Below are 60,948 nucleotides of genomic sequence, written 5' to 3' on the forward strand. Positions count from 1 at the left end.
AGAAACAACTATTTTCACTTCAATAAAAGAATGCTCTAAGTCTTGACAATTAAGAAATGAATTCATGAGTAAATATAGGTATTGTAAATAGTGCATGTGACAGTAGGTAATGAGATTTGATGTGAAATGTACACTTTATTGTAGTTCTCCCGTCGCCAAGAGTTCCAACAACCATACACATATTGTTGGAAACTATATTTTTTTTCAATTCTGATCAACGTTCAAAGAAGCACTTGAAGGTGATCCAGCATTTAATATAAACTCAATAAATCTGTCCGGTTTATATACAGCTTATGTCGTGGAATTTCACAAAATTTATTGTAAAATATGTAATGTTATATTGAATGTTGATATTTATAGGGAAACTCGATGATATGTTTTGGAAAATATCTTCTGGCTTTGAGCAAAACAATCAACTGATAATATATATACCATAATTCGAGTTGTTGTAACCAAGGCGGCTCATGTTGAAAGTAAAACTCGCACTTACCTGCAGTTAACTCCGTAGAAGGTACCATTCGACATTTGAGATAACATACAAAATCAATATTTATTGTTAAAGCAATGCTTTAGCATACCTTTTTGGTAGGCCATGACATATCTGTCTAGATGATTGCACTACAGTAAGTTGTAAATTGAAAACTGAATACCGAGTGCCTATTTTTTCCTGTTAAGGCAATCAAGTGTCCTTTAAGCTTTCGCTGAACTAATCATTTCACTATATGTTATTACCAGCGACACCATCTCCTCAATCGCTGATTTGAAGTTCAAATGATGTGAAATTTACATTAAATTTAAGTTTGAAATTTTCACTACCTGAAAAAGGCTATTTGATAGATTTAATGGTATATAAGAGCACACCAGTACTTGAAAGACAGTAACCCTGATATTTGCATTGGACAGGACACCCCCACCTGGGGAATTCCACCCTTTTTACAACTGGAATCCTACGTCATTCCATTTTCAGTAGGAGTGTATATTTTTGATTTTCCAAATCTCAAGACCCTACTCTATATTCTGGTATATAGAAAATATCCATTTCATATGTTATTTACTCAGGTAAAAAGCTAAAAACATAAGGAACACATTTTCTTCAGGGACTTGGTTCTAGAGAAATAGCAGCTTACTGACTGAATTAGTTGTGTGAGACCTTAAGGCACTCCATCCGGGCACTTGTCATTTTATAATGTTTGGTTCGGATGGTGGCTGGATTTGTTGTCATTAATAATGTACCACGTGATCAGAGAAGATGTAATAAAAGATAAACATACTGGTCTATATTCTTGTGAGATATGAAGCTGGACGTGATCGATATTCATTGATAATGAAGCCGCGATACCTCGGTCGGTTAGAACGCAAGCCATGTAACAGTTGAAGATCCGAGGTACGTGGTTCGACCGTCCCTACCCGTGTCGGGTGGTGTTTTTTTCGGCAAGCTGAGAAACAGGCCGGTCTGTGCTGTCGCGGTTGTGTCCTTGGGCAAGACACTTTACCCTAATTGCTCTGGATGACATGCGACGAACCTCCTGAATGTTGTTCAGTGAGGTAATCACCAACTACTACAAGGAGAACCAGACTGAAAATGACCCTGGCTGTTCATGGGGTAATAAACCCAGCAAACAAACAAACAAATAAGTATAGTTGAACAGCGTTAAGTGCTGCGTCCAGGAGGACAGACATATGACATACCTTGACAGACACAAATGTCTTTATATGACATATACAGTATGTTCCTCCTAGAGGGGGATTTCATATCGGGTACCTTTAACGGCACAGGGAATGCATATTTGTATATCTATGAAGCTAGTAAAGGATGGTGTCTGTAGCTTTGTTTTAGAATTTTTAAAGGCCTTATCGTTGTGTGTATTCCATTTTTAATTATTTTCAATAATTACAAAAACCACTTTGGTCTTATTGATATTGAGTACTTGTAGTTTGTATTTGTTTTCACTTCTTACAACTGTTCAAGTCTTTTTCCTATTTATTTTGTGTTATCTCAAAGTTCGTGTGGTACCTAATGGCAACAGGCTCCAACTCTCTCCAAAGGTCACTTACCTTTAGTCTATCCTCTGAAATCTTCAAACATTCTTTAAACATCAATTGGCAAATCTATATATTTAGAAAAAAATGCAGGATTAACTGATATAGCTCTTACCGAGCAGAAAGTTACTCATTTATCAGTTTGATATTTAAGATATATATATATATATATATTAAAAGTTGTAAATAACTTACCATTGTGATTTAAGAGAAGGGAATACACGGTTTCTTCTCATTCTGAAAAGACACAAAATAGGATATCCATGTTAACATATGTATCGCGAGTAGTGTTGTTATTGTATTAGTTAAGGGGCACGTGGGCCGGATTAATATGTGTCACATCTGAATTATTACATATGTAACGATTGTTTGTCTCACGTGTATTAGTATGTGTGTCACACGTGTATTATTGTGTCTGTCACACGTGTATTAGTGTATGTCGCACGTGTATTAATTAGTATGTGTGTCATACGTGTATTAGTGTGTCTGTCGCATGTGTATTAGTATGTGTGTCGCACGTGTCTTAATATGTGTGTCACACGTGTATAGTATGTGTCACACGTGTATTAGTATGTGTCACACGTGTATTAATGTCTGTCGCACGTGTATAAGTATATGTGTCACCCGTGTATTAGTATGTGTCACACGTGTATTAGTATGTGTGTCACACGTGTAGTAATATGTGTGTCACACGTGTATTAGTTATGTGTCACACGTGTATTAGTATATGTGTCACACGTGTATTAGTATATGTGTCACATATGTATTAGTATGTGTGTCACACGTGTATTAGTATATGTGTCACACGTGTATTAGTATGTGTGTCACACGTGTATTAGTATATGTGTCATACGTGTATTAGTATGTGTCACACGTGTATTAGTAGGTGTGTCACGCGTGTATTAGTATATGTGTCACACGTGTATTAGTATATGTTTCACACGTGTATAATAAGTACATGTATATGGTCAGCTCGTATATTAGTGTATATGTGACACGTGTATAAATACATGTATGTGTGCATCATGTGTATCAGTTTATGTGTGTCGCATGTGTATTAATACATGTATGTGTGCAGGACGTGTAACAGTATATGTGTCACACGTGTTTTTAGTGTGTAATAGTATAAAACCAAATCGCATTCAAAGCATTGTATCATACACCTGTCTCACTGAATGTAGTGTTACCAACATATTGCAGGCCTTTGTCGCATATTTCATATTCAAATTTCAACCGTTATGCTCAGTATTCTATGTTGATTTCAGCTCCTTATTTCGGCGGTTCTGTATCATCATCTCAGACCGTCAACAGGTCATAACGTTAGCTATGGGAGAGCTTCTCCAATGTTTATACAGGGTCGGAGGAGTGTTGCACTATAAACTGCTGGAGGAAATTACTGGTAGACAGCTTATACCGGGGCTGATGACACTTCATGTCGCGGACGATAGATAGGTGAGCACGGCACCATGTCTACATAATGATGGGTGAGAGAATACATTTTACAATATGGCCCTTTTTATGCCTACTCGTCATGATATAGTGAAGAACAATGTTTGAGCTATATAACAAAAACCCAGACAATCTGTCCCGATTGATCATTACGACATTGAACAAGGACAAAAGATTTTACAAAATATATATCGATCGATATACACCACTTTGCAAATAATAAAAAAAAAATCGAAAATGATACAATGTAACGTCAGCATCCAAGGACATATTACAACACAGAATAAGCATACCACTACCAAATATACCACAGTCATCACACCACTACAAAATATACCACAGTCATCACACCACTACCAAATATACCACAGTCATCACACCACTACCAAATATACCACAGTCATCACACCACTACAAAATATACCACAGTCATCACACCACTACCAAATATACCACATAGTCATCACACCACTACCAAATATACCAGTCATCACACCACTACCAAATATACCACAGTCATCACACCACTACCAAATATACCACATAGTCATTAATATCACTACCAAATATACCACATTTCTCAAAAAGATTTGACACAAAAGGAGTGTTATAATATAATATTATAAATCTGAAATAATAACAAAAACATAATTCTAACTCGGAATCGATCAAACGCGGGAAAGCAAATGATAAAAATATAGAAGTACTGGAAAAAGTACAAGGGGAATAAGGCCAGGGGAATAAGGCCAGGGGAATAAGACCAGGGGAATGAGACCAGGAGAATAAGACCAGGGGAATGAGACCAGGGGAATGAGACCAGGGGAATGAGACCAGGGGAATAAGACCAGGGGAATAAGACCAGGGGAATAAGACCAGGGGAATAAGGCCATGGGAATAAGACCAGGATAATAAGACCAGGGGAATGAGACCAGGGGAATGAGACCAGGTGAATGAGACCAGGGGAATAAGGCCAGGAGAATAAGACCAGGGGGATAAGACCAGGGGAATAAGGCCAGGGGAATGAGACCAGGGGAATGAAACCAGGGGAATGAGATCAGGGGAATGAGACCAGGGGAATGAAACCAGGGGAATGAGATCAGGGGAATGAGGCCAGGGGAATGAGGCCAGGGGAATGAAACCAGGGGAATGAGACTAGGGGAATAAGACCAGGGGAATGAGACCAGGGGAATGAGACCAGGGGAATGGGACCAGAGGAATGGGACCAGGGGAATGAGACCAGGGGAATGAGACCAGGGGAATGAGACAAGGAAAATGAGACCAAGAGAATGAGACCAGGGGAATGAGACCAGGATAATAAGGCCAGGAAAATAAGACCAGGGGAATGAGACCAGGGGAATGAGACCAGGGGAATGAGACCAGGAGAATGAGACCAGGGGAATAAAACCAGGGGAATGAGACCAGGGGAATGAGACCAGGAGAATAAGACCAGGGGAATAAGGCCAGGAGATTAAGACCAGGGGAATGGGACCAGGAGAATAAAGCCAGGAGAATAAGGCCAGGGGAATGAGACCAAGGGAATGAGACCAGGGGAATAAGACCAGGGGAATAAGACCAGGGGAATAAGACCAGAGGAATGAGACCAGGGGAATAAGACCAGGAGAATGAGACCAGGGGAATAAAACCAGGGGAATGAGACCAGGGGAATGAGACCAGGGGAATAAGACCAGGAGAATAAGACCAGGAGAATGGGACCAGGGGAATGAGACCAGGCGAATAAGGCCAGGAGAATAAGACCAGGGGAATAAGACCAGGGGAATGAGACCAGGGGAATGAGACCAGGGGAATAAGACCAGTGGAATAAGACCAGGGGAATAAGACCAGAGGAATGAGAACAGGAGAATAAGACCAGGGGAATGAGACCAGGGGAATAAGACCAGGGGAATCAGACCAGGGGAATCAGACCAGGGGAATGAGACCAGAAGAATCAGACCAGGGGAATCAGACCAGGGGAATCAGACCAGGGGAATCAGACCAGGAGAATGAGACCAGGGAATGAGACTAGAGGAATGAGACAGGGGAATGAGACCAGGGGAATGAGACCAGGGGAATAAGGACCAGGAGAATAAGACCAGGGGAATAAGACCAGGGGAATAAGACCAGGGGAATAAAACCAGGGGAATAAGTCCAGGGGAATGAGACCAGGGGAATGCGACCAAGGGAATGCGACCAGGGGAATAAGACCAGGGGAATAAGACCAGGGGAATAAGACCAGAGGAATGAGACCAGGAGAATAAGACCAGGGGAATGAGACCAGGGGAATAAGACCAGGGGAATAAGACCAGGGGAATGAGACCAGGGGAATGAGACCAGAAGAATCAGACCAGGGGAATCAGACCAGGGGAATCAGACCAAGGGAATCAGACCAGAGGAATGAGACCAGGAGAATGAGACCAGGGGAATGAGACCAGGGGAATGAGACCAGGGGAATGAGACCAGGGGAATAAGACCAGGGGAATAAGACCAGGGGAATGAGACCAGGGGTTGCGACAAAGCAAGCATCCCCTTCTTTATCCCGGACATACGAATCTAGGTAAAAGCGTTTTTAATCACCAAAATTATGCTTTATTTTCATATACACCGGTTGTGTACTATGATGTATTGTACCTGGTACATTTTTACCAGTAGTTTATTTTGCATACACCGGTTGACCTTACAACCTCGTTTCCACTAGTCTTCCTGTTGGTGCATATCACCGCATGGAGTTCCTCCTATGATTAAAGTTTGTTTATAAACGATGTTTATATCGCACAAGTACGTATTTCTCTCATCATGGCGACCACAAAGATTACCTTCATCATGCTGCGCTTTTGAATGTCATTTCCTGTCACTCACAACACCATGGCAAAACTTCAAACCAGCAAAATCTTAATCCGATACACTCAATCAATCATATCGCAATCAGGAAGTATAAGACATATATAGTTATATCAGTTATGTACATTTACCTCTCGTATCCCTTACGACGTCGTTCACATGCTACTCTACCGCCATACACAAAATCCCTTGACGCAAAAAGTACTATATTTTTGTCAAGTCTAGAATTTGTCGAATGGTCCTTGTGTGTTTTTGTGTATTCGATTAGAAAATACGTTTTATTGATAATGTTTTATGTCAAAAGCCACAACTGCCATTCAGATATTACGAAACGGCGTAATCGAACTCATCAATCACGACGAAATACCTTGTACCAATATGACGTGAGCTTAGATGCTCAATCTATTCTTTATCTGTTCTATGATGTTAGTGATAAACATTTCTCATATCTACTACACATTGCATCATTGGCAGATATATCTCCATTTTTATTACAAAAGCCTTAAGGGATTTCGATCTTGATTTGTATTGTACTTTACGTATATGGTGACCAGATGAATTTATTGTTATTCACATCTGCAGTTTTAGGTCATCGTGGCGTACTAGACATTTGACCAATATGACTATGTTTTTGACCATTCAGTCCATTCCTGTGATCAAACTGTACCGTCCTACAATTTGGAATGTTTAAGTCAGTTATATTTACTCAGGCTTATAATGACGTTCTTACAAGTGAGGGATTGTTAAAACCTTCCAAAACATCTAACCCCCTGACCTTGAAAGTGGGCCAATTTAACGCCTTGCCTTTGAAAGTGTGTCAATTTAACCCCCTGACCTTGAAAGTGTGCCAATTTAACGCCTTGACCTTGAAAGTGTGTCAATTTAACCCCCTGACCTTGAAAGTGGGCCAATTTAACGCCTTGACTTTGAAAGTGTGTCAATTTAACCCCCTGGCCATGAAAGTGGACCAATTTAACGCCTTGACTTTGAAAGTGTGTCAACTTAACCCCTGACCTTGAAAGTGGGCCAATTTAACGCCTTGACCTTGAAAGTGGGTCAACATAACCCCGTGACCTTTGACGTGGGTCAGTTTAACGCATTGACCTTGAAAATGGGTCAATTTAACCCCCTGACAATGAAAGTGTGTTATGACCGTCCATATAAATGATCTTGATATAACTTCATTTCACCATTCAAAAGGTTAATATCTTTCTACAATCCTTTGAACGCGAAACTAAATACCAATTCACCAAATTTCACGAACTGATGCTTTATTACTCTTATTGCTCAGAAGCACCATTTAAAAACAAAAATGACGTCACACGGACGGACGTCAAACGGTGTATCATCACATGTTGGAACTGTGTAGCAAGTGATTTGAAGAATATTCCATCTGGAACTAACGGAACCAAACACTTACGGAGTGAACTAATGACCATTTGACAATATGTATACAGGGAACAGACAGACCAGGTCTAGAATGTTATTAAAATGATTGTATCACTGATGGGATAACATGGGATTCATACCCTATATATGTAATTGTACCAAAGATCAAACAGATACTACCTATTTGGAGTGAGACCAAAACCTTTGTCGGATCACCGACTTGATGAGTACTTAGAGACGACTTAGTGCATCTTCACCGACCAAAGTTTCCCGTCATTAGAGGGCAGAGGAAAGGAGTTTAAGTCCAGGCCAACAAATTGGGCTTTTACCTCTATTCTGGAATATAGCTCTTAAAATAATCTATACAAGTTTTCGTCTTCTATTTTTTTTTCTCTTGAAGTGTTTTTACGACAGTTTCAGCAATTTAGGGTCAAGTTCGTTTTCTAGCTCACAGTCTACTAGACTAGGGCAAATTTGACTTCTAGCTCACAGTCTACTAGACTAGGGCAAATTTGACTTCTAACTCACAGTCTACTAGACTAGGGAACATTTGACTTCTAGCTCACAGTCTACTAGACTAGGGCAAATTTGACTTCTAGCTCATAGTCTACTAGACTAGGGCAAGTTTGACTTCTAGCTCACAGTCTACTAGACTAGAGCAAGTTTGACTTCTAGCTCATAGCCTACTAGACTAGGGCAAATTTGACTTCTATCTCATAGCCCACCTGAGTAGGGCAAATTTGACTTCTAGCTCATAGCTTACTTGGCTAGGGCAAATTTGACTTCTAGCTCACAGTTTACTAGACCAGGGCAAGTTCGTCTTCTGGCTCATAGATTAAAATACCAGACTAGCATGTTATCATTACCATTGACTTCTGAGGTTGATAATATTTAAGAATCCTTCGTCCACATCGAGATATTTGCGTTTTCACACATCTCTATATTGATGAGTTTGGAAAGTCGTGAAATAACCTTTATCCAAACTAAGATAATGCATGCTAGTTCCGCGGCCCGGTACCCATACGTGGTTCTTCTTATTCCAAGAAACACGGACAAATAACTATTGTCATTTTTTTTAGAAGTAATAATGATGTTAATCGTTCATCGCAAATATAGCGAAATCATCTAAGCTATTTCATTGACTTGTCTCCTTTTTCCTTTTTCCTTTTTTTCTTTCTGCTCAGAAAGCGTAAGGTATGAAATCAATTCCGAGATTAAGGAGAAAAGAACTGTGATCTTCAAAATGACAGACACTTTCCTTGATTTCAACATTCTGCTGCATGGATGCAATGAGAAAATGAGAGAATTGCTCAGATTTTCCCCAATTTGAAAATCCCTAGGGTGAATAGTCCATAATCTACACTCCCTGGCTTCAAAGACAGCCATTATTTGCTACGGAGCATTTGCCAGCAATTTGTCTTATTTCAGCACAATTACAATAGGCAAAACACGGCAATTTAGGAACGAAATAGCCCGTCTACTTCCTAGTTATTGCATATTTTCACTTCACCAGTAGGCAATGTCAGGAAACAGATCTTATTAATGTACAAAGCAAATGCCTTTGTGGCTCTGTAATACTTTTCAAGAGTCTGTGTGATTATGAATTGATTTCTTAGAAAGTCACGTGATTGCTTTGCGTCTTCATCCTTTACCTATCTGATCCGGGCGTAAGACAGTGTAATTATCGCCCCTGGTTCGCTTGTCTGCCCGTGATCAGGTCGATCTATGTAATAGACTAGGTTTTATTTGTCTCGACTCGGTCATAGTAATGTAGTTGAGATCCGGATGACTTCTAAATCACCAATGTCTCTGGATTTACTCCTTGATAAGCTGTCCCGACTGAATCGCTTGGTGATGCAATGGTTATATATTGGATCTATAACCTCATTCCTTTGAAATTATGACCTTTATTTTTTAACTATAATTTAATATACATTATATTGGTAAATAATAAAAGAAGGGAGAAAACATCTTCCATCTGTTGCCAAGTATATAGGTTAATATGTCAGTTACTTTATTTATAACATAGCTTATACAGATTTGGTTAAGTATTGTTTAACGTCCTATCAACAGATAAGGTCATTTAAGGACGGCCTCTCGTGTGTGCGAAATGCATGCGTATATTGTATGTGTGTGTGATTTGGAAGGCTGCAGTATGTTCGTATTTGTCTCTGTGTACTAGCGCAGAACTGATGCCGAATTATAGTACTACCCAACTGAAGCTTACTGTCGAAGACACCCAGCAGGACACCCCACCCGGTCACATTATATTGACAACGGGCGAACAAGTCGTCCCTACAGATAAAATATCCGCTCCGCGCCAACACAGGGGCTTCGAAGTCCTAGCCCACGGTTCATACATTGTATATATACAGTTTCCTCTTCCGGAAAAGTACAGCCGTTATGAACCGTGGGTTAGAAATTCGTGCCAAGTGAAGTCTCGATGCGGGATAAAAAGTCACGGTTTCTATTTGGAGTGACAAACCGGACGACGTAGTATATATTTACTGGGAGTTGTTCTGTTCACATATAGAGGCGTTTTCCATATATACAATGACGTACTGCTTCAGTAAAACCTCTCTATAACGCCCCCTCAGTACTCCATCGCCATCGCAATCTTCACTCATTTTGCGTTTTTTTTTATCCCCCACGAAACACCAACAATTTCAATCATACAAATACACTAAAAGATAAGACAATTAACAGCTGTAATTTGTCTTTTTACACACAGAATGCCTTGCAATGTAAGTATACAGACAAATCTATCTCGATGATCAGCGGGACTTTCCGTAAGCGTATAACCCATCCTACATCATTGTCACTACTTAAAGGAATATAATGGCTAACAGCTGAAAGGCTCAGCTGAATTTTAATACTAGATTATCTTTACCCAGTATGAAGCTAGAATCGGCCATAACTTAAGACCAGAATTATAAGGGTCACTTTTATTCCTAATTTTAATATTCTAGAGACAGGGGGCCAATCTACGCAAAGGAAGACCTTTAGAGAAACAGAAAATGGCTCTACTTGATGTCCATTACAGCTTTGTTTGGTGACATTTGGCACCAATACAGAGGCTGCTGTATGGTAGAGAGATTTTGGTACTTATATCTTACGACAGACAAGGGTCCACATAGGGTATAGTAGGTGGAGATTCGCGGAATAAAAATAGTCTGAACCATATGTAACATTCCTATACAAAACAATATACAGTCACATCGACGATTGCCCAATCTCAAAGATAACTCGTTGGCAATACACAAAACTGTATATCTTGTCTATGTATACCAAAAGCACATACTAAGATTTTGCAGTTTTTTTTGTTTTGTTTGTTTCAAACTCTCTAATTTAACACAATAAATGTGTTAAGGCCACTGTTAAGAATATTGTTTCGTTAACACGATAAATTCCTAAATCTGTATTTCGCCCGTTGTAAGATTAAAAAGATATAGCTGGATATTTTATTTCTCCGATCTGCAACAACATTTCCTTTGAAGTTTATATAAATCTGTTCTGAAATAAGACATCAAGACATGTCTTTGGAGCGTCAATATACTCATTATGCGCTCGTAGCTTTAATGCTATTCATTACAAACGTCATTTACGAGTAGCCGTCTATTTTGAAACGAGGGGGTGATGTGACACAAATATTAGTCCTCTCGAAAGATATGTCACTTTGTTTAACATCAAAGGCTCCATTCATGGTTGGTTTCCATCGGTTTGTGCTGAAGAAACACAATTGCATGTCCATTGCTATACATACTTGAAAGAATGAATTTGACGTCAGATTAAAAATATGATTTAAAAAAAAAAAAAATGACGAGATTTCATTTGATTTCATTCTCACTATTTTAAATGTATGTAGTGTTGAAGTTATTTGATAAAATTTTCATGGGTTTACCGAAAGTTCGAAGCAGCAGTAAACTATTGTAAAATGTCGCATGGTCGTATTCTCGTATAGTAGTATACTAGACGGCCGGAGTTCGATTCCCCGATCGGACGTGAAATGATATGGGGTCACCTGCCCGACCACGTGGGTTTTCCCCCGGGTACTCCGGTTTTCTCCCACAGTAAGACCCCTCTCACTTCCTCCCACAGTAAGACCCCTCACACTTTCTCCCACAGTAAGACCCCTCTCACTTCCTCCCACAGTAAGACCCCTCTCACTTCCTCCCACAGTAAGACCCCTCTCACTTCCCTCCCACAGTAAGACCCCTCACACTTTCTCCCACAGTAAGACCCGTAAGACCTCTCGCACTTCTTCCCACAGTAAGACCCCTCTCACTTCCTCTCACAGTAAGACCCCTCGCACTTCCTCCCACAGTAAGACCCCTCGCACTTCCCCCCACAGTAAGACCCCTCTCACTTCCTCCCACAGTAAGACCCTCTCACTTCCTCCCACAGTAAGACCCCTCTCACTTCCTCCCACAGTAAGACCCCTCGCACTTCCTCCCACAGTAAGACCCCTCGCACTTCCTCCCACAGTAAGACCCCTCGCACTTCCCCCAACAGTAAGACCTCTCGCACTTCCCCCCACAGTAAGACCCCTCTCACTTCCTCCCACAGTAAGACCTCTCTCACTTCCTCCCACAGTAAGACCTCTCGCACTTCCCCCCACAGTAAGACCCCTCTCACTTCCTCCCACAGTAAGACCTCTCTCACTTCCTCCCACAGTAAGACCCCTCTCACTTCCTCCCACAGTAAGACCCCTCGCACTTCCTCCCACAGTAAGACCCCTCGCACTTCCTCCCACAGTAAGACCCCTCTCACTTCCTCCCACAGTAAGACCCCTCGCACTTCCTCCCACAGTAAGACCCCTCTCACTTCCTCCCACAGTAAGACCCCTCTCACTTCCTCCCACAGTAAGACCCTCTCACTTCCTCCCACAGTAAGACCCCTCTCACTTCCTCCCACAGTAAGACCCCTCGCACTTCCTCCCACAGTAAGACCCCTCTCACTTCCTCCCACAGTAAGACCCCTCTCACTTCCTCCACAGTAAGACCCCTCTCACTTCCTCCCACTAGTTAAGCACCCCTCCGCACGTTCCTCACAACAGTAAGACCCCTCTCACTTCCTCCCACAGTAAGACCCCTCGCACTTCCTCCCACAGTAAGACCCCTCTCACTTCCTCCCACAGTAAGACCCCTCTCACTTCCTCCCACAGTAAGACCCCTCTCACTTCCTCCCACAGTAAGACCCCTCTCACTTCCTCCCACAGTAAGACCCCTCTCACTCACTCCCACAGTAAGACCCCTCGCGCGCTGCCATCTCGACCAACAAGAGTGAATAAAACATGTTTCTTAACCGATATATTTTTTTTCTTTTCAGTTATTTCAATTAGTGTTACTGCCAAGCCTCATTTCATACCATAATGACCCAACTTTTACCGAGTATCGTATCACGAAATGTTTTCAGACCATTTACAGCAGTGTTTTCAGGGTAAATTATATCATAAGCATCTAGACTATATCTTATACTATACCAAACTTATATTTTAAGAAATATGATAAAGAAATAAAACGTGTTTACATGCAAATAATTAATTTGTTTGCCAGATAGTCATAAATAAGAAACGGTAATTTTGATATGGACATGGGCTTCACTCCGGCGAATGGAAACACAATTTGAAAATTGTAACGCCGCCTATGATTGGTTAAAGTCAAAATAATTGCACCATAGAAAAATACCTTTACTGTTGTAAATTAAACATATTTTCGTTATACATGTATCTGTTTGTTTTCTTTTTTCTGTTTAGGAATGGAATGGTAAGGATTGAACGAGACGATAAATTGGTCTATCGATATATAGATAGAAAAGCGAAGTGCACTCTTAACGAATGAGAGTGTTTATCTCCACCGCGATATAGACCAATCTATTATCTCGTCCAATACTGAGATTTATGGTGTTCATATTGAGAGTTACTATGTAGGCAATGACGCAAAACGCACGCCCCAGCGTCATCTTAAATACGTGAAATGTCAACTTATAAAAATGATATTTATTTCGATAAATATATAATCACTACTGTGATCACAGACGTATCCGCCGACTGATTGACACTCGCACAATGGCCCTTTAAGTATGTCTGGACGGTAAAACCCCTGTAGGTCACACATCAATTGGACACTTAATGGAAATTTATCCGAAGGTTACAGATACGCAAGGGTGTCTGTGTCCAATGTAGAAAGTCCATTAAGGGAGTATGTGGGATGTACTAAATGTACCTTCTTTTTAGGAGACATCCGTTTATGATCGGAACCTCACATATAACAACTGTATTAAGACAAGGCGACCAGACCTAGAAGTTCGTACAATCATCGTAAGTTGGAATCATTTCAAGTGTCGTTATCTTTCTCCATTTACCAGTTTCGATGATTATAGCAACAAGCCTTCGTGTAACACAGATTCAAAAGGCCGTCTTGGTCTGAGATATATTTGATAATAAAGGATATATTCGCTCTATATTAACTTCCTTTTCTATTATATTATAATCAACTTCTCAACGTGACGGTAAATCGTATCAAAGACTCTATTCACGTAGTTCGAATGTTCTGCATAAAGATACTAACATGATTGAAGGAAAATGATAGCTTCATGCACAACCATGTGTCTTACCAAAAAATACACAACCATGTGTCTTACCGAGCAAAGTGCCACTACACAGTTAAATATCACCGGCCACAACAAGGTGTCACCATACACAACAAGGTGTCACCACAGAAAACAATGTGTCACCACAAACAACGATGTGTCACCACACACAACAAGGTGTCACCACACACAACAAGGTGTCACCACACACAACAAGGTGTCACCACACACAACAAGGTGTCACCACACACAACAAGGTGTCACCACACAACAAGGTGTCACCACACAGAACAAGGTGTCACCACAAACAACAAGGTGTCACCACACACAAAAAGGTGTCACCACACACAACAAGGTGTCACCACACACACAACAATGTGTCACCACACACAACAAGGTGTCACCATACACAACAAGGTGTCACCATACACAACAAGGTGTCACCACAAACAACAAAGTGTCACAACACACAACAAAGTGTCACCACACACAACAAGGTGTCACAACACACAACAAGGTGTCACAACACACAACAAGGTGTCACCATACACAACAAGGTATCACCATACACAACAAGGTGTCACAACACACAACAAGGTGTCACAACATACAACAAGGTGTCACCATACACAACAAGGTGTCACCACACACAACAAGGTGTCACCACACACAACAAGGTGTCACCACACACAACAAGGTGTCACCATACACAACAAAGAGTCACAACACACAACAAGGTGTCACAACACACAACAAGGTGTCAACATACACAACAAGGTGTCACCATACACAACAAAGAGTCACAACACACAACAAGGTGTCACAACACACAACAAGGTGTCACCACACACAACAAGGTGTCACAACACACAACAAGGTGTCACAACACACAACAAGGTGTCACAACATACAACAAGGTGTCACCACACATAACTAGGTGCCACCACACGAAACAAAGTGTCATCACAGACAAGGTGTCACCACACACAACAAGGTGTCACAACACACAACAAGGTGTCACAACATACAACAAGGTGTCACCACACATAACTAGGTGTCACCACACGAAACAAAGTGTCATCACAGACAAGGTGTCACCACACACAACAACGTGTCACAACATACAACGAAGTGACACAACACACAACAAGGTGTCACCACACACGACAAAGAATCACCCCAGACAGCAAAGTTTCACCACGCACAAAAACGTTGTTCAAAATTGTGTCACAGTAATTAAAACGAACAGCTTTGTTTGGCAAAATATTTTGCCAAATAGCACAGCGACATCTCACAAATAGAGAATATATCGGTAGTTGACATCAGAGATGGAATAGTTGGCCAGGCAACGTATAATGCTACCCTCCTTTGAAGCGGTGGGGCTAGAAGATCGATTGGGAGCAAGCTCACTTCCAGGTAATCTGGCTCCCGACCGACACAGCACTCAGATTGCGGAAATCACCAAAGTTTGCACTGCATGACCTCATGGAAGACGCCTCACGTGTCGCTAATAAAACCGAACGCTCAGGAGTTCACAGCTCGTCATCCTGTCTAATTTTATATAAATACTGACTAGTCGTTGCCACTGAGGTTAGTCGCGATGTTTTTTCTATGAGGTACAAATATTTTATTATTATCTAGAGAGCTCCTATGCTTGTTTATGCATGTTTATTCAAACTGGATTGAAACTAGAATAGAACTTTACCAAAAGAAACAGTAGAATACGGAACTATTTCATGATGATGTCAATAACGTCACCTGCCAAAGAAAATTTTCAAAAAGTCGGACCAGTGAATCGAGCTTAACGTAAATTGGATTTGCAGGTAGATTGGTTTCCGGTTTACCCGCAAAATTTGCGACGTTATGATTGGTTAAAATGGATTGGAAGCGGACATGACAATCACACCCACTTGTAAATCATAACAGCGGGTAGGTGCTTGGTATTAGATTGTGTTGCTTTAACTTTTATTGTAACTTGTCCTTGAATCTTCCATCGGTTTTAGGTAGCGCCAATATTTTAGCGGTAACGGTTCTCCAATGCCATCATCCTGTCAAGCACGAATGGCTACGTGTCTGTGTGTGCCTCAAGACTTGAGGTAGCTAGTTTTGACTGTGTGTGTCTCGGATTTGACCGCGTAGTAACAGTTTGTGAGTGTGTCCCGAATTTGTCTGTGTAGTTACAGTTTGTGAGTGTGTGTTTCGAATTTGTATGTGTAGTAACAGTTTGTGAGTGTGTGTCCCGAATTTGTCTGTGTAGTTACAGTTTGTGAGTGTGTTGTCGAATTTGTATGTGTAGTAACAGTTTGTGAGTGTGTGTGTCCCGAATTTGTCTGTGTAGTAACAGTTTGTGAGTGTGTGTGTCCCCAATTTGTCTGTGTAGTAACAGTTTGTGAGTGTGTGTCCCGAATTTGTCCGTGTAGTTACAGTTTGTGAGTGTGTGTCCCGAATTTGTCTGTGTAGTTACAGTTTGTGAGTGGGTGCCCCGAATTAACCTTTGAAGAAACAGTTTGTGAGTGTGTCCCGAATTTGTCCGTGTAGTTACAGTTTGTTTGTGTGTGTGTGTCCCGAATTTGTCTGTGTAGTTACAGTTTGTGAGCATGTTCCGAATTTGTCTTGAAGTTACAGTTTGTGAGTGTGTGTCTCGAATTGGTCTGTGTAGTAACAGTTTGTGAGTGTGTGTCCCGAATGTGTCTGTGTAGTTACAGTTTGTGAGTGTGTTGTCGAATTTGTCTGTGTAGTTACAGTTTGTGAGTGTGTGTCCCGAATTTGTCTGTGTAGTAAACGTTTGTGAGTGTGTGTCCCGAATTGGTCTGTGTAGTAACAGTTTGTGAGTGTGTTGTCGAATTTGTGTGTGTAGTTACAGTTTGTGAGTGTGTTGTCGAATTTGTGGGTGTAGTTACAGTTTGTGAGTGTGTTGTCGAATTTGTGTGTGTAGTTACAGTTTGTGAGTGTGTTGTCGAATTTGTGTGTGTAGTTACAGTTTGTGAGTGTGTTGTCGAATTTGTGTGTGTAGTTACAGTTTGTGAGTGTGTTGTCGAATTTGTCTGTGTAGTTACAGTTTGTTTGTGTGTGTGTGTCCCGAATTTGTCTGTGTAGTAACAGTTTGTTTGTGTGTGTGTGTCCCGAATTTGTCTGTGTAGTTACAGTTTGTGAGTGTGTGTGTGTCCCGAATTTGTCTGTGTAGTAACAGTTTGTTTGTGTGTGTGTGTCCCGAATTTGTCTGTGTAGTTACAGTTTGTGAGTGTGTGTGTGTCCCGAATTTGTCTGTGTAGTTACAGTTTGTTTGTGTGTGTATGTCCCGAATTTGTCTGTGTAGTAACAGTTTGTTTGTGTGTGTGTGTCCCGAATTTGTCTGTGTAGTTACAGTTTGTGAGTGTGTGTGTGTCCCGAATTTGTCTGTGTAGTAACAGTTTGTTTGTGTGTGTGTGTCCCGAATTTGTCTGTGTAGTTACAGTTTGTGAGTGTGTGTGTGTCCCGAATTTGTCTGTGTAGTTACAGTTTGTGAGTGTGTGTGTGTCCCGAATTTGTCTGTGTAGTAACAGTTTGTTTGTGTGTGTGTGTCCCGAATTTGTCTGTGTAGTTACAGTTTGTGAGTGTGTGTGTGTCCCGAATTTGTCTGTGTAGTTACAGTTTGTTTGTGTGTGTGTGTCCCGAATTTGTCTGTGTAGTAACAGTTTGTTTGTGTGTGTGTCCCGAATTTGTCTGTGTAGTTACAGTTTGTGAGTGTGTGTGTGTCCCGAATTTGTCTGTGTAGTTACAGTTTGTGAGTGTGTGTCCCGAATTTGTCTGTGTAGTTACAGTTTGTGAGTGTGTGTCACGGATTTGTCTGTGTAGTTACAGTTTGTGAGTGTATGTCACGGATTTGTCTGTGTAGTAAACGTTTGTGAGTGTGTGTTACGGATTTATCTGTAGTAACAGTTTCTGAGTGTGTATGTGTTCAACACACATTATGCTGTTTACCAGGCAGTTGTCTACCAAGGGTTAAATAAAGCTGTTACTTTTTCCTATAGTCAGCGGAATTGCCCGAATCCTTTTTCCGTATTAGACGCCTTGACAACTGGCGGGCAGTCGTTACCTATTACGTTCCTACCAGACAATTGTCCATCTCCTCCTTGAACACGTGGCACGTTGGTAGACGGTTAAGGTGAAGTTCATGTAAAATTGATACCCAACATCTCAAAGGTAGCCTGACATTATTGTTGACTGGATCCGTCACACAGGTGTCCGTTTACGTGTAGTTTTATCAACGCTAATTATATTTTATAATTATATTTTTTTATTCTATTGTTTTAAATCTATTGTTATAATTATATTGTTTTAATTCTCCTGTTTTTATTCTTTTGTATAATTATATTGCTTTTAATTATATTGTTATACTTCTATTGTTATACTTCTATTGTTATAATTCTATTGTTATAATTCTATTGTTATAATTATATTGCTTTTGATTATATTGTTATACTTCTATTGTTATAATTCTATTGTTTTAGACAATGTTGTATTGTTGGTAGAACTTTTGATTTCGACATGGAGAAAAGGATATATGTCCATATTTTCCCACGAATTATGACGTAAACATCACTTAAGTGTCACAAGGACAGAGTCAATCGGGTGAATGTTATTGTCAATTGTCCAATTTTAGGAAAATAATCTTTGTATTGGTAAAGCTTGGGAAATCCGGACTAAATTCTGATACGCCATGATTCACAAACCAATCTGACTTGTATTTCTGAACTCCAATCCAACTTTATCAAGAAAAAAACACTTTGTCACCAGAAGAGTATATTGAAGTACATATAGATTTATGTATATCAAACTAAAATCAATAAAAGAAGGAAATTCCTAACGTTTTATAAAGAAGCCTGAAGTCTATAAAGAAAATTGCTAATTTTTCATAGGAAAGTCTAAGGTCTATATGTGAAATTACTGACGTTTAATAGGGAAGTCTAAATCCATTATTTGAAATTGCTAACGTTTGATTGGGAAGTCTAAACTCTATATGTGAAATTCTTATAGTTTTATTGGGAAATCTTAACCCGATATATGAAATTCCTATGACTTTATAGAGAAGATTGGACCATATATAGAATTTGAAATAGTAATAGGAAATTTCAAACGCTTTTGAGAAAATTCTTAACATAAAAAGACTACTTGGCAAGGGATGATAGTGTTCCTGTCTGAAGGCATGTCTTAACGACATACGAATCATAATATTAGCAGATTTTTCATAAATTGACCCATTTGATGACCTTGTATAACTTAGCGATTAGCATGTATAATTAGTTAAGGTTAACGATAAACATGTTTAGATGGTCTCAGTTTAATGTTTAACTTGTATAACTAGTTCAGAATAAATATAAACTTGTATAACTGGTTTCAGTTTAGTGATCAACTTGTATAACTGGGTTAGCTTAAGTAGTAACTTGTATAACTGGTCTCAGGTTAACGATGAACTTGTATAACTGGTTAAGGTTAAATATAACTTGTATAACTGGTTAAGGTTAAATATAAACGTTTATAACTGGTCTCAGGTTAACAATGACCATGTATAACAAGTTAAGGTTAATGCTAAACTTATATAACTAGTTCGGGTTAAATATAAACTTGTAAAACTGGTCTCAGTTTAAATATAAACTTCTATAACTGGTCTCAGGTTAACAATGAACATGTATAACTAGTTACGGTTAAATATAAACTTGTATAACTTGTTTCAGTTAAATGATAAACTTGTATAACTGGTTCAGTGTAAATATGAACTTGTATAACTGGTCTCGGCTTAAGAAGTAACTTGTATAACTAGTATCAGTTTAATCACAAACTTGTATAACTAGTTCAGATTAAAAACACAAATAAATAACTAGGCTGGGTGTTTTTAATATTCTTGCACAAGTTGCTCATCTATTTAAAAGTTTATGATAAACTTGACTTACAGGTTTATAATTACTTTGCATAACTGGTTGAGGTGTATGGTAATTTGATTGGGTTGTCTGGTCATTTACGACAGACTTTTTTTTATCAGATAGGCTTGCGGTTTTGTATTCATAGGCACCTCACATTGGTTTGGTGTGTAACCAAAATCATGCATGTATTATACTTAAATTGTAAACGGGTGTTTAAATGTAGACTTATCTGTAAATCTATAACGCAGATTTATAATATAGCTGTACAGCTCGAGTCAAATTGATAAATAACTTGTACACTGTATAGAAATATATTGTACCACACTTGGACAGATCTTCTCTACAAGTTGTGAGCTGATTGGTCAATTAATGCAATGCATTATGGGTATACTGAATCACTTTGTAGCTTCTCCAAATCATTAAAATACAAAATCTATACCTAAATGTAATACAGATTATTTTCCAGGTATTAAAACTAGATTATACCAACTCTACGACACTACATCACCAAATGAGCTTTAGAAAATTCCATCAACTGTTTCAAAGGATAGTCTAAACAGTCACAAGCAAACAGTGATCTTGGCATTGGGCGAATAATCCGGACAATAATTACAGTACAATCTTGAAAAGAATTATGAAATCAATGATCCAATTAGTAATCGAATATTTGTCAAATAATCCACGAGATTATGACGACATTCTAATAGGTTTACACAAATCCACATGATCAACACAGCGAATCACATTGACAACAGTCGAATACTTCATAGAATTATTTAATTAATCATCATCAACGTCAAACACTATAGTATATGCAAAATAATGATACAAACAGTCGAATACATTATAGAATTGTTAAAACAATATCAATAACTGTCGAATTCTTTATAGAATGGTTAAACAATATCAATAATTGTCGAATTCTTTATAGAATGGTTCAAACAATATCCAGAAATGTCGAATGCTTTATAGAATGGTTAAAACAATATCAATAACTGTCGAATTCTTTATAGAATGGTTCAAACAATATCAATAACAGTCGAATTCTTTATAGAAGGGTTAAAACAATATATATAACTGTCGAATTCTTTATAGAATTGTTAAAACAATATCAATAACTCTCGAATTCTTTATAGAACGACTAAAATATCAATAACTGTCGAATTCTTTATAGAATTGTCAAAAAATATCAATAACTGTCGAATCCTTTATAGAATGGTTAAAACAATATCAATAACAGTCGAATTCTTTATAGAATGGTTCAAACAATATCCAGAAATGTCGAATGCTTTATAGAATGGTTAAAGCAATATCAATAACTGTCGAATTCTTTATAGAATGGTTAAAACAATATCAATAACTGTCGAATTCTTTATAGAATGGTTCAAACAATATCAATAACTGTCGAATTCTTTATAGAATGGTTCAAACAATATCCAGAAATGTCGAATGATTTATAGAATGGTTAAAACAATATCAATAACTGTCGAATTCTTTATAGAATGGTTAAAACAATATCAATAACTGTCGAATTCTTTATAGAATGGTTAAAACAATATCAATAACTGTCGAATTCTTTATAGAATGGTTCAAACAATATCAATAACTGTCGAATTCTTTATAGAATGGTTAAAACAATATCAATAACTGTCGATTTCATTATAGAATGGTTGAAACAATATCCAGAAATGTCGAATGCTTTATAGAATGGTTAAAACAATATCAATAACTGTCGAATTCTTATTGAATGACTAAAACAATATCAATTACTGTCGAATTCTTTATAGAATTGTTTAAATTACATCAATTACTGTCGAATTCTATATAGAATGGTTAAAACAATATCAATAACTGTCGAATTCTTTATAGAATGGTTAAAACAATATATATAACTGTCGAATTCTTATTGAATGACTAAAACAATATCAATAACAATCGAATTCTTATTGAATGACTAAAACAATATCAATTACTGTCGAATTCTTTATAGAATTGTTTAAATTATATCAATTACTGTCGAATTCTTTATAGAATGGTTAAAACAATATCAATAACAGTCGAATTCTTTATAGAATGGTTAAAACAATATATATAACTGTCGAATTTATTTTAGAATGGTTAAAACAATATCAATAACAGTCGAATTCTTTATAGAAGGGTTAAAACAATATCAATAACTGTCGAATTCTTATTGAATGACTAAAACAATATCAATAACTGTCGAATTCTTTATAGAATGGTTTAAATAATATCAATTACTGTCGAATTCTTTATAGAATGGTTCAAACAATATCAATAACAGTCGAATGCATTATATAATGAGTTAACCAATATTCAGAACTGTCAAAATCTTTATAGAATTGTTAAACACTATCCAGAACTGTCGAATATAATATGGAATAATTAAACCAATATCCATAACAGTCAAATGCTCTATAGAACGCGAAAAACAATATCAATAACAGTGGCATAATTTACAGAACGGTTAAAACATTATTCAGAACTGTAAAATACATTATAGAATGGTTAAAACAATATCAATAACTGTCGAATGTTTTATAGAATGTCAAAACAATATCCAGACCTGTTGAATACTTTATAGAATTGTTAAAACAATATCCAGAACTGTCGAATGCTTTATAGAATGACTAAAACAATATCCAAAACTGTCGAATACTTTATAGAATGTTTAAAACAATATCCAGATCTGTCGAATGCTTTATAGAATGACTTAAACAATATCCAAACCTGTCCAATACTTTATAGAATGTTAAAAACAATATCCAGAACTATCGAATGTTTTATATAATGTTTAAAACATTATTCAGAACTTTCGAATATTTTATTGAATGGTTAAATCATTATCAATAACTGGCGAATACTTTATAGAGTGTTTGAAACAATATCCAGATCTGTCGAATGCTTTATAGAATGTTAAAAACAATATTCAGAACTGTCGATTGCTTTATAGAACCTCAAAACAATATCCAGAACTGTCGAATGCTTTATAGAATGACTAAAACAGTATCAATAACTGTCGAATGCTTTATAGAATGTTAAAAACAGTACCAAGAAGTGTCGAATGCTTTATAGAACGTCATATCCAGAACTGTCGATTGCTTTATAGAACGTCAAAACAATATCTAGAACTGCCGAATACTGCAAACAATTCAAAACTATAGGTCGTAAAAGTTGACATCGTGTAATATTTAAAACCACATTTGTAATATAAATGTAATGTAAAAAAAACAATAGTAGGAATGTCATAAGTCATTGAGTGTGAGCGAAAAACCCCTACAGGAAATGATATAACGCGCTTATCAATCACAAAAGTAGTATATTGGAGTCCTTTTTCCTATTGAGCGACATGCACTAGATATAAGTGTAGTTACAATACGTACTGATATCGTCCTATTTCTATATAGACTGAAATTAGCGTTTTACATGTATCTAAACCCTACAACATTTCATCTTCGTAATCAACAAAATACCGAAGTGTGTCACTAGAGCATATGTCCATGAATTTATCAAAATATCCTTCCCGAACACCAATTATTATTCAATGGCATTCTTGTCATTTTCATATATTAGAGAGTAAAGTATTTATCATGAGAAACATGAACGTGATTTTACTCCCCTTAACAGCTCTCGTGGTCTCACTTATAAATGATAATAACAAGTAATATTAGTAGTATTTATAAAACATACCAGAAAGGTGTAATATGAACCCAGAGAAAAAAACAATCATAAGAGAAGATGGACAACGCTAACCTGAAAAGAGCTCGAACTAACGATCTGGAGTTTGGAATGGGAACCATAGGACCCGAAAACATGGCGTTTATGACAAACTGTCTGACATCTTAACATCGTCACAAGAAGACACAGACGGATATAGGAAATCAGCGGTAGGTACTGTTTCTATTAATGATGAGGTCATATCAAGAAGAAATTTGATAAATGAATTGTTTCCACCTTTGTATCCCGTGTTCAGAGTTTGTAACTGGCATTAAAGTCATCTTTGGATGTCCAACAGAGCTTAAACTTGAATGTCTAAGAACCATAAATAGTTTATATAATATTCAGATATAACTGATATTTCCATATACATATATATATGCAATATCATAGATCATTTTTTTATGGCTTTGTGTTATGTAAACTCAGGCAGTCAACAAAAATAACAGCTACAAATGCCTTTATTCTAAAACAACAGAGTATACTACTGAGGCCATAATTCTGAATAACCACAAAATACAAAGTACACCTCCTTTGTTATGAAGTCACAAACATGTAACCCTATCAAGTGTTGACAATAGCATGTGGGTTACAATTTGATTATATCCTTTTAAAAGAAACCATGGAAAAGTCACATAAGCTGCACATAACAAGTTTATCCAAATGTGAAGCATCCTATGTCACAGGGATAGGCCTTTGTAATAAAGATATGTACAAAACTCCAAGACAGAATGAATAAAAACACATCCCACTCACAAATGTATATGACAAAAGTCACACAAAATAAACAACGATTTATAATTTGCTTGAATCCATATTATCCAAGTAAATTTCCTATATATCCAATCCTGTCTACTAAATGTGTTAACTGTTTCACTGTACCCGACAAACCACCCCCGTCTGGAGTTATAGCGAGCTCTGGTCATAACATCGTGCAACACGCAATCATACTAACAACAGTTACTGCACACACTGCAGCGCAGACAGTCTGCATAATACGCCACAGCATTAAACAATCCCCTTTGACCTTTGACCTAATTCTTTACGAAGCTAAATCCCACCTCTCGGTCTGGACAGGCCTCCCAGCTGTGTAGCGGAACCGGTCTGTTTAAGGATATTCGAATGTTTTACAAGAGTGATGACTTCGTATCAATATAGACCTTTCAGGCGATAGGAGGAGCTTATGAACAATTTACATAGAAAGGTGGGAGAACCACGAAGTACAAACTCAATAGACATCGTCACGTATCAATGATGACATATTAACAACACAATTTAGGATTTCAATATTACAAGGTGTAATCAATGTGTCATTAAAACAAAAGCCCATTCAAAGTGATATAGCAATGTGTCGCGAGCATATATACACGGAACTGTTTTCGTAAAAGTTCCCGGATGTTTAATTTCAATGATCGACATGGCGTTGTTAATCTCAGACATGTCGATTTCAGCAGACACACAGATGATTCTTCACAGCTTGGATTATGTTGATAAAATGATCACATGACAGATTCTATGGGATTATGGTAATACTTCCTAGATATATTCCCAAAGATGACACTATGTTGTTCATTCCGAGTTGGAAAGTATACATCTATCCGGATATTTATGAACAGGTAAATCCACTTGGGCATATCTCCCATACAATGTTGACAGTTTTATAACTGATTTGGCAGTATAGCTTACGTTAAACCATGCTGATCAACAGAGGTTGATAACACACACAAAATTACTAATTAGTAATCAAAATTAATAAACCTATATGAGTATAAATTTAACAGCATATAGGTATTTCGTAATGAATTCATATAAAGTTAGTATGGAACTATGAATTGCATTTCTGTTGGGTTTAAACTCCAATTATTTCGTTAATAAATTACATCAAAAGTACACACAATTACATTTACCTGTATATACCTGTATATCAAAGCAATATACACTAGTTTATCGGAAACAATTTATTTCTACATACGGGCATCTATCCACGCCACTGATTAGTGTTTTTATGTGTTTTTACACGCACCGCTCACACAAACCTATTAGATATGACGGCCATGATGATAGCAGCGATAACTATCTACTGCGAGGCTTGTAAGCGTTATTTAAACATATATATTGTCTATCGATACGTCAAAAAAAGAATCCACATAAATCATGATGCGTTCAAATTTAAACATCTATTAAATGCTTGGTTAGAGAGTGTGGTACCCACCCTCGTGGAACGATCCTTGTATGGGTAAGCTATACCGAGTAACAGTACAGCAATATGATTATATACATATATTTCCCCCTTTAAATTGTATCCTCTCTATACAGGTATTAGAAGGTCTAATTTTTTTTGAGTTATTGTTAAGTTAGCATTAAACCCTCTTTAAGAATAGAAGACAATGTCACAGACTGTTTTTACAAAATAAATAATGGGATGTATCATATTGCTCCACTTTAGCACTGTTTCTCTGCTTGTTTATTTTTATGAGAGCGTTATCAAAAGAGTCATGATCAGTGATAAATGGTAAACAATCATGTTAAAAGATTCCATCACAAAAGGTATAATCAAACTTCATTTATCATTACTATTATACAACTGGCGTCCACTATTGATGCCCTTTGACCTTTCAGTGACGAGAAAGGAAAAGACAATGTGAAGGGCAATCTCACGAAGATCAAACTTCATTTTTCTTTGTCCATTTTTAAAGATTTATACTATTAATTCCATAAAATTGTAAGTTGTGAGTCCTAATTAGGATGTTTAGTATTTCGCCTATGCTGTTTGAAAATAATGATAAATATATTTTCGTGAAATAAGAAGCATTCTGCAATTTCATATTTGTGATATCTTATACAGAGCTTGTAAATAACATGGCAGAATACTCTCTTCAGTAAGGAATTCGTTAGACCTTGAGGTGTTTTATTGCGATATTTAGATCGCTGCTATCTAAATATAAATATCTGTTCATGCTACATACTTATTTTGGTTTGTAAAAGCAAAATTAAGTTACTAACAAACTTAAATCTGAACATAATCCGAAAAAACCATACACAATCTATTTAGCCTTTATTTCGCCTATATCATAACATCTCAGTTGTTTAAAGTTATTTTTTAAAGTAAACTTTTCCTAAGTATTACTTTACGTTTTTATAAAGGCAGACATACTCGTTTTCACATTGATACGTTCGAAAATATCTTATTCAATGTAATATATGTTTGAAAAGTTAAATAATCAACACAAAACATATCAGAATACTATTTTATAAACATAGTAAATACCATTATATCAAGTGTTAAGATGTTAATGTTGCAGAGATTTAGTTTAAACAAACTAATAAACTATCATCTATGCTAATATAAATAATATGCAGGAATCAAATTTAAATTTATTTTGGTTTAATGTCAGCTTTAATGTCAAAAATAATATTCTTTATTTAAGGAGAGGACATATATAGGTATAATTCAATTGCCCTATACCCAATGATTCATTTTATTTTATCTTATCAAAGTCATTGTTAAATAAAATGAAAACATTCTTTAATTCAGTACTGTCATATAGCAGAATAGTATAGGTAAATCCATTGTTCGACCTTTATACGGGAAATCAAGTATATTAAGACTTACATTATTTTTTGTATTAGCGTATTTATAGTTGAACTGTCTTTTTAACGTATTAGGATTTTTCCCAAGTAGGTAGCTAAGTTCAATGAAGTAATATTGTACATAAAATAACTTTGATAATATAATAACATTGCATTACGACTAAACATATTATTTTTTTTCACATTACACTTGATACTCAATATTGTATTTTATATTTAAAATATACAATTATTATACAAACACCAATATGGAGTTTTAGTAAAACCTTATAAAATTATCAAGAAAATGTAGACCCAAATATTTTACCAGGAACGTATTCCAGTCATATTAAATACTTATAAAAGTAAATAAATTCACGCGATTTATTTATATAATGTTTTAGCAGATAAGGTCAATTTCATCATAACACGTATTAACATGTATTATTGTATTTTGTACATAAATTTTAAAACTTAAAATTAAGCTTATAACAATAGTTTTATATTATATATTTACATAAAAATGCTTTAATAAAAAATCTTGTAATATAAAAATAGAAAATTATAAAATAAAAAAAAAAATGTTTCTAGTAAAAAATATTTTCTTTACGAGTTATTATCCCCATGATCGTTCAACACAAATGCAATTTTAAACGTACATGTCATTAAGATAATTACTTTCCTAAGCGATTAAATCTGTAATAAATAATAAAAAATTAATGCAGTTACTGTATTTTCGACATGAAAATGTCAGTAACGGTAAAAAACAATGAATGGAGTTTATCTATATAGCTTTCAGCAATTTCATACAATATGAAAACAATTTGGGGGTCAGACGCTGTATACACAAGCAACATCCATACTTGGTAAAAACACTTAACATAAAAAATGAGAGTGGCCTTTCACCGACATTCTGTTCTGTAGGCATCGATATCAATGTTCAATACATTCTGCAGTGACAGACAAAGCAAACATCGAATACTATGTCAGTTACAAATCTTATATAGACGAAGGTTTAATTCTGAAGTACAATATTTTAAGAGAACCTCTGTGTATAATTTATACCTTGTAAGTAGCTTATTTGATGTCTCAGTTATTGTTTGATATGTACTGAAATTTGCAACAACAGCGAACACTCAATAACCATGTATTATCGTGATATAAGCACATATTCCATTTCTATTCATAGAAATATACTCATAAATCAGTGCATTACCATCTACGATGTATTTAAAACGAGATATGAGAACGCGTAATGCCATTGTATTGTTAGACAGAACCTCGTTTGGTATGGCCGATTAAATACTGCTATTTAACAGGCATAATCGGCCAAGGAGCATTGTCTAAGAGTATATCGTGTTTCGTGTGACACAACGATCTCTCATGGGTTATAATGAAGATGAAAGTAAGAAAAGAAGAGAGAAAACATACAACATGATACGGAATCTTCCTAGAAGCATCTATAATGATGTCTACATCAAGATGTACGCCCCGAATTCGCATGATAAGAAAGAACCCAATGTTTCTATCATATATACTGCTATCGCCATCTCAATTCACATATCAATACAATTATACTAAAGTACACTTACAAACACAATTAAAATGATATAATAAGTTTGAAAGACTATACCAACATTACCAAATCTGTGAAAAATCTCATGCTTTTCTCCATCTCCTTCCAATCCGGCATTACCAGCCGAACCTCTAAAGGTCACGAACGCTGCCGAGCCCGCGCAAAATGCTGATTGGCTGCTTTTGAGACATGAACTAGAAAAAATAATGGCGGAGACGATCTAGTGAATATTAGCGTGTTGGTGTTGAATTTTAAGTTTATAACAACGAAAATGGATTACCTTATATACAATCGTGAACGAAGTTCTATATTCTGTTTATATACCTATTTTCTGTGAACATGTTTATGCAAATCATTCACGAGGATAGTATTCCAGACAGGCAACGAAAATAGTCTGGTAAATTATTTGGATCGACACGGTTTACCAGGGGCACTGGAGGGGATAAAGTGAAACATCCTACAACGAGATTTATATTTTTAATTTAAACTGTATTTAAATTCATACATTCATAAGTTATCAGAAAAGTCTGTTAACATGTCAATCAACAATTCGTCATACTGGGATATAACTAATATGTAAATCAAAGAATTAAGTTTAACTACAATTTAACGACTAACTTTGAGCGAAAATATATTGTTATTCATTTATAATGAAAATGTTTAATTAATCGTGTGTGTTAATCTTTGATTGTAAAGAGTGCCTTATTAAAACGTTTCCAGCCATGGTGTATGCCATAATGTGTATAAATACACTCATATAATGTTTCAAGTCGTATAACTTACATACAAATATTTTTGCTCATCTTTCCTAGAATAGTTTCCACGTGCCAGTATCACATATTGCCTGTGACGTGTTATGGAGTATATAGTAAATCTCAGACTTACATATAATTATTAAAGATAATATTTACAGCTTGTACATATAGCCAACGTCTTACATAGTGGGAAATGTATATCGATATATTGTTATTTTAATCTCGAAGAATCTATAGTTGACATTTATGTCAATAGAAATTGAACAGCACTTAAAATGTATGTTTAACAAAATATTTTGACCAAGTGCAATATATATATTTTAATCCTCCTTGCATATTAGGGATGTTAAATGTATGTATATGAATGAAATTGACCTTATTTGATCGTAATGAACGATACTGTTGAGTATGAAATAGACTGTTTGTGTATTATTTAAGTAAAACGAAAAAATAAATGATTCACTGGAAATCGTAAATAAGAGGAATTTTCAAGGTTAAAATTGTTCAATAGTTTAAAATGATAACGTTAACTTCTTAATGAAAACAATATTCCGTAAGCACACTGACGCATTTCTTGTCTAACATGTCAATATTTGTTTATTTTTATTGACATGAAAGTTGAAAATGAAAGTGTCAATAAGAACAGTGTATATTCACTTTCACAGAGTGTTGTGTTATGGTTAATATAATAAAAATAATATATATAATTCTATAAATATATCTATACTAAATAGTTTCATCCAAAATAAGATATTCACATTCTTATTTGTTTTCCCAAATAGTTAAGTTATGCTAATTCTATATGTTAATAAATTCAGTATTTGTTTAAGCTATAAAAACATATTTCAACTAATTTGCTATAACATTTTGTCATGAAATGTCAATTAGCGTCTATAAATTCTACGAAATAAACGTTCACATTTATATTAATAAAACTATGATAACAGGAAAAGTCTCACTTAACATAATTTCCGCCAACAGATATCGAGTAGGGAATCTCTGAAATAACCACAGTCTTCTTATTATCATAAACTATTTCTGTCTGAAGATTTTACACACATCAAATCGATAATGCATAACTTATCAAACACTGGTTTGGGTTTTCAAGGATGCATCAGGTTCTACGTAATGTTTGATAATGCAGATGCACATAATTTGCATTCGCTGTTAGTTTCAAAAAATAAACTTATAAATTGATAATTATATAGATAATGCACTATGCATGTTTACTTGCATTCCAAAAATGAGCTAGATTCCTAATTTATGGTTACGTGAGTAATTTAAAAACACGCTGCACATGTACTTGCATTCCAAAAATAAAACTAAAATCGGTATCGTGCAATTATTTCACGATTAACATGAACACATTTTTTTATTGATGGTTATTTCACACAAAAAACGGAGAGCCCTGTAAACAACCGCGAAGCGGTTTATGATGTGAGTACACTCCGGAGCTTTGTGTTATAGATCCACAACATAAATATTACATTTAAGTTAATCCTTAAAATTTAATCTAATATACACAATCCCTGTGGAAATCTACTTTCATTGAATAACTTTTTTTTTATCTTAGAAATTATTCAGTTGCTGTATCAGGCAGGCAAAAGCGACGTTTACAAACGGCGACGTCATTTTTTCTACGTTATGGCCAGTAACATATTTTTTTTAGCCAATGAAAATGCTTGTTACAAGCAAAATTAAATCAAAGTAATTTGATAGAAAATGTTAATATCAGAACATCAAATTGATTGAAACTTACATGACGGTTTCTCTGTTACACTGGGAGTGGTTTACGATTGGTTCAGACACACGGTTACAGACAAGACAGAATCAGAAACTTGGAAACTTTTAGAATAAAGGATAAATCAGGATAATAAAATTCAGGCTAACAACAAATAAAACGACCAATTTGTACATTTTGAGTTAAATATAGGTAAAGAAATCAGAGCATATTATTACCTTTTCGTTTAATTCTTATTAGGATATGAAAATATGTTTTGCTTTGTCTGGGACAAACAGACTGTTGTACAGAAAATATTCAGATAGTTTTTCATATCAAATGCTAGCACTATATTATCATAAGCTTATAATATGCCATTTGAACATTGATGATATTACATGAAATTCCTACGTTATATAACCTTTTAGAAATAGCAAATGAAAACAAAACATGAAAGAAGAGATTTTAGTTGTATTTGTCATTCTGTATAGGTTAGGATAAATTACCTCAATAATTATGACTAATTACAACTGGGCCAGGATAACGCTTCGGTATTTCTCCATATATCTAACCCCTACATGTTAAGTATAAAAAAATCAGAAAAATCAGAAAAATCAATATAAGACAATATATCGTGAACAATTTAAAGCCAGATGCAGTTTAGATGGATGTTATCAAGCATAAAACAAAATGACAGAATATCCCAATATAAATGCTTATGATAAGGCAGTAGCCGTAGATGACGGGCATTCGTGTAGTGAAAGAAATATGAGAAAAATGTCATTTTAATTGACATCTACCTTTAGGTTGGGACATCTTTAAACCTGAGTTGTTATCTTCGTACATGTACATTAAATACATTAATTGCTTAATGCAGAATGAATTTTAATCTTAATCTATTCTGTATCAATCACTAAAGCAGTAAATTGAATCAATTAAATTCGTATGTCTTACAAAACGTAGAATTTCATAGATATCGAATTATATTATTGAATGTCTAGATATATTTCGATAAGATTTCATGAACAATTAATGTTATTTTTATTAACTTTGGAGGACAGAAAATAACGTTTTGCACACGATTACCACATAAATAAGTACACGCATTGAGTGATTACTCTTAGAAGATCTTGTTATCAATATTTGCAGTGAATATTATGTGTATTATGAATAATATATATGGAATACTGGGTACAGTTGAAGTATGCATATTTCTAGACACAATATTTACATAGTACGCCCAAAGAACAGAGAAAACCGAAAGAATAATGACATCATAATTCAAACTTAAAACAGACAGAGAAAAAAAGAGCAGAACACGACAAAAATATAGATTTGCATGGAGACTCATGAAAGTAACGCTTCGTCTCTTCTAGATACACATTTTAATTATTGATACATGAGACAATTTTGGAAATGTAAATAAATCCCGATATGTTTACTAAAATGTATGTTTATAAATGTTTATAATAAGTCTCATTCTTGCATTGAATGTGTTTAAGGAATTCTATCAACCAAGACTTTCTCCAGACAAAAGTGTCAGAAAATTGATTTCTACCCAAGTATGAATAACAAATGGCAGGATTTTGTTCCAATACGTTTATCAAGATTATCAAGAGTAAGCCGTACAACTGTAAAGGATAAACTTTTTGTTACTACATAGATCAATGATAGCCTATACAATTGTCTACCAAACTTCCTGCAAGATATATATTTACTGCAATTGATCAAAGGTTTGCTTCCCTAGCAATATCGATCTTCGCTGCAGTTGGAGAAACTTTTGGATGAATTCCCTCTAAATTCCGGTAAACAATCTTATAAGAACGCACGTGAATTTAAGGCAAATGTATTTCATTTCAAGAAAGGTGCAAGTAAAATCATATACATGTGGCGGATTTTAAGTAAATTCTGAAAACGAGAAACACGCATTTTGACGATCGATTGTAAGTTCAACTTGACGTAGTTACATCGACAAACCTTCAATTGCACATGAACCAGTCTCACTCCGAAGAAGAGAATTATCACTGAGTCTATTTATATGACAGACAGTCTAATTAAGGCTATTTTTCCTTAGTTTGATAGACAAACCGTGTAGAAGCAAACGTAAGTTATAAATCGGAAAATTATCATAGATTTCAGACAATTCCTCTTAACATATTTCCAAGAAATTAGGTTCTGGTATATGTAATGTATGAAAAATCTGTTTAGTGTGTTGCTGATTTGAAATCTAATCAGAATAATGCATCAATCGCCTAAACGATTAGGATTTTTAATGAGGAACACTGATATACCAGGGTATCTGACATACAAGTGTAACATAACTGTTACTAGTATTTCTCTTTACATGCATTAAATAACGATAATTACCTACGCTATTAAGGCAGCGTGGGTGTTATACGAAATATATGAAATTTTCTGTGATAAAGTGAGTTTTGCATATTTGATCATATTTTTTCTTCATTAAAATACATTTAATTTTTAAAAAGTGTGTGTAATGAGAAATTAACTGAAAGAGTATTTTTTCCTATTGAGTTATCCTGTTATCTTTTTTTATCTTAATTTTTTGTATGATTTTTAGTTTATTCTAGTATAAGAAAATACAGGATCTAACAACCAATTAATTACATATATTCCAAGTAAGTAGTTCCGTTTAACGATGTGGAGTTGGCCTACAACATCATATACGAATACAAGAAATTATTATAATATATTTCTCGCATACGTCGGCTTCCGGATTTATGACAGTATTTACTATTAAAAAATTCACGATAATTCGGATAAATAGAAAAAAAATAGAATACAGTTAGAATAATTGAGTGTAATTCACAGGGTGATATGGTAAAAACCATTGATGACTTGAATCTATAAGATAATCTATATGAATATAATATTGTCCAACATCTAATTTTTCGTTATATAAAAAAGAAGAGAGTGTGATATATTGATTTAGATATATGAACAAGAAAACTGATGAAGACATCCACAATGTCCACAGGAATTGATGACGTCAGTACAAAATGAAAGATCATATCATGAGCGGTCACCACAAGATATATCAATTTCGTAACTATAGTTATACTTTGAATTGATATTTTGTTTCAGCTTGAAAAGTAAAAAGGATTGAAATTGTTTTCCTATCCTTGATCGCATTGATCTATTTCTCGTCTGTTTAATTTTTAGTAATTCCTGCGATTTTGTCTGAATTATCTGGAGGAAATATATTGCTATTTAATTGTTCTGTTCAGGAGAGATCGAGATGACTTTAATGTTTGAATTTTTGTCCCAATAATATAGCCCATGTAATAAAACGATTATTGCATCGTAATATCACTTGGGCGAACATGCCATCATACGTAGCTAAAAAGTCACAAATTAAGGTCAATTTTTCGTATCTTCATATCTGTCTTCATTTATCAAATCTTTATTGCAGAGGAACGAACGATAATTTGATATATACATTCTTTATAAGGGTATACCGAAACCCTAATATACGGTGCATACGTATTTATTGAACATATTGCTGATCTCAGATCTGACATTATATTTCCACTTGTTAATGCTACTAAGTGAATATATGTTTGTGTATTGTTTACTAATATATTTGATTAAATTCATCTCCCTCTTAGTATTAGATGAAATTTACGACAATCAAAAAGTATAAAGTAAATGTACTAATCTAATATTGGTTTGACTTAAATCAAATTAGAATGTTATTAGAAACGTTACGAAGAGTATACACCTATACTGATGACTGATGATCATTCATTTACTGCAATTGTGTTACCAATATAACTTATATATTATATTATATAACAGTCGCCTACGACTAAATTCATCATTTACATTCGTTATGATGAAATATTATTAGATATTATCTTAATAATATTTAAATTGATACTTAGGGCACATTGTTTAAAGATATTTATATTCGAACAATGTCTCAACAAACATTCTTTGCATTATTACAATAAACAAAATTATTTTCATTCAATATTTCCTCTTTTTAATTAATATCCACTATGAAAACCAATCAAAATAATGATTTATCATTACAATCTAGACATATTTTTATCTGATGATATCATCTGAACTTTTTATTGTAAAAACTATACTGACAAAACAACAGAGCTCAAATTTAATACAACAGGAATGTCATATTTACATAGCTTACTATATATTTATATTTCTTTGACAGATTTGTTTTATTTTATTATATACTTCGCATTACTAAAACAGCAGTAAGCTTACGTGTATGTGGGAATGCATTTGTCCGCTTACATGAACCAGTAAGTGGCCTATGACTTAGTCGATAAGGAATTCGCGAACATCAAATTAACACGTCATATACTTTAATCACGCTACAAAACGGATAAAAACTAGCGTATGGTCCTATAGAGATAAAATCTTAAAGGTACTAGTACAATATTCGGATGTTATCACACTGAGCAACAGTTCATTGATACTCGAGACAAAGAAAAAATGTAGTATATGAGAGAAAAAGATAGGATATAACAAATTTACAATTCAACAAAAAAGAATTTAATGACAATTGTTAAATTTTTGGTTTACAAAATAATGAATAAAAATCACAGGTGCAAAAGATTACATTTATCTTTTATGATATTTGTTTTATTCAGGAAACAAAGTTTTGCCAAACTGATGACCTTTTGATTAATTTCCAAGTTTTCGGAAATGTATGATATATTCCTGCAATTTCATCAAAATGAAATCTAATTCTTGATTAAAGGAACAGCTATACAACAAGGCCATTTTCAGTAATATATCGATTTACCGATACCATTGCAACTATTAAATTGAGGAAAAACTGAGGACAGGGATAAACAGTATATTTGGATGTGTTCAAATAAATAAGTATTTCATAAACATGAATTAGTATTTCACAAACATAAATTAGTACATCTTGTATTTCACAAACATGAATTAGTATTCCACAAATATAAATTAGTATTTCACAAACATGAATTAGTATTTCACAAACATGAGTAAGCATATAACAAACATGAATTAGTATTACACAAACATGAGTTACTATTTCACAAAACATGAATTAATATTTCAACAACATGAATCTGTATTTTACAAACATGAATTAGCATTTCACAAACATAATATATTAAAAGCATTTGAAAACATATTTAACTGATTGTTACGAGTATTATTAAAATACGAATACTGAAATGTATATGAAGTAATGATAATGATTAAATTATGATTGTACTTGAGGTTAAATTAATCAATCGAAATTATACTAGATAACGTTTTAAAGGTAATATGTGAATAATCGTCACTGAGTCCGACTGAAGTTATAGATACATTATCACATATTATGATACATCCGAATGACATGCAAGCCCCGCTAATGTTATTAAAAAAATAACAAACTGTTTCCTCGAATCAATATTAACCACAAAGTAAGCCATAAATAAAACATATTCATTTTTTTTATCTTGATACACATACACAAACATGTCAGGATGAATCTACCCACTTGGCTTTAGAATCAGGCAGATATTATATATCTTATTAGGAGGTTAGATAATGCTTGTTTAGTAACGTTGTAAAAAAAGATGATGACGACGACGATGATGATGTAAAAATATGCCAGTTACTGGGACCTGTTTATTTACAACTCCTGACTGAGGTCTTGTGCATATTTCACATCTCTTTTAAGATCATTGTGGACTTTTTTGTCATAATGTAGAATATCAAAAATGTTAACTTCAATTGTGGTCAAGTTTTATTGATTCATAACAGGAAGATGAAGCATATTGCAAATGCAAAACTTGGGGAGAATCTTTAAAAGGAATTAACGGAATATAAAAATGTCCAATATTCAGAGCAAACATATTTCTTTTTTAAATTATAAAATATGGCATCTCGAGAAGACAGAAATATAAACACTTTATTTAAATGGTAAGTGCATCATTAACAAGTAAGAACAAGAAAAGAGTAAAAAGTTCCGTCATGTTTATCATTTTAAGATACACTTTGGCGAAATCTTCAGCCCCCTAAACAAAATGAAAATTAAGTTGTTTTGTGTATTAAGCATGAAACGCAATATTTTAACAAATGTATATGACAGTCATGTCAAGCTAACCAATATTTAATTTGGGGTTGCAACTTTGTGCTCATAATTTTGCATCAGGTTACTCTCATACTCGATGGGATAAAATTTGAAATTCGATATAAGTACAAAAGGGAAACGTGAAAATTAATTAAATTTAAAAATGTGTGAATTCTTTCGCAGCATTTAATTAGAATTATATTTATGCGTGAAATAACTTTTAATTATTTTGAGGAATGTTCATAATCAACGTAACATATACTGTCCTAATCTCTTCTAAATTTCATTACAGTAGAAAAAACTTTATAAAATCATTGATGGCTTGAAATATTAAAAGTAAATGTTATTTTCTAATTATTCCAAATTTCAAACTTATTAATTATTTTTAAGTGTAAATAGATAATAATAATAATAAAAAACTATTACACATATCATAAATATACTAAAACAGCAAATATTATCAATTCAGATAATTTTCTTTAAATCAAAATTTTTAAGATGAAATGCTTATTATTCATCCACAGCTTGTACTCGCGAGCTTATAATATGTACAAACAATCTTTTAAAATGTTCAAACTTAAAAGTATACAAACATTTTAATTTTTAATTAAAATGCGCCCCTTGATGGAGCCCCATAAGTGAATTTATTGATTCCAAACCTTCTGATTGGTTCCTCTGCAAAAGGAGATGCTTGCATATATTTTGGCACTTTTAAAACCATTGCGCAACTAAATATAACTCGATATAAACACTGTTTTTACGATTATTCGTCATGTTATACCTTTTTATACAAATTTAATCAACAACAAACTTGACCAATACAAGAATAGTCCTTAAATAGAAAAAAAACGATAATTTTAAACGTTACCTTAATTACATTGACACCCTGAATATACCTACAAATACTACTTGCTTTAGAAAGAAACCTTTGATTTTAGTAAAATAAATGCGTTAAATGGAATATTCATCCAGAAACTGATATCCATTTAAATTTCTAAAGTTTCTACAATGCTATTATCGTCCTCTCAAAAACTACACAAAAAGACGAATAATGCTAGAACGGATATGTTCTATATTTTTATTGTATCTATTATTCAAATCGAGCAATTACTGTTTAAATGTAATTGTTGAATCTTAAAATAAATTCAACCTGAACAATGATAATGATGCATTCATGGTACATTATGTCTGAGTGGAATCAATTTGGTTGTTTGTCAAACCTTACAGTCCACATCCTTTACGGTCTTAGTTCTGCCTCTCTTTATTTGATTTAGTTCTTTATTTCTTTCACAAAGATTTTATATCGCCCGGTACTACCATATCTTTTCCTCTATATATGTCTCAATAATCGGTATTTCAATTGATATATGTAAATTGAGAACAAATATTTTAACTTAATGATAATTGTTATTGATTAAAATTGATATTCCTCAAACCTCAAGTATTGATTTTAAAACAGGTACTGACGAACTTCCTTTCTTATTTGCCTAATATACGATGAGATATACTATATACGTCAAACTATGAATCAGTTAAAATATTAGGAATGGATAACATTTTTTTTTTATATAAAAATGCTAGGTAAGTTACCAAGTTATCATTAGTCTTTAGAACCTTTTCCTGGTTGTATAGAAACATTTAAATAAGACTCTTTTGCCTTCAATTCAGTTGATTGCATTTATATATTTTTTTTATCAAAGTTCGTTTTGATTACATTTTATCAAAAACAAAAATAAAGTTAAAGTTGAATTATTGTATTGATGAATAAAGAAACCCCCTCCCCAATCAGATAACAATGATAATACATTATCTACTTAAGCTTATGATATCCATCATTTTATTATGTGGAAATAAATGTTGTATCTTATAAGATATTTATATAAATGTAACAGAAGTAAACAAGTACTTAAAGTATGAAAGGAAGGGGGTAAGAAAAAGAAGCTAATAAGTTAAACAAATTTGTGTTACACTGCTACTAACATTCGTATGGGAGAAAAAACGCATATTAAGTCTATGTGCTTATGTATTTAGCCTTTTGTTTTAATATATTGTTGTGTTTATTGCTTTTTTTCGTGACTCTTATTCATATCTTTTATATAGAAGCATGTGAAATATACTGTCTACCTCATACTTACTCTCTGAAGTGTTGTTACAGTTAGCTCTCTTTCTAAGGAATTCTGTGTCGTCTTTATATGCATACTTATGTTTGTAAAAAATATCGATATCAATATCTAACATGTGTCCTGAAATATTATTATGTTAATTTTTATATTGAAAATTTGAATTAGGTGTAAAAATCGCTATGATTATGACTCAGATCATAAAGACAGGAAAGACAGAAGTTACGAGATATGAATAATAATATGTACAGAAAAATAACATCATTAAAGAAACCAAGGGGAAATACAATATTTCTGTTAAGGTAGACACATTGAAAGTAGCGGATAATGAATGTTTCATTCGATCATTAATTCGAAGATTATAGGAATCATAAACTTTGAGAAACGTAACGCAGTAATCATGTTATTATCTAAATGCTTTTTAAGATTGTTTATTTGTATTTATATAAAACAATTAAGTTTTATAATTAAAAAAAAATTAAAATATTCCCACACCTAATAAAAACATGGACTTGAAACTAGAAGCCTAATGTAGAAACAAAATGTGCATGGACATCTTTGATGGAATTAACGGGATGATGAATGGAGTTGTTTTAAAGGAAAATGCAACGAGAAATGCCTTGCATGAAATTTTATAATATGTTTTACACAGACACCAATCAGTCATGTATGCATTACCAAGAGGCTGTGAGGTATGTCACAGTCTATCACGAAGCCATTAGCAAATGATATCAGGAAATGACAACATATCGCTCACATCGGTACCTAGTATATCACCAGGACAACACAGGGATCAAAGTCCATGTTCAATGTACAGACTTTCCTCATAGAGATAAGACCATGTGAGTTTAGATATGTCATTTGTACTTGTTGATAAAAAAAGATAATTAATTGAATTTAATTGGAAATTAGTAAATATTAAGTAATGAAATACGTTTGAATAGATATTTTGTAACTGGACTTGAGCTTATGCTACTGAAGTACAACGCCATGAGTGATTGCCAGTGACAAGACAACAACAAGCCAATTTTTAACTGTCACATGACAGAAATGTCAAAATAACCTGACAATTAAGATATGAAATCGTAGATGTTAACGCAAAATCGTATATAAGACAAACTTCAAAATATTAATGCAAACTGAAATTGTTCGTGATATGGATATATTTCATATATAATTTTTTTTTAGAATTTTATTAGTTTGTCCTTGAGATAAATTACTCTTATAGTGTAGTAAGATCGAAATGCATCAAAATATAATGTATTCATACTTACACGGATCATTAGAGATTACATTTTCTTGTCGACATTAAGAAATACTTAACTGTATATTATGCCCTAAGTGTTATGTGAGTTAATCAACTTTCGCTAGAATATTTATTAATGAACTGGTGTGAATAAGAAAAGAACTGAAACGAGAATGGATGCATGACGACAGCGATGATAAACTTTGAAGAGGAAATATGGGAGAAAGAACATGCAGAGTGAAAGGGGGATGTTATATATAGAAATGGGATGGATGACGGCATAAGAGATATAATAGGGAAAGATAAAGCAGAGAAAAGAAGAAAGAGAAGTGGCGTTACATATCTAGAGAATGAAAATGAAGGAAAGGGATAAGCAAAGCGTCAGGAAGATAGATTTGGAAGATGGAGACAAAGTAAAAGAAGTACAAATGAGAAACACCTCTGGTCAGCACTAGTACAAATACAAAGCTGTATAACCGTGGAAATGTGCATTTAAGTAGGCTATTTGGTACTTGGTATTTTATTGCCGAAAAATAACAAGTTAATATTATATAGTAATATTATAACAGAGATTGACGAGAGGATTCGATGATATACATGCATTTGATATACGATAGTGATAATATATACTTGCTAATCAAATTATATAATGAATAACTAAAGTACAAGTGTATATATATATAAACTCTTATGAACATCATTTAATAATGCTGATTAGCAGGTGTAAAGTCATATCATTATGACAGGAATATATTTATATTTTCCTGATTCCCCTCAGGGCATCTTCCCTCAATATCAATACCTGTAGGGGAAAGGCTACCAAAATGTTAGCAATACAGATACTGTCAACTACATAATAGACCTCCATTCGTGTGTCACTATAGGGACACCTATTGGTGCTATGCACCATTTCATCCGGTATAAATGCATCATTTTGTCTTCTATATGTGGTGGATTGGAAGATAAATGGTACATTAGCAAGGTAAGTGAAACCTTGTTTTATGTGAATTAGAGTGCAGGCGAACTGACGATTAATTCGCATCATTACTCAACAGGCATATCAATTCAAAGGGTAGCAAAGAGAAAGGCGAGGGGAATCAAAAAAGTATAATTATATTCTAGTCAGAATGCTATAGGACTTAACTCCTGCTAATCAACATTATTAAATGATAAGTATTGCATGATGCTCATAACAGTTCATATACATAAACAATGTTCTTCTGTTATCAAGTATATATTTTGATTATCCAGTATGAACTATCAGTATGGTATATCCAATTCATGTGTTTCATTAATTTTTAATCTCTCGTTCAATCTGTTACAATATTACTATCAACATATATTATTATCTAACTCTTATTATCTAATAATTATTAGACAATACAATATAAAATAATGCTTAACTTGTGAAAGTCTATAGATGAACGTATTAATCATTCATAAATTCATGTATTAAAGTACTGTATTATCCCCTTGTGAGTCTGTCATATGTTAAAACTATAGAAAAGTTAACTTGTGCAAGTCTACAAACAAAAGCTAATGATTATTTATTTTATTAATGAACTAATTAATCATGCATAAATATAAAATAATGTTTAAAAGTACTGTAATATCTGCGTGTAAGTCTTTCATACATTATAACTATAACAAAAGTTAACTTGTGCAAGTTTACAAACAAAAGTTAATGGTTTATTTTATTAATGAACATATTAAGCATTCATAAATAATGTTTAAAGTACTTATTATCCGCTTGCGAGTCTTTCATATGTTATAACTATAACAAAAATTAACTTGTGCAAGTCTACAAACAAAGGTTAATGATTTATTTTATAAATGAACGTATCATTCATAAATAATGTTTAAAAGTATTGTGTTATCCGCTTGTTAGTCTTTCATATGTTATAACTAAACATAGAGCTAACTTGTGCAAGTCTAAAAACAAAAGTTAATGATTTATTGTATTAATTAACCTATTAATCATTCCTAAATAATATTTAAAAGTACTATATTATACGCTTGCGAGTCTTTTGTTCAATATACATATATATATATGTAACAAATCCCATAAATATCAACTAACATTCATTTGTCCAAGTCTATATTTAATAGTTAAGGGTTCATCTAAAAAAGAAAACTATTTTGCTTCCTCAAACAGACTTACATTTAAATGTATTTTATAGATAAATGACAAGAATGTATAGTTAAGGAATATGAGATATCGTTCTGTGTTACAATACGCTCTCGGAATCTTTAGAATATATTGCATAATATGCTCGCGACGGATGCCACTGGCAAAGCCTATATACCTGCATGAATGTAAAATATTTGAATTTCCACAGAATCGATTGTTGCATACAAAAACAATAACACCAAAAACAGCTTGTGTCTAGCTTTGCAGCAAAGAAATATATTGAACAAACGTGTATGCCTGAGGCGCGTTGTGTTCGATTAAATGAAACACGGAATATCAGGAGTTCAAAGTGTATTATCACATCTAAAAGTTTTATAAATACGGAGATTTTTTTTAAATAGTTGAATTATGTTCTTTATTCCATTGGAAGACCACTGTATTTTTTAAAAGATATTTCATCAAATAGCATGCATATGTTATCCATAGTACATCTCATACATTTTTAAACGGCAAATACGTAAACTTATTTTTAAGTAAACATTAACTAATTACAAAATTATACAGGTAGCTATATACAAGAAGATTTTTGTTGAATCAATCAAAATCAACTGTCAGCTTTTTATATTTCCTATCAGTACCAGCAATGATAGACGTTTTGCAGATAACAAGAGAGTGTATTTCTACATACACGAATCTCCAGGCAAAAGGCCCCGGATGTTTCAAACCGGATCAGTTTCATGATCTAAGTAGTCATTTTCATGTCATTAATGACGTGTAATGGACGTAAAGTGCTTCTTCACAACACACACCAGAGACCGAGTTATAAAATATTCATAAAATGACTTCATTCAAGTCTTATTAAAGTATATTTCGTTCCGTTTGTTGTCATATTATTACCATTGTTCCTTAAGTTTTTTTCTGAGGTTGCGTTTGTCTTCTCTCATACAATAATTGTCAGAATATACTTCAAAAGAGATTAACTTCTATAAAACTGCTGATATAATTCCTACATTCATATCCATAAATATGAAAATGATAATTGATATATTAAATGTATTGGAAATTGTAACAGAATATTTGTATTCCATTTTGTGTTATTTGAAACCTACACAACAAACCACATTTTACCATCAATGATCACGTGATATTGACACTTTTTAGAGACTATGTTAACATGTCTACAGACATCGTACGCGTTCCAGAATTTTACTCGACTCACTTTTAAGAAAACAAATATGTTTATTTAAATTGTGAGTATAATTTATCATAGTCTGAGAATCAATATATATTACTATATTTTCATTATGACTGATCGATTTACAATGAAATCTAGAACGAGGAAACGAGTTCTAATGTATGACGAAATGGTATGGTATGCATAATGAGGCCGAGTCTGAGATTCGTGGCGTAATCCCCAAAATGCGAGATCACGTGACCAGAGTACTAAACGGAAGCGGGATAATTTAATGATTTAAACCCGCGTAAAGGATATTTTATAGGACCTTGTGTGATATTAGCAAAACTCGGTAATCTTATGTGATCGGCAGTGATATTGAATTAGTCGAACACCACATTAGCATGCCTGAATAAAGGCATCGTAGAACTACAGAATTTAGTTGATCTGGTGTTCTACAAGTTGTGTGTTACACCACCTTGTGTTAGTAACATTCAAGCTACATGTTAAAAAGTAAGTTATAACAAATAGTTAAGTTCAAAATATCACGAACTATATATTATTTACCTGTGAAAACCTTAACTAGGACTCCAAAATACTTTGGAACATGGGGAAGCATTATTGAACTATCTGACAGAGAGAATTGCTTTGCTGTGATACATTATATGATACTAGGTTTTTATAACGTTACAAACATAACCCATAAATGAGAAAACAATTGTATGACGTAATCAGATATTGAGTTCCATTAAAATCGTCAGAGAAAGCTGTGATCCTTGCCAAAACTGAGTGCGGAGCGCTGACCGGGGTGTTTAGTTAGACAGAATTCGGTCTAAAAATCAATAGTTTTCGTCGGCCTCGGCTAACATGCGCTTGAAGCCACATCTCTTTCCTGAACCATATAGGCGTTAGAAATCCGATAGTGTTACATAAGAACATTGCAAGTTATATAACTTAACAAGAATCCTACATTTTGCTTACTATATCCTTCGAATACACATAATATGCATATAAATTACTGAAAAAACGTTAGACACAGGAAGTTCATCAAAGATTTATACGTTTGTTCACGTAGCATAAAATAATTCAGACACCACTTCAATTTTTTTTGTTTATACATAGCGTACCCCTGCCGTAAACTTCTTATAGTTGTTAGAGTAGAGAACGCAGTTAGATCGGGACAGATATAGGTATGATATATCAACGAGAATAGCTGAGAACAGGCACCAAACCATCAAAACGAGTATGACGCTAATGTAAAAGTTATCACGTGACATTAGTAAACGTCTCATCACTTACATTCAAGGAAAATACCTAGTCGATATAGATTTTAGTCGTAATGAAGGAGTATTAGAATACTTGTAGACGCTTACAACTTAAAAGAAGAATTAAGACACGTCTTTCACAGCCTAAACATTCTCTCAGACAGACAGCTGGAGACATCCGGGTACTGAAACCTGTCTGGGAGAAGCCAATCAAAAGTGACATGTAAACCATCTACACAGGGGCGCCTGGTACGTTATATTGTAAAACTTAAATAATGTAGGTAAGAAACCTGAGGCTGGTGGTAAATTAATATGTACCTTCTGTATATCTGAATTCCTAGATGTTGTGCTGGCTTTAGTTGTTTCGAGCGTAGCTTTGGAATAAACTTTTCAGAAAATGTATCTTTTTATCCCAGATATTTATAACAAGCTCAACATCTAAAAGAACAGAGAATACCGTATGCATGCGAAATTTTCATTCTACCTCAAAACCTATAACGTGAGTGCCAAATATGAACAGGAAATATAGACCTGCAAGGAGAACATAGACCACAAACAAGGTTTATAAAACCAGACAATTAAACGATGACCATTTAAATATGACGACGACGATGATGATGATGATGATGATGATGATCTGGAATTCGTTATTATCACTCTTTTGTGTTGTTTCTATAAAGTCAACATCAATGAAGACACAGTATAAACAAAAACATCAATCCGCATAGAGACTTCAGAAAAAGACAAGGAGTATAAGACCAGGCGCTCTGGGAGAGTAAGAGTATTCTACTTTATCGACGAAACCTGCCACATTAATCTAGTTCAAATCATGGTTAAGCCATAGTCTCAGATGAGACTTAAGATGGTGACAAAGGAACCATTAGGCAAGTCAGCAACCATCAAAAACGTTTGACTTCATGTCAAGTGATGAAATTGAATTTATTACATTTTTACCAGTGAAATATCAAAAATTATTCATTCTATAAAAGTGAAAAATATCACTTTTGCTGATTTGACCAATCAAATTAATGATTAGAAAATACCAAAATAATTGACCAATCAGAAAGTCCGACATATATGTCAGCACCTGGACAGGGGGAACTACTTTTTTTGTTTACAAATTATCGCTGTAGGCCTAGTTAGCATACGGGGTAGGTTTTTCGTTGATAAAAAATGTAATAAACAGAATATCTAACAGTGTCTTCAGTAATGCCAAATATATTACAGGCCTACTGCGCACTCGTGAAAAATATCAAAATATTAGCCCCACGAGTGAAATATATTTGGTATTATTGAAGACACTGTTAGATATCCTCTATATTTCCAAATGAGACAATGATATCGACCATTAACCTTCACATGGTCTTCAACCTATATTATCTGTATAATTTATAGCGTATCAATTCCAAACCAAATATAACTAGAATACCATGTGTCGTTGAAGTGATATATTTATGCATTTATTAAGGAAATAGTAAGATAAAATTTGAATTTCAAATAATGTATGAAAGATACAGTGATACAGGTGTTTTTAGAATCCGGCTGACAATTTCCCTCCAGGCGATTCAGTGCTGATTGATGTTGATTACTTTGATTAAGTATTGTTGTGCTGAATGTATGCGGGTTTTGTGAAGCTGCGGTATGCCAGTGTTTGTATCCATGTGATAGCGCCGAACTGACTTTATAGTGCTACCTCACTGAATCTTACTGCCGCAGACAATGAAAGATAACCTAGTACAGGTGTATTTACAATATGAAAATTGCCAATTTCCCTCCAGGCAAAGCAGTACCGAATACTGTCGATAAAGAGAAAAATAGTGACACATGATTCTGCATTGCAGATTGTCGTAAAGGGAAGGGAAGAGAATTGCCTGCACCTGTGAAATTGTAGCCTCAAGCTGACTGTTAAAACTGTGCGCCGCCACCAGTTTTGTTCCCATCTTATCCAATCACGTGGACGTTACATTTTCCCATCTGTTCTGTGGGTATCAATATTGCATACGCTCCGTAGTGAAATAATCAGTTGGCCCCTTATCTGTAGATTTTAATAGGAGCATTCATTCCATACTCCAAAAGTGTTGATACTTGAGCATTGGTCTGCTTATAGCTGCCTTTCATGGACAATATGAATGCCAATTGCATATACAATTATGATGTGATAAAAACTTCTGAGAACTGATAACCTTTTATTGCTTCAGGATCATTCTTTTCTCCTACCCTGGACAAATATGTTCTTATCTCAACCTTAAGTTGAGACAAACTCTACGTGCTCTTTGCACGTTCTCTATGTATGATGTCATGGCGACAGTATCATGACGTCTCGTCAACATTGCCTTGCATTGATGTAACGTCAATATTAGATAGATCTGCCAAAGGTGGTTAACAGGATAAGTAAAAAATCATTCACCCCCTTGGAAGTGCGATATGGAGAATTTCAACTCTCGGGGTAAGATGCTTAAGCTGCCAAATACTCGGCAAGTCTTGTGTTTGGCAACTAAAGAATCTTCCATCTCGGGTTGATATCCCCCTTGGCTCATCACGAAGGGGTTGAAATATGTTTTATTAATCTTCAGGGGAAGACGCAAAATATTTGGAAATTTCATACATAATAATACCAAGATGAACAAGACTGAGTAGACATATTTTTTAAAATATCAACAGAATGGCATATTTCTAGATTTTGGCATTTTTTTGGCGTCTTAGTTTGAGTTTTTCGGTCGCATCCAATGCATATATTTACACTTTAGGCCCTTAGCAGCACTGACGATTCCTAGCAGGACACACAGCTGTTTGATCCAGTTGTAATGAAAGGTGTTTATATCTTGCGGGTCTTTTGTACAATCCAATATCAGAATACCAGTTTGGTAGAGGAAGGCGACTACAAGAACTGAACCTCTTTGGAAACATCTAGTATCATCCCTATAATCTAAGACACTTTCTGTAGAGTGCAAGCTCTAAAGTAATACAAAGTAGGAGTTAAATATGATTGTGCAGTGAAACGCATGTCTCTTGCTGCAAAGCAAAATATGTCCTCTGCCCTTTTCCGTTTTATCGAATAACAATGATTTATAACTTATATACCATAGAAAAACAGCCCGCCTCATGTATGTTACATCCGACAAATAAAAGAGTAGACACAATCATATAGATGCCACAAAAATTATGAAGTGATATAACATGGACCGAATTGAATGTCACGTTACATTATGTGTATCGGTTACTATCTGTATAATATCCTGTCCAGGGATATATCATAGTTTTCAAAACAAGAGAGAGAATACACTTTGAAAGGCAACCGAAATGTTGATACAAAAAAATAAATCGAGAGAAAAATACCGCTTCATGTAGATTAACATGGACAACTTTTAAAACAAGAAGGATAATACGATCAGGTGTTCCGGCAGAGTAAGCGTCTTCCGTTACTGCAACCACAGCCGCAATACAAATCTAGTAAAATCCAGGTTAATTCACAATAACAAAATGAGAAGTAAGTTGGCAACAGCAAAATTAGACATAAAACTGTCGTTAGTATCAGACATTGGGTACAGAAGTAGACATAACACTGTCGTAAGAACCAGACATTGGGTACAAAGTTACACATTACAATGTCGTTTGTACCGGACACTGGGGGCACATGTTGTGCAGCCAACACTATACATTATCGAAAAGTGTCATATTCTTCTTAAAGTATTTACATTTGACTTTCAAGTAAACGAACAGATCTAGATTGTCATACAATTTAGTTTTCACAAGGACATCACAGTTTGCATTATGGTATCAAGTTTAAGACAGGAAACCTTAAACAACGACGGTCGGCGTTACCTGAAGGTGACTAATGTTGACATTTCAGGCATGTCAACTGTCACAGTGTGTACTAGATAGGTCTAGACTCGTCACGCTAAGATGTCACCTCGACATAGCGTAAATGCAAAAAAGTGTTTCAAAAGCCTCCAAATAACATCCTTAATTTATTCTTACAGACAATGCGTATTCAAGCACTATTTGTCCTACTTCAATCAGCTTTATTCACCAAATACATATAAAGTGTATATTACGTGTTAAACAGTTTCTTTTAATATCTAGCTGCACCGCTAGGTCAAGTATAACACATCGTCAATACGTCAGTTCAGGGATCATTAAAATATTTTCTAATATTGTAAATTATATCATTTGTTGAATTATGGGTCTTTTTCAGCGCCAAAAAAATCCAGAGTTTTGACATTTCTTTCGGCCTGTTTCGTGTTTGTCATCACTTACAATCCTAGTAGGACGAAACAGCTGTACTGTGTAGTTTGATTTAAATTGGCTCTACTGTATGTAACTATCAATTTGTTTTGAATAGTACTAATACCTTGTGTGTCTTTCGTACGATTTCCCCTCTTTGTTTCGTCTCTATATGGTCAGGGATTAGAAAAATAAAGGAAATAAGTCACCTCTTAAATCATTTTCTTGTTTATCAAGATATGTCAAAAACGTGATCTAGCAGGTTACTCTTAAAAGCTTGCGGCGAAAAGCCTTTCGTATCTTCATAACAGTCACTGGATATTAATTTAGTCATGTCTCAATTCTTCTGCGATTCTTTACACGAGACACGTGTTCTAGTGTGTTCATGGAGGCAATGGTTTAGTGGTGGGCTGCAGGGTTAAGTGATAGTCCCAGTCCCGTTCCGTGCCCGGTGTGTTCTTGAACAAGATACTTTTTACCCTGCTGTGCCATTTCAGCTGTAGATGAGTACACTGTAAAGCTGTGGGAGAAATAACGTATGTAACCTGTTACCGCCTAAATGGCAGCTCCGGCTGTAAGCCTTCAAGGGATTTAAGAAAGACATTTGCTGGCTACTAAAGGTTCCAATAACCACGAATAATAATGAACCGCTATGAGATAGCCATGTCACTGTGATATGGAAGAATACTTACATTCTGTGTTGCATTTACCTATATGTCATTAGTAAACCAAATTGTATTCATGAGACTGTATACTACAATTTACAGTGATTCGGTCAGAGTAGGAATACAGCCCCAGGTGTTGCAGGTCAAAACAATGGCCGCCAGTTACTTTCGGCCTGGAGAGCTTTCGAATGCTAGCATTTATAATCCACAACAACAAAATAAAGCAACTTCACAAGTTATGAGAGTACAATTTTATAATTAAAACAAAATGTAGTAATCACAAAATAACTATAAGCGCCGTTCTTGATCTAGGAATTATCAAATTATCAAGTCAATGTCGTCACACTCACAGGGGCTCGTTTCCGAATTTTCAGAAATGCAAGATACGACATTAAACATTAACATTAAAAGTCCAGTATTTATATAAAGAAAATCTCGTGAAAAATCGGGAGTATCAACATGGTTTCCGGCATCACTTCTAAATGCTAACCGTATAGCATTGCGCCGAAAAACGGCTTGGATTTTAAACAATCAGAAATTATGCAATTGTGAATAATTTTACGATATCTACAAACGTATATGAAATAGAAAATAAAGTCAAATTTGTGCAAAACAATTGTATGTGTTTGCTATTTATAACAACACGAGGGACTATATTATTCCTTCTGGAAATTTCGGTTGTTCCGGTATCTTAACTAGATGACGTCAGTGATAGGGTAAGCGGCAAATTTAAACGCGTCATAATCTACAGTAAATAAAAAAATCTTTATGAATGTAAATATAAGCATTGAACTGTTACCAAATGGTAGTATACAGTCGATATGAATAATAAATATTTCATGTCGCCCTAACGGGCGACATTCTATTTATCTGTCACCCAAATTGTATTCATATCGACTGTATACTACCATTTGGTAATAGTTCAATGCTTACATATATGAACATCAAACTACATTATTGTTACATAGTCACTCATAACGATATTTCTTTTGTATTTTTAGGTGAAAACAATTTTTTGTACAACAATAACAGCCAGATGCCCTTTTTAGCCAGTTTTTAGTCAGTCACATGTATTTTAATCACTTATATATGTTTTGGGTTTATTTATTACTCTGTTATATAATATTTTGTTACCAAAGCATATTTTAGATTTTAGTTAACCAGATAAGATGAAATTTAGTCATTCAAATGTCTTTTGTGTTTGGTAAGTTAAATGTATTTAGGTCAGTCAAAGTATTTTAATATTTGTCAGTAAATATGTCTTTTAGTCAGCGAAATGTCTTTTCGTTTAGGCTTTTAGTCTGCCAGATGTCTTTTAGTCACTCAGATAACTTATTGTTTTTGAGTCGCACGTTTTTAAGTCAATCACAATTAATAGTAACATAGTGAAAGTATGGTATCAACTGCTAAATCACTTCCAGAATTAGTTATTCGTCAGGCTAAACCTTACTTGGATTGAGGTCGCCTGATTTTAATAACATATATTGCATGTATGTGCCAGATACAGTATCATAACATTTATATGATTGGTCGCCTACGTTACGATGTATAAACTGAAATCAATAATTAAACTAAGATATTGTATAAAGGACACACAAGGTGCATCTTATGGCGGAATAATTCGTAATAGATATGATATCTGCTATGAAATTGAAGATATGTATATATACATTTTGTATATATATATTGCTATCTTATTGTAATATCCGGAATAAAACTTTCAACTGGTGTATACAAAATACATATGTTTGATGTTCATTATCATACATGTTTGATGTACAATATCATACATGTGTAGTGTACAATATCATACATGTGTAGTGTACAATATCATGCATGTGTAGTGTACAATATCATATATGTTTGATGTACAACATTATTCATGTGTAGTGTACAATATCATATATGTTTGATGTACAATATCATGCATGTGTAGTGTACAATATCATTCATGTGTAGTGTACAATATCATATATGTTTGATGTACAATATCATGCATGTGTAGTGTACAATATCATGCATGTGTAGTGTACAATATCATGCATGTGTAGTGTACAATATCATGCATGTGTAGTGTACAATATCATGCATGTGTAGTGTACAATATCATACATGTGTAGTGTACAATATCATACATGTGTAGTGTACAATATCATACATGTTTGATGTACAATATCATACATGTGTAGTGTACAATATCATGCATGTGTAGTGTACAATATCATGCATGTGTAGTGTACAATATCATGCATGTGTAGTGTACAATATCATGCATGTGTAGTGTACAATATCATACATGTGTAGTGTACAATATCATACATGTGTAGTGTACAATATCATACATGTTTGATGTACAATATCATACATGTGTAGTGTACAATATCATACATGTTTGATGTACAATATCATGCATGTGTAGTGTACAATATCATACATGTGTAGTGTACAATATCATACATGTGTAGTGTACAATATCATACATGTGTAGTGTACAATATCATACATGTGTAGTGTACAATATCATGCATGTGTAGTGTACAATATCATACATGTTTGATGTACAATATCATGCATGTGTAGTGTACAAGATCATACATGTTTGATGTACAACATCATGCATGTGTAGTGTACAATATCATACATGTTTGATGTACAACATTATTCATGTGTAGTGTACAATATCATACATGTTTGATGTACAATATTATGCATGTGTATAATACAATATCATGCATGTGTAGTGTACAATATTATACATGTTTGATGTACAATATCATGCATGCGTAGTGTACAATATCATACATGTTTGATGTACAATATTATGCATGTGTATAATACAATATCATGCATGTGTAGTGTACAATATTATAAGTATTTGATGTACAACATTATTCATGTGTAGTGTACAATATCATACATGTTTGATGCACAATATCATGCATGTGTAGTGTACAAGATCATACATGTTTGATGTACAACATCATGCATGCGTAGTGTACAAGATCATACATGTTTGATGTACAACATCATGCATGCGTAGTGTACAATATCATACATGTTTGATGTACAACATTATTCATGTGTAGTGTACAATATCATACATGTTTGATATACAATATCATGCATGTGTAGTGTACAATATCATACATGTTTGATGTACAATATCATTCATGTGTAGTGTACAATATCATACATGTTTGATGTACAATATCATTCATGTGTAGTGTACAATATCATACAGGTGTAATGTACAATATTTTACATGTTTGATGTACAATATCATTCATGTGTAGAATACAATATCATACAGGTGTAATGTACAATATTATTCATGTGGGAATTGTGTTGAAGAAGGGTCAACTAAAGCATAAAGACCAATTACGCTCAAGAACTTTTCACAATACAACTTTTGCAACATATATATTTTGAAAACTATAATAAACCAATAAAATTGTGAATATCCTAGCAACAACTTCCTTTGCTGTTTACTTTATTTACAGACTGACACAACAAATGGACAATTTGGCGAAGAGTTACCCGGATGTCAGCTATGTGGCGGTTCATTGTATGATTTGTCAAAACTTTGTAAGTTTGATTGCAAATGGATTTTTACTGAGGTAATTATTTAGCAATAACATTGTTTATTGTTCTTATTGTGTGAACATGAGATTGTGGTATGTAGATATGTAAGTTTGATCGCATAAGATATAATCATTTTCAAAACAACAAATCCAAAATATCTTTAAATAAAGAGATTGACTGTTTCATTGTTTCATTATATTTTCTTGTCTGAAAACTATCAAAGCGACATTTGTGTGCAACAAGATGTTTCGTAAAAGGAAATATTTTCTTTTTCAAATAGAACGGAAATACAGTAAACTATCATATACACCCTGTCGGATACACAATTTTCAAAGCTTTAATTCAAATTATAAAAGTCTTTTATTATATTTACATGTTGTCATCGCTCAAACTAAACTTTAAATTTGTATCCTGGATATTTTATTGTCGTCATATCGGGACCTAATGTAAAGATCACAAACACACCTGCTGAATTTATCCAACCTGAATATAGCGAGCCAAAGATGATTTATTACTATGATAAATGCTCGAGTAACCCGCACTTTCCCTTATTCATCATCAAGCCTTCCTGTATTGAGGAGACCATCACAGGGTAAGAAGGCGCTATGGTGGTTGGTTGCCCTTATCGCCCATGAACTAACTTGTATATACACCATGTTTGGGTGTTATAGTAACTAGTTACATCATCCTACATAGTCTTAACAACGACAACTGACCTATTTAAAACAACACTACAGTACCAAATGGGCCATCCATACACCATGTGACCTATTGCACCAATCACGTGACCTATACAAACCAGACTTGTATCAACCATTTATATACATATAAAAGACCACGTGATCTATACCAACCGGACTTGTTTAAACCATTCATATATAACATACCACGTGACCTATACCAACAGGACTTGTATAAACCATTTATATATAATATACCACGTGACCTATACCAACCGGAATTGTAACAACCATTTATATATAATATACCACGTGAACTATACCAACCGGAATTGTAACAACCATTTATATATAATATACCACGTGACCTATACCAACCGGAATTGTAACAACCATTTATATATAATATACCACGTGACCTATACCAACCGGAATTGTATCAACAATTTATATATAATATACCACGTGAACTATACCAACCGGAATTGTAACAACCATTTATATATAATATACCACGTGACCTATACCAACTGGACTTGTAACAACCATTTATATATAATATACCACGTGACCTATACCAACTGGACTTGTAACAACCATTTATATATAATATACCACGTGAACTATACCAACCGGAATTGTAACAACCATTTATATATAATATACCACGTGACCTATACCAACCGGAATTGTATCAACAATTTATATATAATATACCACGTGAACTATACCAACCGGAATTGTAACAACCATTTATATATAATATACCACGTGACCTATACCAACTGGACTTGTAACAACCATTTATATATAATATACCACGTGAACTATACCAACTGGACTTGTAACAACCGTTTATATATAATATACCACGTGAACTATACCAACTGGACTTGTAACAACCATTTATATATAATATACCACGTGACCTATACCAACGGGACTTGTATCAACCATTTATATATAATATACCACGTGAACTATACCAACGGGACTTGTATCAACCATTTATATATAATATACAACCTGACCTTAACCAAGAAGTCTTCTATAAACCACTTAAGTCCACTATCAACCACCAACTTTGATACCACGTGTTAAGCACTTTTATTCGGCGGCGTCTAATTTGTAAGCTATGGATGTTTTAGCTGATGTAGTTATGATGCTATAACGCACATTTTCATAAATGCCAAACTGAACAATCAGCAGAACATTCATTACACAAAAACATATCCTAACAGATGAAGCAGAGTTATGTCTGAGAGGTTCTCTTAACTTTACAAATGCTATTGATGACGTCAAAGAAATGGTCACGTGATTAAGTGTTGTTATTACCCTCCCAATGCATGTTGTATTTCTCTCTATGTGTCCAGACGGAAGATTCAGAGCTCATTCATAGAAAATTCGCATGACAACTGTTTGTTTGCGATTTCTGATATTCACTGATTAGAAAAATATACACCACAAAATGTCACCATATGAACACCGCAGGTGCTGCACTATAGTACATCACTTATATTTTGCGCGGGAACTTGTTTTCGCATTAATACTCGATGAGAATCAATCGCGAAATTAAATTTTTCGCGATTTTTGGAGTCAAGCTATCGATAACCGAAATAGGAGTCTTGCGGAGGCTATGACTATAATAGCTCATCATTTCCGAAATCTAAGTGATTTACAGCAACAAAGTTTTATGTTATGGAAGATAGCTGGAAAATAAGAAATATAAATTGTTATATTTGTATCTGTGATTTGATAGCCTTGCATTGATCATCAGTTTTACTTACCTGCGGACGAAATCAATGTAAACCATACCTGCCTCATATTGTAATTACTTATCTTATACTGGAATTACTTATATACAGTAGTTATCATTTACATTATAATCAATTACCTTACATTGTAAATACTTCTCTTAAATTGTTATTACTTACCTAACATCATAATTACTTACCTAACATCATCATTACTTACCTAACATCATCATTACTTACCTAACATCATCATTACTTACCTAACATCATCATTACTTACCTAACATCATCATTACTTACCTAACATCATCATTACTTACCTTACATTGTAGTTAATTACCATACCGAAATCAACTACTCAACATAGCAATTATTTACATTGTCGTAATTACTAAGCTTTCCGTCTGTTCGTAATTACTTACCTTACATTGGACTGACGGCGTACACAGGATTACACACAGTCCTGTTATCTTACAAGGCTAAGTCAGAAAAAGTACAATGGCTGCATTATGTATTTGTGGTAACCTGTTCTTATTTTGTTTATATGTATTTTTAGGTATAGTGTAGACATCTCAATGTATCTGATTGTCGTTGCTGATCGACCTGTAAACTTCCTCCGAAAGCTCTAAGAATTCTACATACAGTATAAGGTGTCAAGTATGCGATAAAATATACCGAAATACATCACATGAAAACTTTTTATTTTTATTTTGCGGGATTAAATTTCCATAATCAAAATACTTTTTACAGCAGTTTCAACAATATGAGTTTACATCAGGTTTTATCAACGCTCGGACTGTTACAACAAGACACTGGAGATGTTTTTGAGTACAAGTTACACAATCATGCGGCCATTGTCTTCATGCTCCATTCGATAACATACTGACAACATAGATGGTAAATGTGTATTGTTTTATCACTTAATCGGCCAGTTACATATATCCAGTGAAATCGCCCATGTAATAGTTTTTTTTTCGTATGTCACTAGTGTGATATACACTAGATCGCCTTCCATTGGCTGCGCCAGTCAGAAAGCGATTGCAACGTCATAATACGCACATTGACGTGACGTCACCAACTAAAAATGACTGCCTAAGTTTGGTTTGTCCCCCACAATCTCATTTTAAAATTGGTCAAAATAAAGGTTTCTAATTATGTGATAATTTAATTATATGAAACATATCTCAAAGTTTTTACTTTTGTTATACAAGGCTCGTAAAATTAAAAAAAAACTTTTTAATTAAATATCCTACGAAATAAATTTCGAGACTTTAATCCATGACGTAATGGCATTGCCAATACAACTAATTTCTGACTTGCACAGCCAAAAAATATTTATCCAGGGTATATCACGCTAGTGACATACGCAAAAAATGTAGCGGGCCGATTATGTGTTATCATAGTATCATCATTATCATTTTAACAATTACATACCCCGTCTTCTGTTGTCTCCAACCCTGCTCCACGCCAATGTCCAATGTTCCCTTAATCAAGAAACAAGTAAAATATTTATCATGAATACAGACTGTAATAGGAAATATTGAATACAATAAAATAATACTTCAGATACAAAATATAATAACTATTAAATATATGTCATAGATTCATCAAAATATTAATTGAATATTATATCATAATTAAGTGGTTATCGAAAATGGCGACATAATTAATTGGAAATAGGTTGTATGAATAATAAATACATCATTGTATTAATATGCAAAATGCATGAAGTGCATGCATTGCTATGAATAAAGGATAGCGTTTACTGATTATGAAGATATTGAAAATGACTGGGTATAGATGAAGATATTGTTAATGACTAGATATAGATGAAGATATTGATAATGAGTGGATACATATGAAGATATTGTTAATGACTGGGTATAGATGAAGATATTGATAATGAGTGGATACATATGAAGATATTGTTAATGACTGGGTATAGATGAAGATATTGATAATGAGTGGATATAGGTGAAGATATTTAAAATGACTAGATATAGATGAAGATATTGATAATGACTGGGTATAGGTGAAGATATTGAAAATGACTAGATATAAATGAAGATATAGAAAATGACTATATGGAAATGGATATAGATTGGTGACCATGTAACAGATGTTGATTTACAGACAGAATTCCAACACCAGTCAGCTGATACAGAGACCATAAGCTAGTATGTGTTGTAATCTTCTGCCATACAGTTTCAGCCTAGTTGCTATTATGATTAAAATGCTGATAAAAAGAGTTCTTTCTACTTTAGTTTTCAACGTAAGATAACGTTATTCGAAATGTTAAAGGCCAGTGCCTCTGATGCTGGTGTGTTTTATGGTGTTATTCCAAAGTCACAGCACCTTTGGTAAGGTACGTTAAGTAACGGTAAAGCGACAACTCCAATCCAGAAACATTATTCTGTTGACAGATTTAATCAATCTTCAGAGAAAAGTGAGTATCATGTTTAAGGACCTTAGTTTAGCTTGGCAAGGGGGAATGCACACATAATCTTTCTTGTTAGGGCGAAAGCTCAAAGCCAAAATACTCATATTACAAATCAATCCTTCAGGGAAATAGAATATATTTTAAAATAAATTGTGTAAAAGTAAAATAATTTCGGGTTCTTTGATCAGGGAGTATCTCACATCCTCACTTCCCTTAGATCAAACAGGTATATTCATCTTCTGATATTCAGATTTTCTTTCAAGCAATCATGTTGATTAACTAGAAATAATTCTTAAACGGTAACTTTTCAAACAAATCTGTCGTCATGTCATCTCTGCTACTGCCAAGACAAAATTATTTTTGACGTTTGACATTTTACATGAGAAAATATGAATCAATTGGCATAGACCGAAAACATGATGTAAATACGGAATCATAACTGAGAGAGAGACATAACTTAATGTTGATATAGAGGAAGACATTCCTTGATGATGATGTTGATAGAGAGGGAGACATTCCTTGATGATGATGTTGATAGAGAGGGAGACATTCCTTGATGATGTTGTTGATAGAGAGACATTCCTTGATGATGATGGTGATAGAGAGGGAGACATTCCTTGATGATGATGGTGATAGAGAGGGAGACATTCCTTGATGATGATGTTGATAGGGAGGGAGACATTCCTTGATGATGATGGTGATAGAGAGGGAGACATTCCTTGACGATGATGTTGATAGGGAGGGAGACATCCTTGATGATGATGTTGATAGAGAGACATTCCTTGATGATGATGTTGATAGAGAGGGAGACATTCCTTGATGATGATGTTGAGTAGAGAAGGGAGAACATTCCTTGATGATGGATGTAAATAGAGAGGGAGACCATCCTTGATGATGATGTTTGATAGAGAGACCTTCCTTGATGATGATGTTGATAGAGAGACATTTCCTTGATGTTGATGTTGATAGAGAGGGAGACATTCCTGATGATGCATGTTGATAGAGGAGGGAGACATTCCTTGATGGATAGTTGTTGATAGAGAGGGAGACCATTCCTTGATGATGATGGTTATAGAAGAGGGAGAACATTCCTTTGCTGATGATGTTGATAGAGAGACATTCCTTGATGATGATGTTGATAGAGAGGGAGACATTCCTTGATGATGATGATGATAGAGAGACATTCCTTGATGATGATGTTGATAGAGAGGGAGACATTCCTTGATGATGATGGTGATAGAGAGGGAGACATTCCTTGATGATGATGTTGATAGAGAGGGAGACATTCCTTGATGATGATGTTGATAGAGAGGGAGACATTCCTTGATGATGATGTTGATAGAGAGGGAGACATTCCTTGATGATGATGTTGATAGAGAAACATTCCTTGATGATGATGTTGATAGAGAGGGAGACATTCCTTGATGATGATGTTGATAGAGAGACATTCCTTGATGATGATGTTGATAGAGAGGGAGACATTCCTTGATGATGATGATGATGATGATAGAGAGACATTCCTTGATGATGATGTTGATAGAGAGGGAGACATTCCTTGATGATGATGGTGATAGAGAGGGAAACATTCCTTGATGATGATGTTGATAGAGAGGGAGACATTCCTTGATGATGATGTTGATAGAGAGGGAGACATTCCTTGATGATGATGTTGATAGAGAGGGAGACATTCCTTGATGATGATGTTGATAGAGAGACATTCCTTGATGATGATGTTGATAGAGAGGGAGACATTCCTTGATGATGATGTTGATAGAGAGGGAGACATTCCTTGATGATGATGTTGATAGAGAGGGAGACATTCCTTGATGATGATGTTGATAGAGAGGGAGACATTCCTTGATGATGATGTTGATAGAGAGGAGACATTCCTTGATGATGATGTTGATAGAGAGGGAACATTCCTTGATGATGATGTTGATAGAGAGGGAGACATTCCTTGATGATGATGTTGATAGAGGGAGACATTCCTTGATGATTGATGTTGATAGAGAGGGAGACATT

General features: G+C 34.3%; 1 long non-coding RNA gene across 1 annotated transcript; it reads left to right on the top strand.

Moving 5' to 3' along the window:
* Positions 1-24,371: 24,371 nt before the first annotated feature.
* On the top strand, positions 24,372-54,234 carry LOC117340315. Its single transcript, XR_004535431.1, has 2 exons — positions 24,372-25,555; positions 53,971-54,234. It is a non-coding gene; the product is annotated as an uncharacterized LOC117340315 (long non-coding RNA).
* Positions 54,235-60,948: the final 6,714 nt, after the last annotated feature.

This window comes from Pecten maximus, chromosome 13, assembly GCF_902652985.1.
Source record: "Pecten maximus chromosome 13, xPecMax1.1, whole genome shotgun sequence".
Taxonomy (NCBI): Eukaryota; Metazoa; Mollusca; class Bivalvia; order Pectinida; family Pectinidae; genus Pecten; species Pecten maximus.